The 72,089-nt window shown below is 43.3% G+C and overlaps 1 protein-coding gene across 1 annotated transcript; it reads right to left on the reverse strand.

Annotated features, from left to right (window-relative positions):
* Positions 1–1,069: 1,069 nt before the first annotated feature.
* On the reverse strand, positions 1,070–53,008 carry GPRIN1 (G protein regulated inducer of neurite outgrowth 1). Its single transcript, XM_063447281.1, has 2 exons — positions 52,947–53,008; positions 1,070–5,958 (listed from the first exon to the last, which is right to left on the reverse strand). Exon 2 carries the CDS (start codon positions 5,906–5,908, stop codon positions 3,026–3,028), a length of 2,883 nt encoding a protein of 960 aa, XP_063303351.1. The 5' UTR covers positions 5,909–5,958; positions 52,947–53,008; the 3' UTR covers positions 1,070–3,025.
* Positions 53,009–72,089: the final 19,081 nt, after the last annotated feature.

The following is a 72,089-nucleotide window of genomic DNA, read 5'->3' on the forward strand; positions in this document are numbered from 1 at the left end:
GACTACAACCCTCTGTTGCCTGTCACTCAGCCACTGCCTCACCCATTCAACAATATTGGAATCCAAACTTAAAGATTGCAGTTTATTGATAAGCCTTCTATGTGAAACAGTGTCAAAAGCCTTACTGAAATCTAGGTAAGCAATGTCTACTGCACCACCCTGATCTATCATTTTAGTTACCCAATCAAAAAAATCAATAAGATTAGTTTGGCATGATCTCCCTGAAGTAAACCCATGTTGTTTCTGATCTTGAAATCCATGTGTTTTTAGATGTTCAACAATCCTATCCTTTAACATTGTTTCCATCACTTTCCCCACTACTGAAGTAAGGCTTACTGGCCTATAGTTGCCCGACTCCTCCCTACTACCTTTCTTGTGAATGGGCACAACATTCGCCAACTTCCAATCTTCTGGGACTACTCCTGTTATCAATGATTTTTTAAATAAATCTGTTAATGGTTTTGCTAGTACACCACTAAGCTCTTTTAATAGCTTTGGGTGTATTCCATCAGGTCCCATTGACTTATTTGTCTTTACTTTTGACAGTTGAAATAGAACCTCTTCCTCTGTAAACTCACGTGTAATAAATAACTAATTTATATTTTTTCTTAACTGAGGTCCCTCTCCTTCATTTTCATCTGTACATATTGAACAAAAATATTCATTGAGGCAGTCAGCTAGACCTTTATCCTCTTCTACATACCTTCCTTAATTTGTTTTTAATCTAACTAATCCTTGGTTTACTTTTCTTTTCTCATTTATGTATCTAAAAAAGTTTTGTCCCCCTTTTTTACTGACTGTGCTATTTTCTCTTCTGTGTGTGATTTGGAAGCTCTTGTAACTTGCTTAGCCTATTTCTGCCTAATCTTATAGATCATTCTGTCTTCCTCAGAAGAGATAATTACTAATTAATTAATAATTACTGAATGCTAACTTTTAGTTTTTTACTATTTTGTAAATTAGAAGTTCGTGAAATGTGGGAGAACTGTTTTGGATTCTTTTTACTACATTTTTGTTTATATATTATAAATATTATATATACATTTATATAACACATTAAAATGATTGGGTTGACTTCATTCTAATTGTCCCTTGCAGACAGAGCCACTTTGGTTTATTTCACTTTCGCCAGTTCCAAAAATAAGATGTAGGATTTATTTACTTAACACTAACAAGGTTATTCACTAGCAAGGATTATCAGAAATTCAAAGTTAATTTCAAATTTAAAGGGATACTATAGGCAACAAAACAACTTATGTGTAATGAAGCAGTTTTAGTACATAGATCATGCCCCTGCACACTGATCATGCCCCTACAGTATAACTGCTCACTTCTCTGCCATTTAGGAGTTAAACCACATTGTTTATGAAGCCCTGTTCACACCAACCTGCATGTGACTTGCACAACCTTCCTAAACACTTCCTGTAAAGAGGAATCTAATGTTTGAACTTTCTTTTTAGCACAGTATGTTTAATTTTGAATTTCTTATTTACAGAGCAGAATAAACAATTTTAAAGTAAATGAATAGCTGATTCAAAATGAAACCATGTTATTCATGAAGGCTGTGTGCATCATAGCCAAGGGAGGTGTGCCTAGGGCTTTATAAACAGAAACAGAAACAAAAGTGACTTAACTCCTTAATGGCAGATAAATAAGCAGTGATACTGTAGGGGCATTGTCTATACACTAAAACTGCTTCATTAAGCTAAAGTAGTTTTGATGCCTATGGTGTCCCTTTAAGTCTAAAAGAGTCAAAATGGAAATATTCTCCAAGTCAGCTTTGCTTCCAGTTTGGCTACTTTGGCCTTAAGTTCTTGGAATTCGCAACAATACTCACTTCAGTAAATAACCCTGTAAATTAAACTGACTTGTGATAAATTAGAGAATGTTTCCAGCTCTGCCATTTTCTTTAATTTTTGGACAATTATTCGGCACGAACAGACATCACTTTTCAGGTTTCCAACTCACATTTATAGCCTTCCATAAGAGGGGCTCACTATTTTAATACATTCTATTCCAGTGCATGGGTAATGATCCAAACGGACCAATGAAAACCACTGGCTGCACAATGTCGTCATTTAGGAACTGCAGCTCTGTGCTGCTGTAGTGGAAAAAAATTCTGACATCCAATAGCTAAGCAATATTAATACAAGTTAAATTATCTGTGCGTACAATGTGTAGAGTAGGAAAAAAGTCACCTCTTGGATATGGCAATGGTCCAATAGGTTTCCCAACTAAAATACTGTTTTAAACTGTCACAGCGAAAATGAAGAGCGACATAGTATCTCAAACAATTATACAGAATATGCATCGATGTGTCTTCCCCATAACCAAGTATATAAATGGAGGATTATGGCATTTATCACTTGAACATATTGCAAATGTTTGAATCATATCAAAATCTCTGAACTTCTAACCTACCGATCAAACCAATAAGGTCTTAATCTGGCAAAATCCTAATACCCTAATCTTGTAAAAAATGGTATCAAATACATCAAACTGGAAAGACAACACAGGTACAACAAGAGAACTGTTACCACTTAATTAAGAACAATACTCGTGGGTCAGCTTAGCATACAGGTCCAATATACAATATTGTTTTGTCTGATAAACTGGTTGCTGTACAGATCTGTGCTTCGAAAACTTTAGATGACATATTTTAAATCTCACCAAGCAGCAAATTTTACATTCTTACTGTCTTATTCGCTTCCCCCAGTTTTAAATAAGACACTGTTAACTTCGTCTGCTTGTCTTGGTATAGCCTTTTTCACTGTTTTTACTTAAAGTGTTTGGCTCATTTGGCAGAATGTCACATCAGTCCTTAGAACGAGGTCCCTTCGCAGTTCCAGAATGGTCTTCCAAGTTGCATCTTTGATGTCCAATGTTTCTTCTTTCTCTTGTCAACTCAGTCAACTGAGATTTAACATAACAGCTGTGGGAGACACATTAAGACTTTCTGTTTTCTCAAAATATTTATATTTTTCCATTTTTTTTTTATTTTTTTGCTTTTGCGTCTTTTTTTTAGTTACTCCACTGCAGGGGCAGATCGTGAACAGCAGCGAGGCTTTCTGTGCGAAAAGCATGAGCGAAAAGCATTGGGTTGCCTTTTGGTCTCACTTTTTACTGTGGTTCCTCGAACTGAGCTCCCTCTTGTGTTTTGAGGGGTCATCACTTTCTGCCTGCCATGTTCTTCAATCTGCTTTTCCAGATGTTTCTGTATTGCCATCCCCAAAACTTCTACTTCCATGGATGCTCCATACACTTCCCAAGTCATCCCTTTCTCGTCCCAACTAACCTCTCGTACCGGTTCTGGGTGATCTCCTTTGGGATCTTTTACACGGACTTCAGGATAAGAAGTGTGGGGAGACTTGCCAGTGGGTGTCATTGGGTCAGTAGCGACAGATTTGGTTTCAACTCTAATAGATACTTGCATTTCTGCATCCTTTAAGCTAGGCTTTACATTGGAACATCCTAAACTTGAAGCACCTTGATTTATCGCCTCAGTTTGAAATATGAAAGAGCAAGACCCATCTAAGGGTACAAACGGACTAACAGCTACTGATGTGCACAGTACACTTATGTCAACCTGAACTCCAACATCCTGACTCTGAGGTTTAAGCTGAAGTGACTTAGCCTCTGGAAGTGCACTTGATTCTGGATCAGTCTGTTTTGTTTGGAATGTGAAAGTAGAGGACTCCTGTGGCAGAACAAATGGGCTTACAGCAACAGACACACATTCGACTTTGTTAGCTTGAGTGCCAATGTCCTGACTTGGTGGTGTTATCTCAACTGAGCATGTTTTGGGCAACATGTTTTGTTTTTCTGTTTGGAAAGTAAAAGAAGATTCACCAGGTGGAACAATAGGACTTACAGCCACAGATCGGTATTCCACCTTTTTACCTGTCCGAGCATCCTCATCAGGAGGTGTGAGCTCAAACGAGTAAGTCTTAGAAAGGTTATCTATGTCTTTAGTATCTTTTTCTGTGTGGAACGTAAAAGAAGAAGCTCCATCTGGAGGAACAATAGGACTGACTGCCACAGAGACACATTGGGCTCTGGTGCGAATGGTCTGGTTCTGCATTTCAGTGGTTCCTTTCTGATGCTGTAGATTTGTAGCTGAGGAAATAGACTCATTTTCTCCTGCTTTGCCTGCAATGTTCATGCCAATTTCCTGATGCTTTTGTTCTGATTGAAAAATAAAAGAAGGTGATCCATCTGGAGGAATAATTGGGCTAACTGCTACTGAAACACATTCTACTCTGTTGTCTGCCTGTGTCCCTACATCTTGATTAATTGGAGTCAACTCAGAAGAGTATGTTTTTGAGAGTACATTACTACTTTGTTTGTTCTGTGCACCTGGTGTAACATTAGAGGTGCTTTTTAATGTTTGGAATGTAAATGAAGTTCCATCTGGTGGGATAATGGGACTCACGGCTACAGATTTACACTCCACTCTGGTCTCAGTTCCAACATCTAAACTTGGAGGTGTTAGTTCAAATGAACATGTTTTTGGAAAACTATCAACACATGTTTTGTCTGTTCTCTGATCTGTGCCAAAACCATGTTGAGATATAGTGGATTGGGAGCTGGGTTCTGGTTGAAATGTAAATGATTCTGACCCATCTGGTGGAATAATGGGACTTACTGCTATAGACCTAAATTGCACTGTTGTATCTGCACTGACTTCCTGACTGGGAGGAGTGAGCTCAAACGAATATGTTTTAGGTAGCTGCTCCTTATGATTAGCTGTCCCGACATTATGAGAATTTGTATCAGATGAAGTCCCTATAGTTTCCACTCCAGAATGAAATGTAAAAGATGTTCCACTCCCTGGAGGAATAATGGGGCTTACAGCAATAGATCTGTACTCCACCTTGTTGGACTGTGCGCTAATGTTGTTCCTGGGAGTCACCTGCTCGCAATACTGTGTTTTTGTACTATTGTCCCAACCGGCAGTCTCCTTACAGCCTTTGTTTCCATCTGATGAGGTTTCGTGTTTTTTTTCATTGCTGATATTCTCTTTGTCTTGCTTTGGTGTGTCTGATAAGGTTCCATCTAAAGGATTTTGACCTTCTGATCCAGAGACTTTGCATGTATTCATAGTGGTACCTGCATTTGAATTTGCACAAGAATTGTTAGAATGTTCCTTTCTTTCACCAGAGTGTGGGGGTAACTGGGGAGTGGCTTTTGCGGGTTCCACTGAAGAAGAAACGTTTGAAGGTGAAATGCTGGTGTCCGGTGCAGAAGGCATGCAAGATTCATATCCAGTCTCATTTGTGTGAGATGTTTTGTTTTTTGATATCCTTGTTTCAGTACTAAGCTCTGTTTTCAATTCACTCGAAGGTTCAACCACAATATGTAAACGTTCTCCTTCTGGCACAGATTCACAGTGGGTTTTCTCACCGGTAACCTTGCTGCCATATATTATACTTTCACAGGAGATCCCTGCTGTTTTAATGCTGTCCTGTTTAATGTCTGTACATTCTAGGACATCTTTTGAGGTTTTAAAGTCTGTTTGTGCTATTTCTTTATCCCGGGAGGGAGTGAATGCGCACTCTGCCAAGGATCTCCCAGACCTGCTCAAATCCGTGCTACAATCATGTTGTTTTAATGACATTTGCTCTTCCTGAACTTCCAAAACTGTATCCACAGAATTGTCCCTTTGTGCTGCTAGAAAGCTCTCTCCTTCAGTATCAAAGCTAAAACTTCCTTCCATAAAATCATTATCACCGTGTACGCTGGCACAGAAATTTCTCATGCTTACATCCTCTCCAGTGAACCCTAAATGGCGTGTAGGATCTTCTGCCTGCCAGATCCTGGATGATATGGGTGATCGAAGGGAAATGCTTTCGCTGCCAACATCTGGTTTTGACAGCTGTAATCTCTGTAGTTCTTTAGGACTGCCCATCTCTGGACCAAGTTTCTTCCATAATATTCCAAGTCTTCCCTAGGAATGTTCTGAAACATGAGACAGAAAGACAAACAAAAATTAGGATCCAAGGAAAAAAAAGTCTACATATGAAATAAACATGTCATTATACCACTAACAGACATTATTGACCCTGGTTGTTGGTGGACTACAGCCCTCATTAGCCTCAGCCAACCAGATTACAGCAACATTCCATCAACAGCTGATTCAATTGTTTCTATCCCTTGTAGGTGTGTTTTAAATATCTAATTATTCTGCGATGCTATGTGAATGTTATCAGGTGTAATGTAAGGGTAAGGCATGCATTTATTGTTGATAACATCTGCTCTTTAAAGCAAGAGAATTCTCAGCGAAGACAAAGGAAATGACTGTACCACAAATGATTACGTTCACAGGCCCTTTACATTTGTTTGCAGAAACCTATTCATTTATCTGCTCTGTTTATCTATTTGTAATGCACTGCAAATATATGTAACCCGTGTCTCAAAGTCAACGGCATCTGTATCTCCATTATCCCTTATATTATATTATCCATTCCATATTCTTCAATAATTCTGATTAGATGGTTGCAATGCTCCCCGACCTCCACACCCTCCCGCACCCTGATGTCACCTTTATGGTAAAATTAAATTCTTTTGAGAGAGCCTTGTGTCAGTGTTTAACAGTCTCTGTCTGTCAAGCACTGCGGGGATAGGGTGAGTAAATTGGCAGTATGGGACAGCTTTAATTTTCAAGCACTGCAGGGGAAGAGAGAGCAAATTGTCAGTCTCTAACAGTTTTCATCCATCTTGTCAATATGGCATTGGGAATCATTTAAACTTCAGCCTGGATTTCCATATAATGAACTAACCTGCATTTTCTATAAAGTGCAAGAGTCTTAAAGAATTGCAGATAACTCAAGGGTCCAGCACACTTTCAGGGTATTTCACTGAAGTGAGAATTAAAAGTGAATTTCAAATTTAAGGCCAAAGTAGCCGAATTGGAAGCAAAGCTGACATAGAGAATGTTTCCAGCTTAGCAAATCACACCTCCATAGTGAAATTTACTTTGAATTCTCACTTTAGTGACTGACTAGCCCTGTTTAATTCCTGCCACACGGCACCCACCCATCCCTTGGCATACACATAGTTATAATTATTTTCATTGTTAACCCTTCATTCTCACTCAGCCGATTCTTATTTCACGTATCTTTTTCCTCATTACCTTTTCTCTGTGCAGAACTGCAATACGTCTCCATCTTCATTTAGAATGTTGTCCTTTTAACTCTCCTCTTGTCTCTTTTTGTGTAATATGCCCTGCTCACATGGTCTACATTGCTACCTCAGAATTTCCTTCCTCCCTTCTCTTAAAGCAGCTCTGTTACCACATATAAAATGTATCTTATCTGCTAGCTTCCTGTGTCTGTACCTCTTTTTATTGTTTTTTTTTTTTTTTAATTCTTTATTTTTCTTGTGCATAGTTTGACATCAAGCGTGCAGAGCCACGACACCATCTACAAGCATTTCCATGACATATCAAGGTGTGACAGTTTATACGGCACATTTTTATATTACATGAAGACATCAGACTATTAGACATCGTTTTTGTGGTATAACATGCATTGAACAAAACTAGTTGCGCTTAAGGTGATAGGTGTGTAGTTTGGGTGTATTGTGACATATAGGAACTAGATGTGAAGCTAGCAGAGGTAACAGCGTATTATGTGAAGCAGACTAGTTGTTTAAATGTATGCCTATATTACGCATTAAAAATAATAATAAAATAAAATTAAATGTTAAACGATATGCTTGACATCAGCATTTTGTAATACAACATGCTAGGCTATAAGGGCACAGAACAATGCTTTGTTGAGGAGGAGAGCGTGGGAATAGACCAACCGTGTTATTGCTGGTTGTATAACAAGCTTAATTTGCCACTTTAGATAGGACCAGCTAGTAAAATAATACGGTGCAGGTAAACGCATGTAGGCAACAACGCTAAAAACTCTGCAAGGGGTGAAATGGTGGCAGTTCAAAGATTAAGTAATATAATCAATTGCGGTCTAGCTCGTGGGTAATCTCATGGGCAGTCCGATTAGAGTTCCATGTGAGTGTTGAGGCTCACTACCGGAGGCGTCGGTGAGCTGGCCTTATTGTCTGGTGAGTCGGTGGTCAGCCGATGCCTATACTGGGCAGGGAGGTGCCTGGCGTCTGAAGTGTCTGTACGGCTTCTGCAGGCCCGGCTCCCCCAGCGGCTCTGTGTGGTGTGTCTGTTACCCTTGCCACAGCGCGCAGCTCGGTTTCAGCCCTGGGTCGCCGCGTGGGAGCTTGCTGGTCCGTGGTGTTGTGCTTTGGCATGTTGTTGGGGCCTTGGGGGTACCCGGCCCTCACCATACCCCGTTTGTGGAGGTGGGTGTGTATGCCCAGGTCTGCGAGGTTTGTTTCCCGCCCTGTCATGGGTCGACGCCTGCGTGGCCGGACTGCCTCCCCGAAGGTCCGCAGTGGGTCTCCATATCGGCGTCGGCGGATCTCCGGACGGATCCACGAGGCCACTGCCCGTGCCGCCTGAGGGTAGGGCACTCCCCTGTCACACAGTATCCCACAGAAGGCTGAGCAGAGTCGGTCTAGGGCCACCAGAGGGTGAGGGTGCTCCTGTTTTTTTTGTTTCCGTTATTTGTCGGTGGGCGGCCATCTTGGACACACTCTGGCTGACTCGTGCTTTTGCCGGTTGCCAAGCTTGTCTCTCTTGCTTTCGTCGTTAGCCTGTTTATCTTGTGGGGACCGGGATAACCCCCACCGGCCCAGAGGGGGGGGCGGTTAGGAGGTCAGTAGTGCTTTCTGGGGTGTCCGGTGTCGGAGAGAGCGGCCGCCTCTCCCCGGCTCCAACTCCTGCAGGCCTCAATTTGCGTTGCGTTCTATGTGCCCCTACAGGTTCCAAAAGGGTATCCCCCGATTCTTTGGAGCTCCCCCGACATGGGTAGAGCACTCTGGTAGGTCTTTGGGCTACACAACTGCTGATATCGCCTTATTTTGTGCTCGCCCGCTGGGAGCTCCTTCCCCACGCGTCTGTACAGCTTGGCGGTCAGACTCCGCCCCCTCTTTTTATTGTTTTTTACCCGAGCACTCTAGTTTTCATAAAATACATAAGGTTTTGACTACAGACAACTTTTCCTAATGTATAGCAGCCAGGTTGAAAAAAACTGGACAATGGGTGAAGCTTACACAGGACTCTGTCTCTGTTTTCCAATCAAATTTACCCACAATCCAGCAGTAAGAAGGGGGCAATCGACAGGACTTCACAAATAGTGTGTTGCCTAGGCAACCCTCCGCTTGGCCTGATGTGGATCTTGCCATCTAAGCCCGCCTCCATATGCTTATTGGTCCTATATTTAGTCTGTGACAGCTTGGTTTACATGCCACAGTCACGCTTTTAGAGAGGGGAACTTGAGTCTGATGCACTGTAGGGAGGATTAGAGGTATAAGAGGTGTTATACTACGACTTTGCCTTGTCTGGCGCATTCAGGGTTAATGAGCCCAGTGATAAACACACCCCTTCTTTATTTTATCCATTTCTCCACTCAGGGAGACTCGAAAGTTTGAGCCCGCCCTCTTTGAGTTGATTGACACATAGTCTTAATCAATCTGTCTCTTAACCGTCTGTCTATATGGAAGGCGTGGCTTATCTGTGGCCACATGTTTGATGTTTGGCCGGCACTGTTGGTAGCTCCCCCTGGATCATACCTTGTTGCACCAATTGGCTTCCTAATTAACGATGAACCCATTATTGGGTTAGACACACATGGCTAATTAGTGGTATTTAACTCACCTCATGGCTTTGCTTATTCTGCCCCTGACAACGGCGTATGTACATGCCGAAGCGTGCATCAGGCGTTTCTTTAATTTCACATTTTTGGTCTTTGGTTTAGGTAGGTACTAGTCTTGTGCGGTGCCGAGGTAATCAGGGACAGTATCTAGCTTATATACTTTATGCTTGTTTGCTGCTTTTATTTTATTTTTCTTCTGGACTCCAGTGGTTATGGTAGATAGACATTTAGTCCATGTGCCCCCCCTTTTCTTTCACTTTTTTCCGTACCTAGGCTTTGGTTCTAACTTATGCATATATGAGGGAAGCATGGACGTTTTGATTCCCATTCTCCTTACCTGTATTTAGGTTATTTCTATAGGGATTTACCCTCTCTCGATAATCCAGCTCTGTCCTGTACCTAATTGTTTGGTGGATACCATCTACCTCCCCATCTTTTCCTGTACCTTTACCTCTACTCTCACCTTTTTCGGCCAGACCCCGTGTGGTGGGTTTCTGGTTTTCTTTTTGGTCTCAGTAATTATGATCTAGTTATTAATAAAGGTTAATTTTTTTCTCTTTTAGATTGTATAGTCTGAGCTCACCATTCCACTACCTGCCCTCTGAGCTCAGCGGATGAGTAGTTGGGATTCTGTCGTTCTTTTGTACATAGAAGTGCAGCAGACAGACAGTGCGCCCAGATAATTAATATAAATAAAGAGATGGGGTTGTATAATCAATAAAATACAGGAAACATACGGTAAGGAAAAATAAAAAAAAAAAGAAACCATGACAGTGCCGGTTTGACCAAAGAGCTATTTTCATATCTCTGCACTGGTGCTCTCTGCCTCTTCCAAGCAACAGACATTACGTCACACATTATTGTTAATTCCATTCACACCCATTTTTGCTGCCCAGCTTTCTGCTTTTAGCTGGGGGAAATGTCTTCTCAAATCATATTCCTTCCCTTCTACATTTTTATCCGTATTTAAATGTTTAACCCCTTAAGGACACATGACATGTGTGACATGTCATGATTACCTTTTATTCCAGAAGTTTGGTCCTTAAGGGGCTAAGGGGTTAAATAGACACTATAGTCACCAGAACAACTACAGCCTATTGTATTTGTTCTGCTGAGTAGAATCATTCCATTCAGGCTTTTTGCAGTAAACACTGTCTTTTCAGAGAAAAGGCAGTGTTTTCATTACAGCCTAGTGATAACTCCACTGACCACTCATCAGATGGCTACTAGAGGTGCTTCATGGGGCAGTGCTGTTTGTGTTCCTGACCCTATAGTATTCTTTTATGTTTTCATCACATCATACATAGTGACATATTCGCAATTAAAAGAACACTTGCAACAGACAGGTGTAGATACTCATTCATCGTTAAATAGCAACAAACAAAATACCGTATGTACTATCATAGTTTTAGCTGGGCCCTGTATCATGTCTGGGAACATTTCAAGTAAATAAACTTCAGCAAGAAGTGGGAGTGTTTCGGATGCTTTGGTGTCTTTGTTGTAAGCGGGGGCAACTCCAAGAATATGGATTAGGGCGTCATCTTCCATCAGACATCGCCAGAAAGTTGGGAAAGAGTCTGGAAACAGGTAGGCAAGCTTCTGTTGTGTAAGGTCATTAAGAGATTTTCGGGGATTCCCAAAGATCTAAACATCTGATGGCTCGATGTATATGTGATATTGTATTTTTCCAGGCGTCTATGATGAAAGTCTTGTGTAGTTTTTTTTCTCCTAATTTATCATATATGGAAATTTGAGATGTTTCACTTGGTGAACGTCGCATGAGATACGCTAAGTTAGGTTTAGGTGCTCCGTGAATAGACAGAGTGCAGCAGCGGAGCACAGTGCAACAGCGATAGGTTACGGACTAAATAGGGTACTTTAGTTGACCAGATCTTCAGTGAGTGTGTTGTGGTGGTCAGGGCATGAGAAGGCATTTGGGTCGTTGCTCTCTGACGTGCTAAAGGTGCTGGAGGGAGAATGGTTCCTGACAGGAGTTTTCTAGATTGAGCAAAAGCCATATGAAGGCACTTGTGCTCAGCGAGAGAAGTTGAGCGAGTGTGTAGCATTGTAGTAGTTGTTTCTAATGTTGGGGATACCTAATTCTCCCGTTGCCTGCATGTTTTACTGTAGATTCAAGGGGGGGCATTTTTTCCATATGTATGAGGATAAGACAGTTTGAAAGTCCTTCAACACTTTATCATGAATTTGGATAGGCAACGTGCAGAAAAGGTATAGAATTGTAGGCAATATAGACATTTTTCATCCTGGTTTCCTGGCCATCCACTAAAGCTTGTTTTTGTCCCTTGCTTCAACTGTTGTCTTGGTCTTCTGCAATATAATTTGTTTTGATTTTGCAAATCTCACACATAGGTATGTTTTAAAGTCTATTCTCCAATCGAACTGGTAATTCTCTTTTAGTAGCTGTACTTGAGTGCTTCGAATTCCGATAGGGAAGGCTTGTGTTTTCTCCACATTTTAAAACTGCACTGTATCTTGTAAGTGTCTTGATAAGCAACGGCAGGGATATTAAAGGGTTAGTAAGGCAATGCAGGATGTCATTCTCAAACAAGGACATATTTTTTCACTAATAGGTTCTAGGTTTAATGGAGAAAGGGGGCATCCTTGGCGAGTTCCATTCAAAATGGAAAAGGTGTTAGATAGAAAACTTCAATTCATAATTCTTGCGGAGGAGGCTGTATAAAGGGCTAGTATTGCTTTAAAAAAATGCCAGAGACATTCCAATTTCTATAGGACAGCAGATTAAGGTGATCAAAAGCCATTTCTGCATCTAAACTAGGAGAAAGCAGGTTACACTTGAAATGGGCATGTTCTATCTTATTTAATATGGATCTGGTTTTGACTGTGGCATGTCTTGCAGGGACAAAGCTAGACTGATCCTTAGATACTAATTCCAGTAGGATTTTATTGAGTCTAGTGGCTATGACGTTCGCATACAGTTTTGGATCTCAGTTAAGTAAAGATAGAGGGCAAAAATTGGCGCACGTTTTGCCAGGTATATGTAGAATCACACTTGTTGTAGATAGCATCTCAGGGGGGATATTTCCAAAGGCCATAATTTAATGAAATAAGTCTATTAAATCGGGCCCTAGTAGGTCAAAGAACATACGGTAGTAACTGTTAGTAAGAGGGAGGGCTTTAATAGCCTTCGGTACTTTCTGCTTTGCAATAGGGGAAGCCAGGTCTCTGTTCTGTTAAGCTGAGACTTGAGACAGAGTGATTTCCTCCAAATATTCAAAGGTTTCTTGGGCTGATGGTTAAGGAGCATTAATGTCAGCGTGTAAGTTATTCAATGAGTGGTAGTAAGAGGCTAGTTCATTTACAATGTGAAGGATTTGTTAGTTTAACTCCATCATCAGTGCAGAAGAATGGGATTTTTGTTATTGAAATTTTTACGTTTCAGTTTATTGATGAGTAATGTACCTGCTTTGTTGCCCTGTGAGTAATATGGATGGGCCAGTCTGCGTAGATGATGCCCCATTGCTTATATCTTGTCTCTTTTAGCTTCTGTTTGGTTTGGCAGATGCGTTGTAGATGTTGAGCTGAGGGCTGGGCCGATAGTTGCTTATAATTCTTGGTGAGACCCTTTTCCTTCAGGCTCTTTGCTGGATAAAGATTCCACAGATGGTTGGTTTGTGTGCTAGTCATATTATTTCAGCAGTTGATTGAAGTTAGCTTGAAAAAAATCACTGTTCTTACTTTTTGAGTAATTTGAGGTTCTTCCATCAGGTCCTCATTGAGTCGCCACTTGCCAGGTCCCCTATTGGGGTGAAAAGTTGCTATAGAGATGGAGACCGGGCCATGACCTGACCAGTTATTGGTTTCTATTGTGGCTTTTGTAATCATTTGTAAGACCTTCCTGGTAAAATATTTTACAAGTAAAATAAATAAATTTAGCCATCTACACAGATCCTCGATTATTTTTGGAGCACAGCAGAATAGAATGTATAATCTTCCTTGAATGGGTTCAGCACCTTCCATGCATCATGGAGATTGTACTTCACACAGGACAAGTTTGTTGATCCGCATTCATGGTGAATCCCCAAAAATACATCAGGAAGAAATTATAGAAAAATGCACATTTATTGAAGTCAAAACAGAAGATACATATGGCAAGATACTAGAAAAACAGTCCTCATGTATGCTGTATTGGTCCAAGTGAAAAGCATGTGAAAAATGAAAAAAAAAGTTGTGAGTGAAGAAAGTATAAAAAGTCCAAAACTCTAGCATAGGAACAACCACAGCTGCTGTAGAGGGGGAAGACCACCAAAGAAGTCAACCCTAAAGAAAGATTAGAGAAGCCCTGGATGCATTTCGCACCACTCCAGGTGCTTTCTAAACATGAAGTACCATTTGATTACTGGGGATTCCAGCACCGAGAAGGTAACCCTGTTATTTCACCTACTGAACTATAAGTATGATGAAAACCAGTATATCCATGCTTATTTAATTTTGGAGTTGAGGCTGCATGTTTTTTGGGAGTGAGGGATTTTCTTCACTTACTTTTCTGCCTTTTTATCATGGAGATTGTGTTGTAGGACTGGGCGGTGTAAACCAGAGCTCAGTTTCTGTTGTATTAGGGAAGGCAGTTACAATCTCAGTTAAAATCTTTACATATTACAACTTTACCCTCTTTCAGGGACTCTATTTTATCAAAGAACTTCTCCAAGAAGCTAACTCTGCGTTTATATCAACAACAAACATGAATAATACATTCAATACATAAGTGACACTAGAATAGTGGGTTGAGAATTATCAGTACAGACTATCTGGCTCTAAGCCCTGAAGTGCGTGGGAGCTCATCCTACCATCAGGGGGCATGACTATATGTGGTAATAACATGAAGAATTGGAAGCCATGTGAAAGCGTGGGCGAAAACGTGACGCCACACGAACGTTCACGTCACTAGTGACGTCATTGTGGGTGGCGTTAATAATTAGCGCCGCCTTGCAGAAGCCGGCGTCCTTCCTAACACTGGACCCGGCCGCCAAATTACAAACTGTAAACTAGAGGGAGAGGCTCTGGAGGTAAGGGGAGTAATATCTCCGTCCTTTAGTGTGACCGCACCGATCAGATGCGGTCATCGTGGTGCCAATCGGGCAATGCGATAGTGTGACTGCACCGATCTGATGGTGCCGATGAGGCACCGTGACAGATGTAAAACATGGCCAACATAGTCAGGCTCTGCGACACTGGGGTATTCTCCACAATAGGTCAGAAATTAGCCTTGAAGTGAGAAGTCAGGTCCGAGATGGAACCTTTTTCCAGTCCACTGGAACTTTGCTTGATGCCAAAGACTTGCACTTTTCTGTGTTGGATCCATAGTCACTATTACATGTGTGTAGCACTTTCACGCCATCTTCTGGTGAGGTGATTACCCTGCTGCTCCATTTATCCACACCATGAGAGGGCGGGAAGACCCATCTCTAAGCTATATTATGAGACCGTAATAGACTGGTAACTTGCGAAAATTCCCTTGTTTTGACCATTGTGGCTGCTGAGAGGTCAGTAAAGAGTGATTGTCCAGCATAAGGTTCTGGAAAGGACTTGACAACAGACATCAGAGTGTTCTTAGTGTGAATAGTGTAGTCTTACAATGGTATCTCTGGGTGTGAAGGCTGGTAGCCTTTGGATTTAGGTAAACTGTGTGCCATATTTTTAGTTACAATCTTTATTTGTAAAGAATTTTGCAATTACAAATAGTAGGAAAAAGACTAATAACAAGTCCAGTTTACAGCCCGGAATCAGACTCATACTTACTTGTATAAAGATTTGTGGACATAAAACAACCAGAATGAACCTCCTGTGGGTCTTAAACATCTGCAACAAGAGCAATCGTATGTATCAGACGTTTATGACGGGACAGCAAAAGGGGCTTATGTCCCATATCAGATAAGAGGTGATAGAGAGGGTAGGACAAGATTGAGTAAGAATTAGTAAAAAAATAAAAAAAAAATAAGATATGGGGCAAAAAGGGGGTAGAGGGGGTGGTAATGAAAAGTATGTGTCAATGAAAAAGAATGGGCAGAGCAGCCAAGAGCAGAAAGGTCGCTCAATGCGCAAAACCTTGAATCCCCCCCCACTACAGGACCACCTACGAGTTGGAACATATGGAGAACTACCAGGTTCTCCACATCTCCTTGTATTGCCCAAGTTGGCTCTCCTCACAGCGGCGTACACTGGGGCCCCAGTGCAAAAACGGATCCGTACCTCCCCCCCCCCCGGCACTTACACTTCGCGGGCCAGGGCCGCAACACATGGCGCCGGGCACCTGGTTGCAGGGCTGCAACCCCTGCGACCACTGTATGTATGCCAGTATATGCAGATACACATACACTTAAAGGACCACTACAGGCACCCAGACCACTTCAGCTCAATGAAGTGGTCTGGGTGCCAGGTCCCTCTAGGTTTAACCCTGCAGCTGAAAACATAGCAGTTTCAGAGAAACTGCTATGTTTCACAGAGGGTTAATCCAGCCTCTAGTAGCTGTCTCACTGACAGCTGATAAAGGCGCTTCCGCAATTCTCACTGTGAAAATTACAGTGAGAAGACGCTGGCCGTTCATAGGAAAGCATTGAGTAATGCTTTCCTATGGTCGGTTTGAATGCGCGCGCAGCTCTTCGGAGCTGAGAGGCGTATCGGGGTGGAGAGATCCTCAGCGCCAAGGGAGTCCGGCGCTGGAGAAAGGTAAGTGCTGAAGGAGTTTTAATTCCTTCAGCCCAGTGGGAGGGGGGCCACAAGGGTGGGAAGGACGAGTTTGTTTTCCTGGCACTTTAGTGGTCCTTTTATGACAAACATTCAGATACACATACAGACAAACAGATACCCATGCAGACCAAGAGATACACATACAGACCCACACACACACATGCAGACACACACATACACATACAGACACACACTAATAGTGACAGACCCACATACACACTCACTGACAAACACATATACACTCTCACTAACAAACACACGCTCACAAACAGACAAGCATACACACACACACTCACTAACAGACATACACTCTCACGAACAGACGCATACACACTAACAGACACACAAATTTACTGACAGACACACCACACTCAGTGAAAGACATACATACACACTCACTGACAGACACACACATACACACTCACTTACAAAACATACACTCTCACTGACAAACACACACTCACTAACAGACAGCAAACAGACTCACTAACAGACACACACTCAATAACAGACACACACAAACACAACTAACACACTCAGTAACACACACACACACACACACAGTAACACACTCACTGACTCACACACACACGCTCACATTTTTTTTTTTTTTAATCCCCCAGCCTCCCTACTTTTGGGAGTGCTGAGGGGATTCCAGCTTTCCTTGGGGTCCAGTGGGGCTGCTGGGTGGCCGGTCACTGCAGGCGGCTGTTCAGCTCCCTTGCGCGCCGCTTACTGATGCCGGAGCCGGAGTGACGTCATATTCCGGCTCCGGTATCACTGCGGTGCGTGCGAGGGAGTTGGGCAGAGAGAGCTCAGGGAAGAATGCTCCCTCGCGCGCCTGCAAAGTGATGCCACTGCCAGCCTCGGGGGGGCCTGAGGTGGCCAGCTCCTGGGCCCCCCCAGGAGAAGAGGCTGGCAAAATGCGGCCGTGGCGTGGAGGGCCGGGTCCGGTAGCAGCTGCGACCGCGGTATGTACGCCAGTGCTTCCACTCTTTCCATATAGGCATTAAAGGATGGGGGGGGGGGCGGGATCTGGTCGTATCTAGTGTGCTGGGATTAAGGAACAGGCTACTGTTAATAGATGTTTAGACAGTGTTTTTTAAAAAAATTTGGACACCAAGAGTTTTAGTGGTTTTAAAGCATGTCTGCTGGGTTAAGACGTAACCCTTCATCCGCCACTGTCGTTACGGAAAAGATTGCTAATTATTCATTCAAAACGCTGTAAAAAAGAGTTTTTTAAAAGGCACACATTTTTAACCATCTTTTATTTCCTATAGAGTCTTGTTTAGTAGAGAGCTTCCCTAAATTTGGAGCCCTTACATGTAATAGTCTATTTAAAGGTTACTAAATTAGGGCACTGTTTAGTATATACTCTTATCTGTGATTGCCCTATTTAGAATATCATATTAGAGTAGTGCTTAGTATATAGCTACCCTAAGTTGGTACCCTTATGTGGGGTTGGCCTACTTAGGATACCAAATCGGGCATTGTTTAGCATATAGCTTCCCAAATTTAGTACCTTTATGTGGGATTGTCCTATTTAGGATACTAAATTAGTGAGCAACACTACACACATAGGTACACTGCTCAGCAACATTAAAACCACTAGGGATGAAAAATATTCGGTTCGGCATTCCGAAATTCAACACTTCGGGACTTCAGCACTTCGGAGACTTCGGGACTTGGGGTAAGTGTAGGGATAAGTTAGGGGTAGGGTTATGGTAGAGTTAAGGGTAGGGGTAGGGTTAGGGTAGGGCTAGTGGTAGGATTAGGGGTAGGGTTATGGTTGGGTTAGGGGTAGGGTTGCGTTAGGAGCAGGGTTAGGGTTAGGAGTAGGGTTATGGTAGGGTTAGGGGTAAGGTTAGGGTTAGCATAGGGTGAGGGGTAGGGTTAGGAATAGGGTTACCCTACCCTAACCCTACCCCTACTCCAACCACTAACCCTACCCCTAACCCTACTCCAACTACTAATCCTAAGGCTTGTGTTTCAGTTTTTTCACATTGAAATTGGTTACATTGCTTTTGAGACCGTGTGGTAGCCCAGGAATGAGAATTACCCCCATAATGGCATACCATTTGCAAAAGTAGACAACCTAAGGTATTGCAAATGGGGTATGTCCAGTCTTTTTTAGTAGCCACTTAGTCACAAACACTGGCCAAAATTGGTGTTCAAATTTGTTTTATGCATTTTTTACACACAAACAAATATTAACGCTAACTTTGGCCAATGTTTGTGAGTGGCTACTAAAAAAGACTGGACATACCCCATTTGCAATACCTTGGGTTGTCTACTATTGGAAATGGTATACCATCATGAGGGGAAATTCTCATTCCTGGGCAACCATACGGTCTCAAAGTCAACGTAACCAATCTGGCGAATTTCAATGTGAAAAAAATGAAAAAAGTATACTTGACCCTGTAACTTCCCAAAACACCATAAAATCTGTACATAGTGGCGTACTGTTTTACACGTAAGACATCGCTAAATACAAATATGTGTATTTTATTGCAGTAAAAGGAAACAGTATTATGACATTCCCAATTAAAATGTCATGCAGAATAAAAAAAAACATTTCTTCATTTATCACATTTATTTACATTTTATTCACATTAAATTATGTTTCATAGCTAAATATTTGATGTTAAATGAAAGCCCTGTTTCCCCTAAATAAAAGGATATTTAACACGTTTTGGTGCACTTAATATGAAAGAGGTGAATTACGATTGAACAGACATATAGTCAAATTCCAAGTTTTGCTTACGTTTTATTTTTATCAAAACGTGTACATTTGGCTCAGTCCTTAAGGGGTTAAAAAATGCCCGGGCCGAATTTTCTTCACACTCCAGCCCTGTGTGCATGTATGGGTAAATGATAGAGAGCATAACTGTGCGCGTGTAGATAAATAAATGTGCACACATGGATAAATTAATGTGTATATGACAGTGTAGTTGTATGGGGAAATGACAGTGTATGTGACAGTGTGCCCTACTAAACAGCACCCTAATTTGGTATTCTAAATAAGGCAATCCCACGTAAGGGTACAAAATTAGGGAGCCAACTACTAAACAGTGTCCTAATTTGGCATCCTTAAATAGGGCAATTCCACATAAGGGTTCAAAATCTGGGAGCCGTCTACTAAATAGCTGAAATAGCAAAAATAAAAGAAACCCTTTTCCTTAAATTAGCTTTTTTAGTTGATTAGTAGATAAGTCCCTACTTTGGTACCCTTAATCATGGCAATCCCTCGTAGGGATAGGATACCAAATTAGAGAGCTATATACTAAATAGCTGAATTTAAAAAAAAAAAAAAAGTTATTTTTCTTTAAATTTGCTGTTTCAATTGCTTAGTAGATAAGTCCCTAACTTGGCATCCTTAATTATGGCAATCCCATGTAAAAATACCAAATTAGGGCATCTACTAAACAGCTGAAAGAGGAAAATTAAAGGGATCCTATAGTGCCAGGAAAACAAAGCCGCTTTCCTGGCATTATAGGGTTTATATGTTCCCTCCGTCGCACCCCCCTTCCCGCGGGGCTAAAGGGGTTAAAACCCCTTCAGCCACTTACCTGAATCCAGCGCCAATGTCCCTCGGTATTGGGTAAGGCTCCGCCCACTCTCCTACCCCGCCAACATCAGCCGGCGGGGGACCTAATGCGCATGTGCGGCAATGGCCGCGCGTGCATTAGACCTCCCCATAGGAAAGCATTATTCAATGCTATCATATGGGGAAAATCTGACGCTGGAGTCCCATGAGCTGATATACAGCCCCTGTGGGCAGACTTAGAGCTGCAATGTAAACATTGCAGTTCTCTGGAACTGCACTGTTTGACATTGTAGCACTAAGTGCAAAAGGGTCACAGCACCAAGACTACCTCAATTAGCTGAAGTGGTCTGGGTGCCTACAGTTTCCCTTTAAGAATAAAAAAAGAAAAGGCTGTTTTCTTAATTTTGCTGTTTAAATTGCTTTTAAAAGGACCACTATAGTGTCAGAAAAACAAACTTGTTTTCCTGGCACTATATAATCCTCAGGGACCCCCTCCCACTTGGCTGAAGGGGTTAAAATCCCTTTAGCCACTTACCTTTATCCAGCGCCGGGCTCCCTTGGCGCTGGTGAACTCTCCTTCCCTTCCGAAGTCAGCTCCCGAATGGAGCCGAATGCGCATGCAGGGCCAGAGCCGCGCGTTCTGCATCGGGGAGCGTTGGGGAAGCGCCTCTAGCGGCTGTCAGGAAGACAGCCACTAGAGGCTGGATTAACCCTGCAATGTAAACATAGCAGTTTCTATGAAACTGCTATGTTTACATCTAAAGGGTTAAACCCTGGGGGAACTGGCACCCAGACCACTTCATTAAGCTGTAGTGGTCTGGGCGACTATAGTGGTCCTTTAATATTAGTCCCTAATTTGCTATCCTTTATGAAAGTGAACAGAATCAAAACACTTTGAATCCATTTGTTACGAAAATTTGCAAATTGTTGCATTTCCAATTCTGCAAAATGTTGGCAAAATTCGTACAAAATAGGATTCATAATGAAATGAAACAAATGCACACAAATGAAACATCCACTGGCAATTTTTTCAACTGTGCCAATATGGCACATGCAGACTAGATGAATATTTTTGCAAAATGCATTTTTTTTTTTAAATACTCTTCAATTCCAGCCTAAACTAATTTTTGTGTTTAAATGTTTACATAAAGTATCACATGGAACACAAGTTCAATATAAATATAACCTGCTTTTCTGTAAAATCTGAGAAAGTGGTCAAGGGACTGAATATTTTTGCAAGACATACATTTGCTGGTGTTACATGCTAATAATCATCATCATAATTATACTAAATCTGTCCAAATTTATTTTTTCTCGATCATTTTCTCTTGTGGACAGCAATTTGTGTGTAATTCCCCTTCCTCCGCTCATTGAGAGCAATACAATGAAATAATGGCGTAATCCTATTTATTCTTTACTGCCGTGGCGATCTACACATTCTTTCAGGGTTTGGTTTGATGATTATACGCGCCACACACACATAGTAATGAAAGTAATGGAACACAGTTATGTACAGACTGCAGAGAGCAACATTACAATGTTTAATTCTAAATAAACTGCATTTACTATGTTGCACTGGGGCCAAGAGGAAATAAAGCAGAAAGCAAATTAGCGAGAGGTAGATTTAAAAAAAAGTACTCCCACACAAAAGTAATCTCAGTTTCAAGGCTGTTTCTATAGGAACCGTTTCACAGACAGGAGCAGAGCTGTGATTTTCAGAGCTAAGACCTGTGATGCGATCATACAATTCAGGCCGAAGCACTCTTCACTATGCCAGCCTCTTTCCGCCTCTCAACTTTGTGCCCTGAATTAGCCCTATAACTGGCTGTTTTGTTGAATGATCTCTCGTTAAAACGCAGTTACAAAGTTCCATGCTGTCAGGCCTATCTTATCATCACAAGTACGCCCTAGGCAGCATTTGGCAAGTAACTACCTGTGTATAGAGTGCTGTGTTTCCTGAAGAAAGAAAATTACTTATAAGAGCCATTACGTGACGAAGGTGCTGTAAGCATTCTTCACTGTAGCTTGTTCAGAGAGGTCGAGATGCCATTGATGCCACGGCTTCTCACAGGTCATTTGTCCAGTATTGAAAATAAAAGCAGAGATTGATAACTGTTCAAAATGAAGCATTTCAACACTGAAAAGTATATTATTATTTTTTTTCTAAAGAGGCGGCAACCGCTGAAGATTAAAAATTATACACCCTACAACAGGCTATCAACCTTTCATGATTTTATTTGGGACCGTGGACCCCAGTCTGAAAAGAACCAGATTTACTCTTTCTGCTGCCCCAAGGCCAGTTACCTCAACTTGCCCAACCTCAGCTGTCTATGTGCCCTCCTATTAGCAACCGAAATAGACTGGAGCACAGGCCTGTGTTACTCTACACTCTGAATTCATACCACACCAGGCAACATTCAGTTTGCTTGTGTATCTAATATCTCCATTTAATTTTTTTTTCTTAATTTAGCTCCTATCACTGTGAGTTTCCCTCTTTTTCCCAGTCTCTGTTTGTCAGTGTTCTCTAGTCCTTTTTACGCAGTACTTGCCTCCGTTCCCCATTCACCACCATCTTTGTTAACTTTTGTTGCTAATCCATCTCTATTCACTCTATTATCTGTCTCCCAGATTATTTCCCATTATCTGTGTGCCATTTGCACTTTCCCCTCTCCAACAGTAATTTTCCTCCTAACAATACCAGATTCACTTTCACTTCAGCTCCGCTACAATTTTCCACTTTATTACCACCGGCCTGTGTGTGTTTGGGTGGAATGTGTGTGCTATGATTGTTTGAAGTGAGGAGGGGGAATGGGTCAATGCTGCTAGTGGAGTGTGTGGTGGCGGTTATGAAGCCATTTGTGCTGAGTGTAGAAAATTGGGGACACTGCTAGTGTGTTGTATGTGGGGAGGATGCATGCTTTCCTTATTTACATACAATGTAAATTAGTAAGTGTACAGCCTGTATAACAGTCTAAATTTGCTGTCCCCTCAAAATAACAACACACAGCCATTAATGTCTAAACCATTGGCAACAAAAGTTAGTACACCCCTAAGTGGAAATGTCTAAATAGAGCCCAAAGTGTCAATATTTTGTGTGGCCACCATTATTTTCCAGCACTGCCTTAACCCCCATGGGCATGGGGTTCACCAGAGCTTCACAGGTTGCCACTGGAGTCCTCTTCCACTCCTTCATGACGACATCATGGAACTGGTGGATGTTAGAGACCTTGCGCTCCCCCTCCTTCTGTTTGAGGATGCCCCACAGATGCTAAATAGGGTTTAGGTCTGGAGACATGCTTGGCCAGTCCATCACCTTTACTTTCAGCTTCTTTAGCAAGGTAGTGGTTATCTTGGAGGTGTGTTTGGGGTCGTTATCATGTTGGAATACTGCCCTGCGACCCAGTCTCCGAAGGGAGGGGATCATGCTCTGCTTACGTATGTCACAGCACATGTTGGAATTCATGATTCCCTCAATAAACTAGCTCCCCAGTGCCGGCAAACTGTTTGCGGGCTTCCCTGCGACCCAGTCTCCGAAGGGAGGGGATCATGCTCTGCTTACGTATGTCACAGCACATGTTGGCATTCATGATTCCCTCAATAAACTAGCTCCCCAGTGCCGGCAAACTGTTTGCGGGCTTTCTTGTGCATCATCTTTAGAAGAGGCTTCCTTCTGGGACGACAGCCATGCAGACCAATTTGATGTAGTGTGCGGCGTATGGTCTGAGCACTGACAGGCTGACCCCTCACCCCTTCAACCTCTGCAGCAATGCTGGCAGCACTCATATGCCTTTTACCCAAAGACAACCTCTGGATATGATGCTGAACACATGCACTCAACTTCTTTGGTCGACCATGGTGAGGCCTGTTCTGAGTGGAACCTGTCCTGTGAAACCGCTGAAGGAAACTATCTTTAAAATTCCATAAAGAAATGCTCTCTCACATTCCCCTTGCATATACTTAAACAATCAATGTAGTCTTCCCTATTATCCTGATTTTAGGGTTCTGTCCTGCCATACCGGATCTGTTCTCTGGTGTCCCGTTTTTGAGCATGCGCTTGTTCTATGCTAAGGGTATTAGGAGCATGCAGAGAGCACTGAAACACAGCTCCTGCCATGGTCTGCCCTCAGTGGGCTTGTGTGATTTGAAGGCAGACTGGCTTGCATTAATGCCATGCTTACCTGCCAGTAATTCTACCCCTATTCCAAGCAGGTCTGCACCCTTTAGCAGTGCCAGTGACGGATTTGCATCACTGGTCCGCTCCCTTTTACCCTGCCCATCAGCATCCCAATTCACAGGATGCCAATGTTGGGGGCTATAATCAATGCTTTAAAAAATAAATATATATATATATATATATATATATATGTATTAAGGCCTTTTGGCCTGTAATTGTGGGAGGGGCGTATGACACACCTCTTCCCTACTTAAGGGACACCCCTTACCTGGCTCCATATCGTTCGAGGTCAGCGCTGCATCATTTCCACTTCCGGGTCATCCAGACGCCATTTTACCTGATTACTCCATGAGGTTTTTTAAGCAGAGCTGTGTCAGGAATCCAGCCACAGGCTTTTCCGGCCTACCACCTTCTTTCTTCAATCCATCGCCGTGGATGGTGTCCAAGTGACTCACAAACTGTAAGTCAACCTACCCGTTATGCCAGGCATCAGTCCCACGGCACCATGCACGGGTCAGGTCCTCACTTTACGGCTGCATTTTGTCTAAGTCTGTTCTAAAACCATTGCATGTTCATGCATATCATTCGTTTAAACCCCCGACCGGTCTTTGGGTGTACTACAGGCTTCTTAGACATTATTGCATTTCATGTACAAACCAACGAACCACTGCATTTTCGCCTACACACTGACCCCTACCGGTCATTCGGTGTACTACAGGCTTCTCAGACATTATTGCATTTCATGTACAAACCAACGAACCACTGCATTTTCGCCTACACACTGACCCCTACCGGTCATTCGGTGTACTACAGGCTTCTCAGACATTATTGCATTTCATGTACAAACCATCGAACCACTGCATTTTCGCCTACACACTGACCCCTACCGGTCATTCAGTGTACTACAGGCTTCTCAGACATTATTGCATTTCATGTAAAAACCAACCTTGCTTCATTTAAACGATTGTCATTTCGGTTTGTGTTTTCTGGTCGGCACTTATTCATAGTATATTCTATGCACGATTGCTGTTCGCATTAAAATGCATACGGTTAAGCTATTCATGCTAACTTCTGTTTCCCTTCATACTAAGATTCGGTTATTCTGCTATGTATTCACATAGATCTTTTTCGTGAGTTACATTTCATCATTTCATGTATTTACATTTGGTTAAAAAGTTGATTGGTTAAATAGACAGACCATTTTCATGCTATTTTTAAGGTATCACTTATTACATCAAGGGTATGAAACCAGCTAACATTTCTGTATAGACATTGGACTCCCACGCTTACTGGAGTTTTTTTTTATATATATAATTATCCATTTCATTACAATTAAATCAGCCTACGTTACAGGCCTCATTTCTTTGTTGTTAACCATGACACAAGGATTTAATTCCTTTTCATGCATACTCGGGTTGAATCACACGTACTGATCCAACCAATCATACGTTTCCTGCACAGTTATCGGTTAAACTTTCAAATACTTATTTTACACGATCTTAGGTTGTCTATTTTGTTTCAGTTTGCTTATTATATATATATATATATATGGTTTTAATAATAATAGTTATTTTATTTTACAATGCAGATATTACATGTATATTACTGTTATGGTTAGCCTACATTACGGCTCCTTTTTCTGTCATGCTCGTACGACATACCACGAGTTCAAGGACACGGTCCTATTTTCAAAGAGTATAATGGAGATATGATGTTATTACAACCATGTACATTACGATTACATGGCACTAACTATTCAGGCCATTTCTTATCATACTCATACGATATACCACGAGTATATAAGAACACGGTCCTACCTTCCACAGAGGGTTTCGGGTTGAATCACACGCATTGGTTCAACCACTCATACGTCACGTTACAACATTTTCTGCATAGATTGTCATTTCACATGGCATTTACAAACTCAGGCCTTTTCTTGACACACTCAGGCGACGTAACACGAGTATTCAAGAACACGGCATATACGTCTCACAAGACTTTCGGTTTTTGAATCACACGTTCTGGTTCATACATTCATACATCACTTTACAGCAACATTTATGATTCTGCATATTGTCACTTCACATTAAAAAGTCCCTTGCATTCCCAGATCAGTTTAGTGACATGCATATCATCTGATCACCTTCCATATATACACATTACACGGCCAATCCCCTGCTGCCAGGTATCGGACTCAGCGTAACGCTTGTCACCAAGCATGGGCAGTCATGTCACTATCATACTCATAGATTTTACACCTCCCACACATACTGCTAGAAGCCTATACAGATTACACAGGTCTCACAGGATACATTCTCACTCGATCCCTTTTTAGGTTTATCCAGGTTTTCATACCTGTCGAATCTCAAAACTTCATACATACTACCAGGTACGTAAGCCTGCTCACGTTGTAGTTCACATACGTTTCATTCTTCTAGGCCATAGAGTACTGGCAAGTTAGGGGTATAGGCCCAAATAGGTACCTCCCTTCTTGGCATTTCTGCCTATCGTTTAGTGGTCCGCGAGGCCAACACCCCGCCTCAACGTTTCGGAGGCAAACGCCATCGGGCCACACGTGAGTTAGCCGCCTCGCAATATTATAGAGAGGGCCTCACCTGTCACTCCCTCCCCCTGTTTTCTTTTACTATCACCGAGAGGCCTACGATTACTGCCACTACGACGGGTGGCCTCAATAACCCCTCGCGCCAACTCATAGACAGAGCCTCTCATAGCCACTTGGCAACTAGCAGGGCCTCACCTGTCACAAACAAGATTAATTTTTCGCCTTTCAGGCCTAGTTAGCCTGCCAGTATCACCCCTGGGGAATCGGTCACTACACCCCTTACCATGGCTGGGTCGGCCGCTGCGACCCCTCCAGCACTGGTTGAGTTGCAATCACTTTCTCCAGCCATCTGTTTCAGGGCACATGCTAAATCTGTGTCCAAATAAAATGTATCCCAAAACTATACTTAACATCAATAAACATTTCTGTACTTACGACATTACTGCCACATCATCCATCTAGACATTTGGTGGAATTCATTATCTCGGGTCTATCAGAAGGATTCACACAGGCCTCATACACATGCCTTCCGGAATCCTGGAATGTCCTAATTTACAATCCGCACAACAAACCCTACAGCGGTGGAGACACTCATAGCCAGGAAGTGGCAGAGGACTTCCTATGGGGGCCCTTCCAGTCCCCTCCGTTCACCACATGGCGGACAAACCCCATCGGTATTGTCACGGGGAAATCTTCTCACAAACAGAGACTTATCATTGATCTATCAACACCTCACACCTCTGCCACTCCTAGTCTGAACTCCCTCATACCCTCTGAGGAATTTTCACTGCAATATTCCACCATAGATCACGCCATTACGGCTATCATGCAGGCAGGGGCCGGAGCATGGCTCAGTAAGACTGATATCACAATGCTTTCAAGTTACTGCCTATCCACCCTACACTGTGTCACCTGCATGGTATCAAGTGGGCAGGGAACTACTATTTTGCTCACGTTTAACATTTAGGTTCCAAAGTAGTCCGGCCATTTTCGACGTATTCGCCGAAACCCTATGCTGGTTTTATTAAATATAGCCAGATGCCCTACAGTTATACATTATCTGGATGATTTCTTACTGGTCGAGGAGAATATTTCCCCTCCCAGTAGCCTAAAAGAAACCATCAGTCTATTCGAACAGGTGGGTGTCCCAGTCTCCTCCACCAAGACTGAAGGACCAGATACCTTCATCACATTCCTGGGTATCATACTAGACTCAGCCACCATGCAAGCTAGCCTGCCACGCCCAAGGTAGAAAACATTCTGATCAACATAATCTCTACATACAACTCGGTACTTGCAACCGCAAGAATTACAGTCTCTGCTTGGGTCACTGAATTTTGCCATTCGCATCATACCTCAAGGCCGGGCTTTCATCTCACAACTCCTTTACATGTTTCCCACTTTTAGACATGATGGACACAGGTCACCCCTGGATACCCAAGCCACGGCAGGCGTAATTATGTGGAGAAAATTTTTAACCACCTTGAATGGTAAAAGCATGTTCCTTCCAAAATTGTCTGACTCCTCACCTACCATTTGGTCAGACGCGGCGTCTACCACAGGTTTTACAGCAATTTTTCAGGAACGAATGGCTTTAGGGCAGCTGGCCTTCAGAAGTTCAGGACCTGGAGGGTTTTTCCACTACCTCAGCTCTGTTTGAGATATATCCCATCATGACGGTTGCCGTGGCATGGGTGCATTTATGGGCAGGTTCGTCTGTACGTTGCTACTCAGACAACCAAGTAACTTGTCACATTATAAACAAGGCCGATCCAAATCACTGACTATTATGAGATTCTTGAGGAAACTCACTTGGCTGGCTGCATGTCATAATTTTCTCTTGTTTTGTATTCATGTTCCAGGTGTATGTAACACTGCTGCTGACAATTTGTCTCGCTTTAATTTCCAGGCTTTTCGTCAAATACTCCCGTCAGCCGCACTCACAGCCATGAACACCCCACTATTCCACCATCTAGTAATGGACTAGATGCTATTATGCAACATAGCAGAACATTGTCCCAATTAGCACTGTCTACTAATACCCGGGAAACTTACGATAGAGCTTTCATTTGATTTAAAGATTCCTTTCTGAACACAACATCTTACAACCTTTCATCGTGACATCCTGGTTGGGCTTTGCTTCTTTTTGCCACCTCAAACTATCAAACAACACAATCAAACCATATCTGACAGGCATCCAACATCACATGCTAACTTTACAACCAGACAAATCAAGTGTCCTCCTACCATTTAAGAACATGCTTAGGGGTATTCAGAGATCCGAACCCCCACGTACGGCCCAGAGGCTACCCATAGATTTCCATATTTTTAAAGACTTATACAATTCACTAGATTTAAACCCTTTGCCAACAACACAAACCTCATTGTTAAAACCGCCATATACGTAGCCTTGTTTATGGTTTCTTGAGACCAAGAGAATTTACCGCCATCAGCACAACACAGTCCACTCACATCCTACTTCATTCACACTTAACAAAACACATGGACTATTATATCTTGACTCTGCCTCACTCCAAAACCAGTCAACATGCACTTTCAGTAGAGGTTAAGTACTATCCTACTCACAACAGGTGGAGCCCCGTCAAACTACTGGACTCATATACCCAGCATAACAACGAACCACTTTCAGTCTACAAGGTTCGGTACTCACTACCACCACCTTTATGACACACGTCAGGTCTTTACTTGCACAGCTGGGCCTCAAATCAGCTAACTATTCGGGCCACTCCTTCCGCATAGGAGCGGCATCCACAGCATCCAGTGCAAACATTCCAGTTCATGTTATCAAGTCACTAGGGCGCTGGAAATCATCGGCTTACTCTAGATACATACCTAACCCGGTACAAGAAGTAAGAAATGCCTTTCAATACATGTCTGGTTAAAGTATGTATATTGCTGGTATGTAATAAATTTGATTTTCTACTTTTGCCCTCTTTATTTACAGGCCTACCTCATCGTCGGTTCCGGCACACCACAACCGACTTCTTGCTCTTTTAATACCATCGTACACTTATCAGTGTTTGTATCTTCTGTACTATCATGAGCCCTTAACACAAGTATTAAGGCCTTTTGGCCTGTAATTGTGGGAGGGGCGTATGACACACCTCTTCCCTACTTAAGGGACACCCCTTACCTGGCTCCATATCGTTCGAGGTCAGCGCTGCATCACCCTCCCACCCACTCCTCATTATTAACTCCTTTTCTCTTTACATTTCTTCTTGGTGGGCCCTCTTTATTTACAGGCCTACCTCATCGTCGGTTCCGGCACACCACAACCGACTTCTTGCTCTTTTAATACCATCGTACACTTATCAGTGTTTGTATCTTCTGTACTATCATGAGCCCTTAAAACAAATATATATATATATATATATTTCATTTTTTGTTTTTTTTTATTCAGCAGTGTTTTGCAGCCATTGCTACCACCAATAAGTAGTGGGAGTCTTAACACAGCATATCTGTATGGTTTTATTTCATATGTGTCCTATTAAAGTGGCACTTTAATACCATTTGGGGTTACAGCTCCTTCTCGGCGTTGACGTTACTGCTGTAATCCCGTACATAAGCGAGAGTACAGCATTGAGGTCTATGGGGGACCCCGTGAAACTGCAGGATCCTCCAGAGACACAGCCAATTCCCCACAGCTGTATTAGGTTCTGTCTTGTGTCAAGGAAAGTGAGGTGATAGAGAAATACAGAGACTAAATAGTCCCTACCTTGTCTTTGCATATCTCTTGACTGGCTTGGAATTTCAGTAAAATTCCAACACAGTCATAATGAGTATTTCATTAAGATTCTATATTTATGAAATACTTGTTTTTTTTCAGTTGGAAGAGTTTGGCAGTGCTGCTTTAACTCCTTAAGGACACATGACATGTGTGACATGTCCTGATTCCCTTTTATTCCAGAAGTTTGGTCCTTAAGGGGTTAAGGGTTATTTATTTTGTAGGAGTTCATAAAAATACCCCTTTCTGTCTAACCAGAGATTTTGACAGAAGCAGGGTGAGTTGTTAGTTTAAGACTTACAGAAGAGGTTTGCCTTGAGGTTGCCAGCTGTGCTTACACTTTAATGAGCCCTTAAGGTACCCCTTGAGGTACCAAAACAACTTTAGGAAGTGCAGAGTTCCACTTGGCAGGGGCATTGCTGTTTGGTTGAGAGCAGTCAGATGACGCTCTCAATCACTGACTCTCCATTCGCAAAACTGGCTTGCAAAGAAACGTACCTATTGCAAGCCAGTTTTGTGAATGAGGAATCAGGTGACCGCTCTCAACCAATCAGCAGCCCCCCAAGCCTCCCGAATCTGACATTACAGAAGCTGGAAGCCGTGGTGAGGGGAGCGGTGATCTCCTCTGGAGGCAACTTGATGTTAAACCGTTGGAAAATGGTTTAATCCCTGAAAGTAAGAGTGCCTCCAGGGGACTCCTGACACCATAACCACTTCATTTAGATAAGTTGTTTTGTTGCCTGGAGTGTTCCTTTAAGCACAGTTTTATTTTATACTTTGGGTCCATCTAGCACTGCTCCCAGCCTCCTGTATTTCAAACAGGTCACTGCAATGCAAGGCTAGCTCACTGGCTGAGAGCTTCAGCGGATTATTCCCAACCAATGAGCTAAGCCTTACACAGCTGGATTTAGCTCAGATTGAGGAAGTGGTTTGACTCATTACAAAATAGGGATACTTCTGGCACCTTAAGCAAAAGGTACTATATAGGGTTGTAGTGGTTATGGGGCTTGGAGTGTTACTTTAATTGAACTGTGTGGATGCTGTCAAATAAAGTTGTTTAAAGTTACCTGCACTAAAATATCCCTGGAGTCAGCTATGGCATAGTTTTTAAGCACTTGAGCTCCTATCAGGTAGACTAATTTTTTTGTGTGCAATGTTCATGGCTCCCTATAATAGTTCTGCTCCATGTAGGGTTACGAGTTCTTATCCTGCGTCAACCTATGATGCAGTGCATCACTTAGCTTCATCCTATAGCATACAGTCTCCTGTAGTTTCAGACTGTGATACATTGCATCCTATATATACACGCCTGCACCATCATGAGCAGCAAACACCTTACATTGAGCACCTGGCCTACATAGGTCTGCGGTTTTCTATCCTATTTGCACATGTCTATATGTGAAGTGATCAGCACCATGCTGCCTGCCCTCACCTGCATTCTGACTATTCTATGCTATCTGACCTTGGTTCATTCTCAACTAAAGGGATACTTTAAGTATCATAACCACTAGAGCACACTGCAATGGTATTGTGCCAGGAGTTCACTGATGCCGTCCTGGAGTATGCTTTAATACTGTTCTCAAATGGTTTAACACTTACCTGGTTCTATTGTAGCCCATGGATCAGCGCAGCTAAGAGGAATAGGCCTTGACAAAGCCAGGAGGTAGGCATAGCAACCACAGGAAGTTAGTGACAGCTAGCATGCTGGGTAGGGTGGAGCCATAAGGGGAATATTTACACCAGCCATTATATGAAGTGGCCATTTTTTTTTTTTTTTTTAATTCTTTAATTTTTTGTGCATAGATTGACAATATACGTGTAGCGCCACGACAGCATCCACATGCGTTTCCTTAACATTTCACATCATGACAGTTTAGACAGCACATTTTTTATAATAATTGAGAGAATCAAACTATTAAACATCGTTTACATGTTTTAACAGGCTAAGCTAGACATGCATGGAACAATGCTGATTGCGCTTAAGATATGGAGCAGGCAGGTCGTTTAAATGTATGTCTTCGGAAGTGGCCATTTTAACTGAACCTAAGCTTACCTGTCAGTTGTCCCTCCCACCCTCCCTGTATTTGGTTAGGTTAGTTGATTTCCCGTTTTTTCACAGCGTTGGGGAATGGCCTGGTTAAATCGGAGGGTAGATGGAGGAGAAAGTGGGCATCCTGAGGTTTAGTGTGGATTGGGCAGTGTTGCACGTGGTTGGTAGGTTCGAGCCCGTCGGTGGCTCCGAACCTGGGGGTGTGGTGGTGACTTGGTACACCCTACACTGGAACTGGTGGTTAGCGGTGTCTTGGTACACCCCTACAATGGATATGGTGGGTAGCGGTGTCTTGGTACACCCCTACAATCGATATGGTGGGTAGCTGTGTCTCGGTACACCCCTACAATTTAACCTGGTGGAAATGTGGTCATATTGGGCGGCCAGTTTCTGTATTAACATGTTTTTTTAGATTGCTATCTATTGTTATTATTGTGGGGTCATTGCTAGGGGTATGTTATGTATATGGGGGGATGTTAACTTTAATAAGATTTGTTGGCAATGATGTAGAATTATTAAAAAGTCTTTATTGTACTTGTATTGAATTATTGCACTAACTCCATTTTAACCTGATGCTGTGACAAATCCTCCATTTTGTCCTCATAACCTGACTTCTCCATATGAAAACTACATTACATGACAGAATTGCTCAGCACATCTAACACAATAGACAAAGACTGTATTTTTCCATAAAGATATGACTAACCCAGGAACTGCTGAATTTCCCCTAACTCGCAACATAGTATAAATTGAAGGCCATGAGAACACTGTAGTAATGAAATGTTCTATTCATAAGAGACCTTGCACCTGACCACGAGATCTGACATCACCGACCGTGTAAAATGACGCTCAAGACCCCCTTGTCCCCACCCGTGTCCAAAATAATACCACCTCTTGGTGGGTGGACACGAAGCTAACCACTTAGTTTTTGATCCAATTAATAATATTGATGGGTGGACACTGATATAGTCACATAACATTTAATCCAATTAATGATGTTTATTTGTTATTATCTGATATTCAATGATGATGTCATTTTGCCTTTAAAAAGATCTGCATAACTGTTTTCCACCCAGATTGCATTAAATTTTCTGAAGTGCTTTTAACCTGAACTCCATGTGTCAGTGTGAGCTTACTTCTGCGTATACGCAATTTAATCATCTCAGATTTGGACAGGAACAGATAGACATTTAAACATATTTGTTTATTTCTAAATTAATCTACATCAATTTGGCGCTTTCCAACGTGGGGCATCGGGCTATGGCCTCTGGCCGGTGAGCCGTCCTAAGGAAGACGCTGTTGGACGGGGGAATCCTGGGGGTAGGAAAGGAGACTGATCACCTCCAGGTACACGGTAGAGACTTCTGCAGAGCCACCGGTATGTTCCGGCCCCTTTGATTGACCCGTCCACGTGTCTGTGACTGCTTCCCGGGAGGACATCAAAGACAGGTAATATCTTGCCCGGTGTCTCGTTACTCACTTGTTTACCTGCATTTTAGTCTATCTGTTGCCTGGGTGTGTTTGAATTGTTTGCCTGTTTCCCCATTTTGAGATAAAGGGGGGTGGACCTGCAGGGGATTTGCCTGGGGTTCTCTGTCTTGCTTGTTTTCCCCTTTTTGGGATAAAGGGGGGTGGACCTGAGGGGACTTGCCTGGGTCTTCAGTTTGTCAGTCTATCTGTTTGTATTTTACCCCTTTTGGGATAAGGGGGGGTGGACCTGAGGGGATTTGCCTGGGTCTTCTGTTGCCTGTTTTACAGCCTAGCTAGCTTCTTGGTAACCCACAGCTTCGGCTGGGGGGAGTCCGGTTTTGGTAACCCACAGCTTCGGCTGGGGGGAGTCCGGTTTTGGTAACCCACAGCTTCGGCTGGGGGGAGTCCGGTTTTGGTAACCCACAGCTTCGGCTGGGGGGAGTCCGGTTTTGGTAACCCACAGCTTCGGCTGGGGGGATTCCGGTTTTGGTAACCCACAGCTTCGGCTGGGGGGATTCCGGTTTTGGTAACCCGCAGCTCCGGCTGGGGGGATTCCGGTTTTCTTTGGTAACCACAACCCTGAGCGCTGGGGCTGGTGGAATTCCAGTTTTCTGTTTATTTGTGAGGGGGGCTTAGTCTTGTGGCAGGGGACTCTGTTTCCTGGGGGAATTCAAGTAGGCATTGCTTGTTTTTCGCATCACGTGGTAGTGAGACTTATAAGTGGGTTTTATAGGGGCACTACGGGAGTGAGGATAGAGGTGGCCACATTCTTGTGAGCTACTGTGCAGAGGGAGGCTGACGGAACTCGGACCGGTGTCAGTTGTTTTCCGTGGCCGCTGGTAGTGAGACTTACGAAAGTCGTTCTCCGAGCGGGGACACTACGAGGTTGAGGGAGGTGACTTTGGAGTAAGCACACGAGTAAAGGAAAGGAATTACTGTTGATTTCATTTGAACTGTGATGCATGCACTGTATTTCAATTGTATTGTTGTCTTGTTTGTTTAATTAGGAGTCTCATGAACTCCTGTGTCTGTCTCTAAGGATTTTCCTTACCTTTTTATCTTTTCAACACTTCCTATACTATTACACTATCCTCTACTATTTCTCTTGTGAGAGAAGTGATTGGTCACACACTTCTCACCCCACTCCAATCCGTGGCTACCACCTCGGGTACACGGAATTAGTGACTAGTCTGCGTTTTGGGAAGATGCACTTGGAGGGACCCACCCTTTCTGAGTGGCAGCTGACCATTGTAGATAATCTGTTTAATCTTCTTTCCCCTATATCTGGGATGCCTGTATAGGAGGGGAATGGAATGGGGTTAAGAAAGCCCAATAAGGGCTGGCTAGCGCGTGTGATCTAGTTGAAAAGATTGCTAAAGTGTGTAAAATTGCTGTGCCTTCATGTGGTAGATTGCAGCTAGAATTCAGCAGGAAGGTTGGGCTGAGGAAGAACTAGATCACAAAGGGTTAAGAATATATGTATATTATGATCATTGTTTTTGTATTTTGTGTTAGCCGTTACCCTGGTAGAGGGTGGGGGTTTTGTATTGAGTTCCACTGAGAGTATTACTATATTGTGATTGACCTGACTGGATCAGGGATTATTTCAATTATTGCTATAAGTATGGGTACCCTAGGTGTATTGTCTAAATGTTGTGTTTTTGTTTCTCTTTGCTTTTGCAATAATTGTAACGTAACTGTCTTTCCAGCACTGACATGGTTAAAATGTCATGCTTGCAGTCCCCCTCCCTTTTTGCCTTCTGTGAGACAGGGGAGGGAGGAGGAGGGGGGGCGTGTTTGGGACTCAGTGCGATTCAGATTTGCGTTCCGTAGGGTTATCCAGAACTTAGCAATGGAATTTTTTGCTAGAAAATATTCTAATTGTGTATTTTGTTATTTCAATTGAAGTTGATAGGATCGTGTGGGGGATGTAGCTCAGTGTTTATTACGAAGGTTAGGAAAGTGAATCTGATGCAGGAATAGAGAATTATTTGGACGAGTTAAAAATGTAAAGGCAAGTGTGATTTGTTGCAATACTATGCAATGTGGATAGAGGGAATATGCAAAGTTGTTACGTTAGATTGTGAAGAGGAAAAGTGAATTGGTAATTGTTTGAATCCCGTGAGTTTATTTTTTGCACCATGTTATTTCAAAGCTTCACGGGCTGTTAAATGTATAATGCTTTCATTCGTCAGCTGAAATGCCCTAAAAGAAAATGGCCCCTAGAACAAAAGAAGGTTGTCCTTAAAGAGACACGTCAGTCCTGGCTCCTGCCCTCACTCTGCCCTTAGTGAGGTCATATCCGCCCATATATATATCGTGAATCCTACTATTAATTTCCCTATATCAGGAAAGTGTCTGTGAACAAGTGTGTTTTAACTTTGTATAAAAAAATAAATAAAAATTGATAACATGATGGAAGAGGGGTTATCTTAAAGAACATTTACTAAAAGAAAGTTCTAATAAACAAAGATTTCTTGAACAAATGGTAATACAATTAGGGATTGGTTTCAAAATGTTTTGATTTAATTGAAAATGAACCAGTTAACATTCTAAGCATAACTATTAACAAATGAATAAGGTGGGAGTGTGTTCCAATCTGTTTTTTGTTTTTTTTTACTGGATAATGTTTGCCTCCAGATTAAAAGACTGACTAACATAATTTTTGTTGTAAGCCCAGATATTTTATTATTGCATATGCATAGGAATTGAGACTTTGGGCATTATAGTATATTAATTCTAGATCTGTTACTAGCAGCAAGTGCTTAGCCTTATGCCTATCCCACGCATGCTTAAACACTTCTACTGAGTTAACCTCTACCACTACAGTTGGAAGACTATTCCATGCATCCACTACCCTCTCAGTAATGTAATGCTTCCTGATATTATTTTTAAACCTTGGTCCCTCTATTTTTGAGACTATGTCCTCTTGTTATGGTAGTTTTTCCTTCTTTTAAATATAGTCTCCACTTTTACTGTGTTGTTTCCCTTTATGTATTTAAAATGCTTTTATCATATTTCCCCTGTCTCGTCTTTTCACCAAGCTATACCTGTCAAGATCCTTTCACCTTTCCTGGTGAATTTTACCCTGCAATCCATGAACCAGTTTAATAGCCCTTCTTTGAACTCTCTCTAAGGTATCCATATCCTTCTGAAGATATGGTCTCCAGTACTGTATCCAGTACTCTGCACTTCCCTCTTCCTACTGCTAATACCTCTCCCTATGCAACCAAGCATTCTGCTAGCATTCCCTGCTGCTCTATTACATTGTACATTGTCATTAACAGCCAGAAACTGGAGAACAAGAAATGTGAATTAATGTATAGCCATTTATAAGCTTAACAAAATCTCCATTATCTTTTCCATTTATTTTCCAGAAGACAATGTTATTTGTCTATTTCGTATGTTTTAAAGATACATTATCAGTGAAGAGTAGAATAAATTTTATCCCATTTGCGAGACATAAAAATTGTGATAATGTATATTTGTGATATAAGTAGGAATTACATTTTGAGATGTTAGATATAAATTATTAAATTAAGAACGAGAGTCAGGGATAGCGTTTGTCTCCGCGGGCACAAGACCCCGTGTGGAGAAGTGGTGGGCAAGCCATCATGGGCCACCCATGGGAGTGAAACGTTCGAGGCTTGTGGAGACAAGATGAGCATGTTAGCCTTTTATTATTTTTCTCTAGGGAAAGCTTAGGGCCAGTTAATAGTTGTTGTACATGGGCTATTTGCAGCCTCCATTGCATTTCTACCTAGTCTTGATTTCTGATGTATCCTCCATTGCTACATCACCTGTCTGCTCCCTTACCTGCCCACCCCCGCTTATTCCTCCCACCGATCCCTCCCCTTCATCTGCAGTCCCCCACTTTCCCCTACTGCCCCTCCCTCTACTCCTCCTTCTCCTCCTCCTACTCCTTCTTCCTGCTCTTACTCCTCCCTCCTCTTCCTACTCCTCCCTCTACTCCACTTTCTCCTCCTACTCCTTCCTCTACTCCACCTTCTCCTACTCCTTCTTCCTGCTCTTACTCCTCCCTCCTCTTCCTACTCCTCCCTCTACTCCACTTTCTCCTCCTACTCCTTCCTCTACTCCACCTTCTCCTCCTCCTACTCCTTCTTCCTGCTCTTACTCCTCCCTCCTCTTCCTACTCCTCCCTCTACTCCACTTTCTCCTCCTACTCCTCCCTCTACTCCACTTTCTCCTCCTACTCCACCTTCTCCTCCTCCTACTCCTTCTTCCTGCTCTTACTCCTCCCTCCTCTTCCTACTCCTCCCTCTACTCCACTTTCTCCTCCTACTCCTTCCTCTACTCCACCTTCTCCTCTTTCCTCCTCCTTCTCCTCTACCCCCCCTACCCCTTCCTCCTGCTCTTACTCCTCCCTCCTCTTCCTACTCCTCCCTCTATTCCTCCTTCTCCTCCTCCTACTCCTCCCTCTACTCCTCCTTCTCCTCCTCCTACTCCTCCCTCTACTCCTCCTTCTCCTCTTCCTACTCCTCCCTCTACTCCACTTTCTCCTTCTACTCCACCTTCTCCTCTCTCCTCCTACTTCTCCTCTATTCCTCCTTCTCCTCCTCCTACTCCTCCCTCTACTCCGCCTTCTCCTCCTCCTACTCCACCTTCTTCCCTCTCACTCTATCCACTACTCATTCTTCCATCTCCCCACCACCATATCTATATCCTTTATATGCTTCCTCCCTTCTTATTCCTTACCAATTTCCTCCGCTCATAGACAACTCTGCCTCTACCTGACAACATTATATTTTGAAGAAAGGTTGCTCTGGCCACTCTTCCGCCACTTCCCAGGGGGGAATACCACACTAACGAAAAATTAAAATTATTCAGACATGAAAGAACTGTTTTGGGTACTCTCAAGGAAATAGTGCGGTCCTGACCCAGATTCCCATGGAAGTAAGACACCTATAAGGGAGGTGGCTGTCCCTCATGTTTTTTCTTCACTAAGCCCCCAGAAATCTCATGAAAGGAACACATGAAACACTAACAATCAATTTGCAACTCTCTACAGATGGGGGTCAGCAAGAGAACTGTAAATAGAAAGACAAATACCCCCAATCTCACACAGAAATAGGTGAGGAAACCTCTCCTACTGCTCCTCATGGTTGCTTTGAACAGATGAAAGAAGAAACAAGACACCTTTCAACAGAGCATGCAGTAGCTTTACCAGATCCTGACTCCACTCTGTTTGCGGATAATGAGGAAAGGTACCATACTGGATTTGCTGTTGCTACAGAAGATCAGGTACGTCAAGCATCTTCACTTTCCTCACTCACATTTGCTCAAGACGCTGAACTGACAGCCTTCTCAGTGGCATACAAAATGCCTAAAGGAAGACATGCCAATACCTACACTGACTCAAGATATGCCCTGGGTGCAGCACATTATTTTGGATCAATCTGGAAGATAAGAAGCACCACTCAGCTGACTAAAAGCTGCCAACCAAGCCACAAGTGCACCAAGGGAAGTGGACAGAATGGTGTCCGCTAAAGAAACTTCTATACTCACCATGTAAATCCTACCTACAGATCTCAAGCTTCTGAAAGAATGACAAGCAGCTACTGACCCTGAAGAAATACAAAGCTGGAAAAACAGAAAGGGGCAACCCTTGAAGACGGGCTGTACTCCAACGCTCTCAAGCTCTGTTTACCCAAAAACATGTACTGGGCAGTGATCCCATGGAACTTTATACCTATCCAAGACCCTCATGAACTCTTTGATCTCTAAATACTCCTAAGCACCTAGCTAACTCTCAATATCCCTTTCAAGAATCCAGGTGACAAAGAGCTACTGGGTCAAATATGCACTAGTTATAATAGACATTTTGTCAGGATGGCCAGAAGCCTAGCCGGTCATCAATGTGACAACCAAGACCATATACCCAATAGTGCATTGTGAAAGTTGCAGAGATCACTCAGTGGATTCATTGTTCCAGATTCAAGACTCTCTCTCCCTCTCTGCAACATGAGAAGTAACATTTGTTGATTTTGACACACTTTTGACTCTAAAGAAAAAAAGATACCAACAAGTAGGTGTTTGATGGCCATAATAATGCCTGACCACCTGCCATCGATGGAAAGCCGAGGACCCCAAAAGGAGACCTCGTGAAGCTAAAGAGATCCAAACGCCAAGCTCCCTCAGGATTATTTGCCCATCCTGAGTTTGTGGTGATATTAATATTGACTAAATGATCCGAGTCCACCTACGCTGATGTAGCGTGGGACAGGTTTAATACTACACCCTAGCCAAGGTTATTATGTCAATACACATAATACATGACAAAGTACTCTTGACACACCACATTCATGCTTCAGAACATAAAAAGGAGCACCCCTCTAAAGGGAAAGTTTGATATATATATATATATATCTCATTCCAGGATCCTATTTAGCCTTGACTTGCAGAGAGTCCCAGTAAGGAAGCATTTCCCAAGTAAGTGGATTAATCTCATAAGAGCAAGCATTAGGCTGCTAGAGTAGGACCTGCCAAGAATGGGGTACTTTGATGCAGTTGGCAGGCTTATGCAATGTATGATCATATAATGTAACCAAACCCCCATTATTTGTTACCTAGGTGAGGTGTTTTTAAATAGTACTATGTAGGATTTGAAATCACTGTTTAGTTAATAAGCGAGTGCACTGGTTTGTGTATTTTGTATTTTGGTCCCAGTAGCACCCTGTAATAAATCCGTGAATAAATGCATGTTTAGGTGAGTGCAGCCCTCCTGACCTTGTTTATAATTATAGGGGTCTAGGCCAACCCCTGGGTTTTGCACCCCTCCCTGCCACAGGTGTCTCATTCCAGGATCCTATTTAGCCTTGACTTGCAGAGAGTCCCAGTAAGGAAGCATTTCCCAAGTAAGTGGATTAATCTCATAAGAGCAAGCATTAGGCTGCTAGAGTAGGACCTGCCAAGAATGGGGTACTTTGATGCAGTTGGCAGGCTTATGCAATGTATGATCATATAATGTAACCAAACCCCCATTATTTGTTACCTAGGTGAGGTGTTTTTAAATAGTACTATGTAGGATTTGAAATCACTGTTTAGTTAATAAGCGAGTGCACTGGTTTGTGTATTTTATATATATATATATATATATATATATATATATATATATATTGATGCCATAGGTGAGCCAAGGGTGGTACCAGATTTTGCAGTAAAGGGAAAGTTTGAGTCCATTTTCCCAACCGTCACTGCTAATAATAATAATATTTTGATTTGCATTTATTATATCTATTGCAACCAACAACGTTTACCTGTCACCATGACTTGTTCTGCCTATATTCCAGATAACACAGGTCCATATGGTAATGTAAGCTTGTCTATTTATGATGTCCCTCCGAAGAACTAAGAAGACTTTAAGAACCGTTACTTCATAGGGTTTTGTGCCTTTGGGCTAACCTGTCCTCTGAAACTAACCAATAAAGTTTTTATCTCTTAGAATTTAACATTTCATAGGGGGGACTGATGTAGAATTATTAAAAAGTCTTTATTGTACTTGTATTGAATTATTGCACTAACTCCATTTTAACCTGATGCTGTGACAAATCCTCCATTTTGTCCTCATAACCTGACTTCTCCATATGAAAACTACATTACAGGACAGAATTGCTCAGCACATCTAACACAATAGACAAAGACTGTATTTTTCCATAAAGATATGACTAACCCAGGAACTGCTGAATTTCCCCTAACTCGCAACATAGTATAAATTGAAGGCCATGAGAACACTGTAGTAATGAAATGTTCTATTCATAAGAGACCTTGCACCTGACCACGAGATCTGACATCACCGACCGTGTAAAATGACGCTCAAGACCCCCTTGTCCCCACCCGTGTCCAAAATAATACCACCTCTTGGTGGGTGGACACGAAGCTAACCACTTAGTTTTTGATCCAATTAATAATATTGATGGGTGGACACTGATATAGTCACATAACATTTAATCCAATTAATGATGTTTATTTGTTATTATCTGATATTCAATGATGATGTCATTTTGCCTTTAAAAAGATCTGCATAACTGTTTTCCACCCAGATTGCATTAAATTTTCTGAAGTGCTTTTAACCTGAACTCCATTTGTCAGTGTTAGCTTACTTCTGCGTATACGCAATTTAATCATCTCAGATTTGGACAGGAACAGATAGACATTTAAACATATTTGTTTATTTCTAAATTAATCTACATCAGCAATGACCCCATTTGTTATTCCTTAATTATTTTATTAATAATTTAATAAAGCTGTGGACTAATTATTTCCAACAGTATAACCTGTGTCCGTGTTTTAATGGGGGTTTGGGTAAGGTTAGCGCATATGCCGGCAAATCCGACTGTGCGCCTGTCATGCTCCTTCTGCTCTGCACAGCTATGCGAAAACAGAAGTTCACTTTAACATACCAACTTTGGACATTATTCAGTGGCATGGCCGACTGTAGTAATTATGGTCCCTTTTAAATTCTGTTTTATGTGAACATTCTAATGGTAAAATATAACTTTACCTATTTCTTCGTTAATGGGACCCAACTTTTTGAAAAAGTATACAGTTTGAATTTGCTAATGATTCAAAATCTTAAATTTTCTGTAATAATCTTTGCTATTGATATTTTGTACGACAGGACACGATGTTAAGAAAATCCCCAGAGGCCGTCTTCAGGTTAAGATCAAAACGGACTACTCAGTAAGATCCCAGTGTGGATCATTCTCTGGCTAACTGATCTTACACAACATTCTGCTCTTTCTCGATTTTACAAATTGTGTGAAAGGTTGGATCTGAACTGACATTGTTGGTGATAGACTTCTGTAAACAATTTAACATACAAACTATACTCACTTACATAACATAAACTGTCACAATAGATCATTAAAACAAAACTAGAAATAAAGAAAATTGAATCTTGCAAACAGTATGCACTTAGACCTCAATGTTTCCTATAGGGATTTCACTAATGCTGGATGTCCTCATGCAGAGTGTGAGGATGTCCAGCGTCATTTAGGGGACCTAGAGTATATTCGCATCCAGGAAGTGCCTCTAGAGGCAGTCTGATTGACTTCCACTAGATGCAGTCTTAGTCCTGGTAAGGTAATTAATGCAGATTCTCTAAAAAAAGCAATGTGGGGGCGGGGGGGGGAGTGGCCTGGCACCGCATGGAAGCAGCAGCTTAATCAGTGATCTCCGCCGACCTGTGGAGTTTACAGCATGTCACATTCTGCACACTACGATATACTTAACCAGCCACCGTGTGCACCGGGCACACAATGACAACAAAATCCGGTAAAAATTGTAAACAAAAAACGCTCTACTCTCACCTAAATAAACCTCACACAATGCACATGAGCGACCAATATGGCGCTGACGACCCAAGCTCCCCAGCATCTGAGCCTGAAGCCAGAGACAACCAAGGCAGCTCATCAAACAAAAGCACACTGCCTGCCACGGATACATCAGTGAGTACCATGCTGCAAAATTTACAGACAGCCCTACGCTCTGACTTCTTAAAAATAGCGTTGGACATTAGGGCGCACATACAGGCCTTAGGCGACAGGACGGCGAATCTTGAGGGAAAAAACAGAGGGGATGATAGACGCTCATAATGAGCTAGCAGACGCACATGCGGCATTACAAAGCAAAGTAAATTTTCTGGAGGGGACAATTGCTGACAAGGAAGATCGTGACAGGTGAAACAACATCAGGCTACGTGGAACACCTAAAACTGTAGGGCTGCAGGACCTGACGAAATTCGTCCAACACTTGTTTAAAACCCTTATTCCAACGCTAGAAGTCACAGACCTCCGCCCAACTTCTACACCCAGAGACTTCATTGCTAGAGTACATTACTTCACAGTAAAAGACTAACTAATGCAAACGTCTAGATCTACTACCACATTACCAGGCAAATTTGAAGACATAAAAATGTTCATAGATCTCTCAGCAACCGCTATGTATAAAAGAAGGACATTTGCACCATAACAACTGCCCTACACAACGCCAATATAACGTACAAGTGGGGATTTCCTGCCAAACTGCTACTCAAAAGAAATGGCGTCGACAGAGCAATTCTTACACCTTAAGAAGGCTTGAAATTACTCAAGGACTCCAAAATATCTACCTTTTAACCGACAACACAATATCGCCAAGTTCTTCGCCACCTAGAAAAATAACTTAAGAATGGCAACAAGTCCCATATAGCAGGCATATAGCAGACCCGCTGAATCATAGGACCTCAAGCTCCTGACCACCATGTCCTGATTCCACTGGACGCTGCTCAATAACCACCAGATATGTATAGACTATTGTTGTACAAAAGTTGCCTGATTGCACCCGTGGCTGACTTCACCACCAATGTGATCCACAGCCATGAGTCCACAGACGGAAACCTATTATTAAAATTGTTCTGATACCTGCTATTAACTGATTACTGAATGCTAACTTACTAACAAAATAACCACGAATACCACAAGTGGCTTACATAACAAGCCACTGTTTACCACAGTCTGTAGGAAACTACTGTGATAACCATATAGCCACTGCTACCGACTGGTTACCAAATATTTGACTGCCGAAAGAAAACCCACCACCTCACACGTACATAATAAGCCATTTTATACCCGTTCGCAGAATACTGCACCGAGTAGACGTGTGCAATTCGTTTCGGTCCTAATGTGAATTCGGATGAAGTTTGGGCAATTCGGACATTCGTGTACTTCCGAATGTCCGAATAGATGAATTGTCGAAGTCACGAAGTTCCGAAATTACTGAATTTACGAAGTACTGAAGTTGCCGAAGTTCCGAAGCACAGTATTGCCTAAGAACTAATATACTTACCCAGTGGAAGAATAATTAATGTTACACTGTATACAATTTTAAATAAAAAGTATACAAACATAGCCAGGATTCAGCTGTAAGCATTTGCAACACTTAAAACAATCAAGTAGCACACATTCATATCAAATGTAAGTTACTTAGCCAGTCAATGGAATAACAGGAATGAATAAGTAGATAACTCCCTAATTCCCACGGTATTAGGGAGCTATCTACTAAAAGACTGAAAGACCTAAATTGGTCTTTCAGACAAATTTACTTATACTAAGTAAAGATTACGTAGTATTAGTAAATTATGCCCCTACTCGCTATACCGAGAGTAGGGTCATGTCTATTAAACAGTGAGCAGCTCACTGCGTGGGAAAGTTCTTTGGAAATTTCCCACGCTGTGTAAAATGACACAGAGCACTCTGATTGGTGGATTTCAAGACAACCAATCAGAGTGCTGTGACAGGTAAATGTAGAGACTTACCTGTCAGTCTCTTCATTTACCTGTCAGAGCACTCAGATTGGATGGCTTAAACCCACCAATCAGAGTGCTCTGAGCCTAATTGCAGGGAGGGGCAAGGCTTTATAAGCCTTCCCCCGACCTGCAGAGCTCAGTCTGCGCGGAGCCCTCCATGGGTGAAGATGGATTATTTTTGATGATTTGCGCTCGTTTTTTTTTTTTAAGTGCGTCGGTTATTATGGATTTTTATTTGGCCTTTTTGTGGCTGTAAAAAGAAGATTTTAGAAGAAAGAAAACATCAAATGGTAATTTTTTTTTTTTTTTTTTTTACAGGTACTTAGTTAATGGTCCCCCCCTCATTATTTTTAGGGTGAGGGGGGTAGGTAGCGGTTAGTTTTTTTTTTTTTTGGAGGGGTGTGACTAGGGGTTTGGGGACCCCTAATCACCTGGGGGGGTAAATTGTTATTTAGGGCCCCCACCCGCCGCTCAGGGGTGGGGGCCAGGGGGAGGACAATAGGTCCCCCCTATTGGTATTTAGGGCCCCCACCCACCGCTCAGGGGTGGGGTCCAGGGGGGAGGACATTAGGTCCCCCTTATTGGTATTTAGGGCCCCCACCCACCGCTCAGAGGTTGAGGCCGGTGGGGGGACATTAGGTTCCCCCCCTTATTAGTATTTAGGGCCCCCACCCACCACCCAGGTAGGCTTAGTAGGCCTTCCTAATATTAGCCTATACTATAAAGCCTCCGCATTAGCAGCGGGCATACTACTACATTCCCCGCCGGGGAAAATTCAATGGGTGGACATGGAAAATGCAAAAATTCAGGGACGCGGTATTGTTGACTACCTATGGACATCCAGGTGCTTTAGAACACTTAGACTGATCTACTCCCAACCACATTAATTACCTTCAAATTCTGGGATGCATTCCTAGATGCAAATTCTGGGATGCATTAGGATGTAAGGGTACCTTCCACAATAGAGCACCCTTGACTGCTCTGGAGGCGGCGACGCCAGATATCCCCTTGCAATGCTGGTTGAAAGCGGGAATAATCCACATCCACCACTTATTAGACACACAGGGATAATACCATTCCCAGAACTCCAAACGAAGTGGAAACTACCATCTAACACTTTTTACTTACCTGAGACTCAAGGGGATTGTAGCCACACAAGTACAACTCCAACAAACTATCCCTAATACCAAAAGCCATATCCATTTGCTACAAAGCACGGTAACACACTTTGCCTCCACAACTACCACATTGCAAATTGAAATGGGAAACAGACTGCTCCCTCCAGCTCTCCAATGAGGACTGGATACGAGCCCTTAACGACCGGTCCAGACACACGAGATGCTACACGCATATAGAGGCCCACAGAAAACTGCTATATAGGTGGTACATGACTCCACACAAACTTCATAAAATATATCCAACGGTGTCACCACTCTTTTGGAGGTGTTCAACAGAAGAAGGCACATTCCACCATATGTGGTGGACATGCCCGAACATTCATAGCCTCTGGATAGAGGTACAAAAGACCCTGGTTGCACTCCAAGTCCCTAACCTGCCGAAAAATCCCCAGACATATCTGCTACTGATATTTCCGCCCGAACTAGACAGGGCACACAGACAGCTGAGCTCCATTACGCTTCTAGCAGCCCGAAACCTACTGGCCCTCCACTGGAAATCCACAATATGCCCAACTAAAGACCAGCTCTTGGACAAAATACAACAATACCATATCTTTGAGCACATGGCTCTGGTCAATAGCATAGAAACATGGATGTTCCAGACCACCTGGAAAACATGGGTGGAGTTCCATGGCAAACACTAAAACCAACCTTGCTATAGACCGTAAGTTATAACGGACAAAACCGCTGAGCACTAGGCTCTCTTGACCCGATCCTAGGTCCTCTGTTTAAATCTTGTATTTTAAATGTTGTTGTTGAATACATGCTGTTAAAAGGACAATGTCCTCACAGAACAATTGATGTTTGGCTATAGTGGTATGTCCCAATGTCCTAACTATAACCACACATACGCAGATGAAAGCACTGAAAACGACACACGGCCACCAATCTCACAGAAGAGGTTTCTCATAAGAGACATAGATGAAGGCACAGCGCTGCCAAACAGTTATCTTTGACCTTATTGTACGAATATTGATGTTTTAACTCACCTTTCTTCTTTATGTCCCCAGGTGCTTTTCCTATGTACAAAATCCGAACAGAGAAAATTAGAAATTAGTAACTTTTTCCTCTCCATCCTCTTTTCTGTACCCCATTTATCTGAAAACCAATAAATAAATCGATTGGGAAAAAAACAATGTAGGACTAAGTGGGACAGGGACACTACATCCAGACAACGTCAATGACAGAAAGAGAAATGAGAAAAAAAAATGTATTGGGGTATGAGCCAGTGCCCGTAAACCCCTCAGGTCTGATTAGTCACATATTCTCTCCACAGTTCCCAAACCTTGGAAAAGGTGGACACTATGTGTCTCACTATTAGCTCATCCATTATGCAATGTCCTCTATTTTAGCTAAGACCTCTCTTAGGGACGGTACCTCCATCTTTAGCCAACCTGCCACCAAAACCCTTTTGGCTGCCAAGGAAATTAAGTTTAGTAGTTTTTTGAGAATGTTTTGGCATTTCCTTAATTGGGCATGAAAGCAAAAACACCAATGGAGATAGTTCCATGGGTCTCTGTAAGACTTTTCCCTTAATCTCTTTCCAATACTCATGTAGTTTGGGACAGTCTCCCGACATGTTAGTTTTTTTAGGAAATAGACTGCTCCATAATTTGGAAATACAAACTCAATCTAAAGATATACATGGAATAATTATTTTAAAAAAAGGCGGATATATCTTCCCATCTGCCATCACTTGCAATGTTTGATGGTCATCTCATTGCACTCGAGTAAGATGATCTATATGCAGGCATAGGCCACCGTTCGTACTCCAGATCTTGTGGACTACATCGTCCATAATTTTCTTACAGCCATAATGCTAGCAAAGCACTAGTAAAGATGTAGTCCACAACATCTGGAGTGACAAAGCTTGCCTATACCTGCTCTATAGGATCTCTAGATATAACAGGCCAGGCGTCTCTTCTGCCATGACCTGGAGGCCAAAAGATGAAAGCACAAGGAAAGAGAGCTATAGATACATATATCGCCTAACTAAATTTAGAGGAACTTGTGCATTTTGCTCAGTATTACAGTTAGTGGCTAGTTATGAATTCAGGCAACCACAGTGTAGTGTAGGGCTAGCTGGAAAATGCATATAAATGTTACTTTCAGTTAGGCCTTATATGTCAGTCGTTCAGACAGTTGAACTATTTTGTTTAGCAGACTGCCTGCTGTGTTTCCCCATTTCATGTGTGAGTTTATACCTGCTTTTCCTAGCACAATGGATTAAACATACTTGGATTCTGTTAGCCTCAATGTTGAAGACAGCAGGTGAGAAGGGGTATTGAATAACACTGTACCTTAAACCATGAAATCTCAGTTGGAGTTGCTATTTTGCTGGAACCTATATTGTTAGTGAATCAACCTGATGTACATCTTTAATGCAATTACTTTGTTGCAGCTTTTCATGTTTGCTATAACTACTTGCTTAATCCAAGAGACACTAAAAATAGATCTTACGAGGTTGTATAATTTAATTTAAATAGGCTACCAGCTAAATAATTATTGAATTAAAAGAAATAATGATATATTTAACAATATTCCACTATTTTTAAAGAAACCCCCTTTTTCTCTTTGTTATATATTGTGTGATCTTCCACATAGTGTTCTCATCATAGGCGTGCGCACGGGGTGTGCCGGGTCTGCCTTGGCACACCCTAATCCCCGTGGCCCGCGCTATGTGCCTCCATGGGCCAGTGAGGGAGATCAAAGATACCACCCATAGGCAGCGAGGGAGGCAGGAGAGGACCTTCCTCAGGATAATTATGCTATTTGATCCTGAGGAAGGTCCCTGTGCGGACCGAAAAGTTGATCTACTTTTAACTTGATGGAATAAAGAATTTATACTCGGAAAGACTGTGAGTGCAGCCCATTTTCCTATTTTTGTATATTCAAACCCCAGGACTGGCACCCGGCACTTTAACCCCTTAAGGACACATGACATGTGTGACATGTCATGATTCCCTTTTATTCCAAAAGTTTGGTCCCTAAGGGGTTAAAGATTTTTAAATCTATATTTAAGCTTGAGTGCAAGGATTACCCACATTTTATATATATATATATATATATATATATATACATATATACACGCAGCGTGTGTGTTTGTGCTTTAGGGTGCACACCCTTATGCAATAGGCTGCGCACGCCTATGGTTCTCATAGCCATAAGGCATTACATACACAGACCCCATGTGAGTTTATATCCGACAACAAAGCTCAGAGATTCTCTCATCCATATTACGACTATTTATTGCAATGAGAAGAAGAGGTTTTGCACATTTTGAGAGGGTAGCCATTCCACTTAGGTCTGCATGTTATTCACTAGAATCAGAATTGTCAACAAAATTGATCAGCCGAACAATTCAGCTATTTAATAAATGCAGATTGGGTGACTATTCAATTATGGTACTAAAATTTGCAAATTCCGTTGACTGATGTTTGGGAAACTAAGTTAGAATGCTAGGAGAAATGCAGTAATTCAGCTATTTAACAATATCTGGATTATAGACGTAAATGTTGCCCAGAATCATTTAAGATAAATTGAGATTAAGTCAGAGGCAGATTATCGAACCCCTTGGGCTGTTAAAATTAAATCCCAACCATGAAATTCATGACGGGTGGATAAACCGTGTTAAGTAAATATGATAAACCAGAGTTGGCGTACACCTCTTCAAGCCATATGCAGGGTAAATGATCTTATTGGTAGTCTATGAGATCCTCCGTGAAATCAAAAGAGACATTTTTCTTCCCTCTTCCTCAAACCAGTGAGCGGAAGGTGAGCAGGGGTTCCCCAAATATCCAGTTATCCAGGGATGGATCTACAGTACAAAAGTACCCACTATTCCCTTACCCCTTATATTGGTGTTCATATATGGAAATTGAGGGGGGTCTTTTTGGTAAATGTGAGGTCCTGCACCCTTACCACACAGGGGACTCTGTCCTACACCTTGCCCCAATTATCTTGCCCTGTTTCTCAGCTGTGAGATCATTGTTCTTCATCCATTCCTTGGGTGACTTAAGTGCGATAGGATCTTACACTTATAGGATTATTCGCTAAAGTGAGAATTCAAACTGAATTTAAAGTGAATTTCAAATTTAAGAAAAAAAAAATAGCTAAACTGGAAAAATTCTCTAAACCAACTATGTTTCTGGTTTTGCTACTTTTGCCTAAAATTTAAAATTTACTTTGAACTCACTTTGAATAATTACCCTAGTGAATAACCCAGTTAAAAGGATACTATAAGTGCCAGGAATACAAAGTAAGTTGTATTCCTGGCATAATAGCTCCCTCTGCCTCCCCCCTCTCTCACGTCCACCCCCCTCCTCCACCCAATGTAAATAAAGGGTTATAAACCCTTTATTTACTTACCTTATCCCATTGCTGATGTCTTTCGGCGCTGGGTCGCGGCTCCGCTTCCTCTGACATCTCGCAACTAAGCGGCACTAATGCACATGTGCGCCAAATGCCGTGCACACATTAGGCATCCCCATAGAAAAGCATTGGGTCAACCCCAATTAATGCTCCCAGATTGCAAGAGAGGAAAGAATCTACTTTTTAGAACTCCTGTTTATTTAATTAACTTTCAACATTCCCTTATATGAGTGAGGGAGAAAGAAGACATAGATCTTAGCTGCTGGTAGGGGGTCATGAAGAATGTATCTGGGAGATCAGTTTAGGAATACCTGTAGCTTGTGAATTAATTCCATACAAAATGCTTGTGTTATATGCTCCCAGTTACTTGAAAATCACAAAATTCTGATTATTTTTTATAGTCTGCGTAATTCGCTTTTTCTCTTTGGCTGTTCATGAATACAGCGAATATCAGCTATATTATAAAAGAGGATTTTCTTACTGTACTGACTCAATATTTAGCGAATATACCCCAAACAGGATATCACAGAAAAACAACTAATGGACATCTTTACAGAGAGTAACAAGCTGTGTACAGAAGAACTGGCAAACAAAATCATGTAGAAAAATATAACAAAAGCCAAAAAAGGAGAGTGGGAGTGGGATGTGAGACTGGCCGTTTCCTTGGAAACACACATCTAGCTGCATATGGTACTAAAGAAATGGAATCCCCTCTGTTATAATGTTAGAGGAGAGTGCTGACTGCACTGACAGCTGAACTGCTACTAGTCTTTCGCTACATGAACTTGATCCTTTTCCAACGTTCCTACTAATTACTGTACCTACTCTCCCAGAAGGGTGCATGTTGGATTATAATGGTCCCTTAGATGGCACCTAGAATATTTACATTCCCAGGTGGGCTTTACTCATGTCACCTGCACCTGGCTTATAACCCCTTTTGTTTCAGCCCTGATCAGTTTTAAGATTTAACAATTTCTTTCCTGATCTAAAAGTAAAAATAAAATAAAAACAAGCAAACGTATAGGCAGGAAAAGGCAAAATTTAGAAATACTGAAATAATAATTAAGGAAAGCGCATATTGAAACATTAGAGGGTCCTGATCAATCCTTCAACCAAAAACAAATAAACAAACAACCGTGCGTATTCCCTGTCTCATAATAAAACAATCCATTCACCTAATCAGTAGACTTTTTAATCGCAAGGCATTCTCCGTATCGTGTAACGTGAGTGCGCCTAATTATCAGCTTGATCCGTTTAAAACACAATGTAATTATTAAATGTTCATCATCTACCCATCTTCATGCCCTGTTTCGTATTAACGAAACCAGTTTCCCTAACATTGCCTATTAGGACCTAATCGTCTTCATTATTGCAGGCGCATAATTACATCTGTTGCCCCTAATGCCCTTGGGATGCCAAAGTGGATGACCAGCGTGTTCGTTTACAAAGTCTCGCCAGCTCTTTGACACCGTAACGGTTAATTAAAAAGGGGATTAGCTCCGATGCCATTTCTCTTGCTTTGTTACAAACCGTTTCGCAGAATGTGTCAAGATTCTACAACTGTTAATCGTCTCCTGTTGAAAATTACAGAGCCTCGAATAAGAGATTTACATAAGAACTCAAGTGTGTGGGGAGGGGGGGGGGGGTGTGGAGGGTTAAAATAAAAACAATTTCAGGTTATTTATTAGGGTTTTAGCATAGCAAATGTATTTGTAGTTATAGTCAGATCATGACAGCCTGCCTACAGATGCATTTAGAGAAGTAAACCGCCATATAACAACCCATGCCTTTACAATTTCAACACGTGCTGCCCCCTCACAGATGGCAGAGCTAACCCTGCCACTACCAACGAAAGCCATAATTCAGCCAACAAGACCCTTTTAAAGACAAACATAGGTACCAGTGACGGGAAGAGACCATGTAAAGAATAAAGCAATAATGAATATATACATTACTTATAATATACGTTTCCAAGCATACTGTCAGAGTGTATCAAAAGGTAAGAATAAAGGGACAAGAGATAGAGGGAGGGACAGGAAGGGATACTACACCAAACTAAGGTGTGATATAGGACCAATGTAATTACCTGGATGAGTCACACAACTGAACCTCTTCTGTCTGAGGAACACTTTGCTTGCTTGCCCTTCTCCTTTCCTAGTGATACTGGAAGCTGCGTGTTGCAGTCATGCCTGCCTGTGGGAGCATGCGTGTGGGAGGAGAGAGAGAGAGAGAAACATAAGTGAATGTTTTTCTCCCATCAAATTACCCCGCGTCATACTAAGAATCAGCAAGAGAAAGAACAAATACAGGAATATTACACAACAAGGAGGGAGCAGGGAATGGAGAGAACAGGGTAGTATGTGTTCTTTTTCTGATGTTGAGAACAAAAGCAGCAAGAAGGGACGGAAATAATCAAATGATTTGTGCATGCAAAATAAAAACAAAATCACACAAAAGAGAGAGAGGAACAATTCAAAACTACATAGGCCATTAGAAATAAACAATGTTAAACAGCGTGCAGATAAATGCCTCAGAGAGAACAATAAAACGTAATCATTTGCTCCTAATACATTTGCTCCTTATATAAGTTTAACATCCACAACCTAACGGACGTCATTCAAAAGAGAAATAGTCCAAAAAAACAGAATTCCAACAAAGCATTAGCAAGAGCCAAACATTCTCAATCTACAACATCCACGTGCCATTCCACAACAACTACAACCCAACATACCCCTACATTTCACTGTGATCAAATAACTACACATATAATTGTAGATTATACTAGCTTTAGTGTAACTATAATCTTAATTTTATTAATGACAGGAGGCGAATATTTGCTTAAGTCTCTCTTTACTTGAACTCCACAGCAGCACATTAACATACAGAGATAAACACCAAAGACAAAAACATAAGGTATCTATATAAGGCTCCTCCCAAGCCACCATTTCCTCTTTCATGCTGCGACAATGCAACGTACACAACAATGGCAATAACCATAAAAAGAACAATATAACGTAACAATGAATGCCATCTGGAAATACTTCTGATAACGGCTGATCTTGATCTTCATCCTGCCAAACGGTTGATGAAACGAACTGAAGTCGAACCATTAAACTGAAACGAAATAAACAGAGTCGAAAACACTGATTAGTGAACGAAATGTACTGAGAAAACATAAATCCCACGATCCAGTACTGATAGGATAAAAACATGAGATCCATCACCAACTACCATCAATACAATCTAACGGATACTTCCCCACTACCCTCAAACATCACCCAGACTACCAGACCTAGCCCAGGAACCAAACAATTCAACAGAAATACAATAAATGCAATCCATCCATATAAGGGGGGGAGACACCAAACTGGGTGGGAAATATTCGCCTCCTGTCATTAATACAATTAAGATTATAGTTACACTAAAGCTAGTATAATCTACAATTTTATAGCATGACAGGAGGCTTCATATTTGCTGTTTTAACGCTCCGACAGCAAAGCAAAAGAAGCATGGTCCGACGGTCTAAAGTAAAATTGGCGAAAAGTCTCTTCACGGGACCAGTCCGCCGAACGCAAAATGTCCTGAAGGGCAGCACCCGCCTGTGGCGAAACCAACTTCGCCACTGTGAACTGGAGAAGCCTGGTTGCTAGCCTCCTGCCCTGCGACTATGGCCCCTGGACACATTTGGGGCATATTGTATTTTATCGTGCGACTGCTGGCCCTTTAAGTACAGTGAATGGTATTTTATTGTACTGCTGCTGGCCCTTTAAGAACTGTCTGGGGACCTATTGAGACTTTGGGTAACAATACCCTTTTAGACTATGGCCCCTGAAAACGTATGGACTTTTATTGGTGTGTATGGCCCTTTAAGAACCGTCTGGGGACATATTGTGACTTTGCTGAACAATGCCCCTTTAAGACTATGTCCCCAGACCTGTAAAATAACTTGTTCCTGGCTTTCCCACACTTGGTTCAGTAAATAGGGCTTACTGAACCAAGTACCACACAGGCGGACCACCCAGAAGTTAAAGGGTGCAGGCAATTTACCTCCCAGGCTGTGAGGTTACTGCCGGTCAATTGCACGTGGCGGCGGCCATCTTGGTTTCCTCGAATGCGGTCAGCGGTGTATGCTAAAGATTCTGTGGAACTAAAATCGGCTACACATTCTGCCGAACACCGCTGACCCTTACCTTCTCCCATACGGAACTTGCAGCTCCAGAGACTAAGTCCCGTTCGAAATGGGACTTAGTCGTTTTTTCGGCATGAAATTGACCGACCGCACAGCCCAAATCTATGGAACTGTTTTGGGCAGGAAATTGTGCTTGCGGTCGGTCATAAAGGACTTCCAGCTAACTTTTGATCCACTGGAGGGATTTGGCTGATATTTGGAAGTGTTTATGTTTGATGTATGCTGAGTCTGAATATGCAACTTTTATTGAAATTGAATGTATGGTTTTAAAGTTACAGTGTGTGTGTAAAAACTGTATTTTTATTGTATGTAATAATTGGTTTAACTGTTAATCTAAGGGGAGGAAATGTGTGGGAGGTACATCCCTGTGATTGGTTAATTTCATCCTCCCCCTGGGAGTGTCCTGTATGTACTTGTTTGTAATAAAAGCCAGACTGGGTGTCCCAGTCCTCAGTTCCTGTTTTACCCTCAACTTGAGTCCTGTGTCTTATTGGGGGAATCTGCTACAAGGGATTGCTATGCTAGGCATATTCCCTTGCTATAATCACTGAGCTCTTGTAAGAGCTTGTTCCTGCTTCGTTCTGAAGGGAGATAGCTGCAGCCTGCGGTGCTTATGGTGTCTGGTGGAGTGCTTGGAGTCCTCTGGAAGCGCTAGGAGCATCTTTCAACGGAGGTACCCAGTCGGGGTGCCAGTGGATCCGTTACACCGCCAAAAAAGCTCCGGAAGCTGCAGCGCCCCTAACCGAATGCGCTCCGAAAGTCGCATTCACGCCCGCCAGAGTCAAAAGCCATCTTATCCATCGAGCTAGTGTAGGGGACGAGACCGGTTTATGGGGCCTGACATACGAAATCAACAACTGCCCAGAATGAGAAGAGCGCAAAGGAGCGGTAACCGCAACATAACGAGCCAGTGCCCTCGCTACACAAAGCTTAGGCGAGTCCTTGAAGTAAGGGTATGATACAACCGTCGAATCCGACTTGGTACGTCTAACCACCTTGAAGGAGACCCCCTCCGGAGAAAGCGAGAAAGCGTTGACATCGAAGGCCCTGACATCCGAAACACGTCTGAACGAAACCAGACACAACAAAAGGGCAAATTTTGCCGAAAGTTGGCGAAAAGAGAGGTCCTGGTTATCAGGCCAATCTTGAAGGAACGTCAAAACCGAACGTACGTCCCAGAGGGAAGAATACTTGGGCGCCGGAGGGCGCGCCAGTCTCATTCCACGCAGGAGTCTGCAGACTAATGATCCTGGCCGATGGGAAAACCTCGAAGCGGAACATGCGCCGCCGAGATAGCCGACCTAGCCACGTTAACCGAGCGGTATGACCGACCAAGGTCAAAGAGATGAGACAAAAAATTCAATACACTAGAGACAGGACCCGTAAAGGGATCGGTATCCCGTTCCAAACACCAGCGACACCAGGAACCCCATGCTGAAAGATAACACCTCCTCGTCCCAGGAGCCCAGGAATCCCAGAGGAGGTCTCTAGCCGATTGCGATAACTCCTCGACATTCCAGGCACCCCTGAAAGAGTCCAAGCCACCAAGAGTAGGTGGCCGTCTCCCACCAGCGGGTGAGGTTTGCCCCGGGGGTCCGAGAGGAGCAGTCGAGATGACAGTAACAGGAGAGGGTCCTGACAGGAGAGATCCAGGAGCTCCGGAAACCAGTTTTTAAACAAGTATTGGTATATCTTGCAGAGAGACAGTGTACTTAAGGAGATCATTCCAAATAGACCCAAGATTATCTACAAACGAGCATCTAATCTTAAAAATAAACTGGCCCCCAGCCTTCTTCCTATACAGTCTGTACCTACCCCTAGTAGCTCTTTTCTCCAACCTCTAAAGGGCTTCTACTGTTGTGGCCACTGTTCCACATGTAAATATCAAAAAAGGAAAATAACCAGCTTTATGAGTACTCAAACTAAGAAAACTTATGTAATTAAGAAACATATTCAATGTTCCACCACTTTTGTCATTTATTTACTTCAATGTGGGTGTGGAGCCCAATATGTAGGCCGCACCACTAGAAAACTCCATATTAGACTTTTGGAGCACTTTAATAATATCAAAAAAAGTAAATTGGACCATAGCGTGTCAAAACATTGCAGTACCTGTCCCCTTTTTCAGTGGGAACAACTACAAGTGTTTGGTATAGAACACATTACATTAGGATGTAGAGGAGGAGACAAACTCCAAGAATTAATACGCCAGGAAGCGTTTTGGATTTACACCCTTAAAACACTACATTATGGTCTCAACGCTGAAATAGACTTGTCAGGTTTAATTTAATCTGATATAGTTATTATTGATGTAGTATTCTAGGTATTCCTCTTTTTTCTCTCATCTTATGTTTTTCATTTTTTATGTATTTTTTTTTAGTATTATTATTTATTTTTAATTTGTATTCATGGCCTTTTTAGGTCATCATTAATGTACCCTGGGATTGTGGTTATTGTTAATACTGGCTGGTCAACCCTGTTTTATACTTAATATATCCATATAATTATTTCAAGAATATTGTCATTTGTATGGTAATTTATCTTGACTGGGTTATTCTATGTTTTGTACTATGTTATTTTAGGAGTATTTCATCTGATATATACACCAATGTGGTGATTGGCATTGTGACATTCATTTTGGATATTGGGATTTCTATACCCCATATGTTTGTCCATTTGCTTATCCATATTCATGTATACCATTATTATATATTTTTATTTTTTATCAATTGTATTTCGCGGCGATTATTTGCCGTTTTCCGTTTGTTTTTATTCTTCATTAATCTCTTTGGCGACATTTCGCCTGTTGTATATGCATTTTTCTCTACCATTTAGATTTCCACGCATGCGCATTTAGGTGCCGGTTCTTTAAACACGTTTAGAACTCTTTCCTCGATCACGCATGCGCAATTCAGACGGATGGACGTTATAGGAAGTACAATTCTGCGTTCCAGTGTGGAACACACACTGCCGGTGAACGGCATTAAGGAAGATGGAATTGGATATAAAAGTTCCCACACATTCGAATCTACTCATATCCCTGAAGAAGTCCTCCATTTACCACGGACGAAACGCGTTGGATATTGAACTTTTTTGGACTGTTTCTTGATTTTATTTGTTTTATAGTCCTTTTATTGTTCCTGTACTCTGCCACTCCGACTGGATCTGTGTCTGGTATTTTCTACTCTGCCTTCCAGTTCCACTGAGAGTGGAGACATGCTTACTACCACTTTATGTCTGTAAGTGTAACCAATAAATTCTCTTTTGATATTTTTATACATACTTACTATGCATGGTCCTTTTTTTCCCATTTCTCTGAAGACATTCTGATATCTGGATCTACTATCAAGTCCCATACTACATATACCCTAGGGGGGTGAGAGGCCTGATTTACACTTTTGTTTGTGAGTGCATTACTTACTCCACAATTTATTATTATCATCTTACTGTGTTACGCTATGATATACACTTTTTATCATTCCAGATTTTATTACATGCTTATATAGAATATTCCAATTTTGGATATATTCCTCAGGTTGTATCTTATTATTTTTTGTGAAGGTGGTTTCCACTTTATTGCTTTCTGTTTTCTACTTTTGGTGTTAGTGAGGTTCACCTGGAACCACTTTCAATTTAGCAGTTCTATTGCTTATGGTTAGTGGGTATACTACTGTCTTGTCGCTCCGGAAACCAGGCCTGACTCTGCCACAGCGGGGTCAGCAACACCAAGGACACACGTTGACGTCGAACTTGCAGTAACACCCTGGGAATCATAGCGAACGGAGGAAACGCATACGCTCCCTGCGAAGGCCATTCCTGGAGAAAAGCGTCCACCGCTGTGCACGCCGGATCCGGGAGCCAACTGAAGTACCTCTGGGTCTGGTGATTCGTCCTGGAGGCGAATAGATCCAAAATGAACGGGCCCCTCTGGGTCTTGAGTTCGAGGAAGACTGATCGTAGGAGTTTCCAGTCGCTGGCATCCCACCAATGTCTGGAGAACCAGTCCGCCGTCAGGTTCGACTCCCCCGGGAGATACTCCGCCTGTAGGGTGATATTGCGCTGGAAACAGAAGCTGTAAATTTCCTTAGTCACCTCCGACAATGCTCGAGATCGAGCGCCCCCCAAGCGGTTGATGTATTGCACCGCCGAGATATTGTCCATCCGAAGGAGGACGCAGCAATCCGACAGGTGGTTTGCCAGGCTCCGAATCGCAAACGACCCCGCAATCAATTCCAAGCAATTGATGTGGAAGTCCGACTCCTTGTCCGACCACGGCCCTCCCGTGGACCCAGTCGCGCATGTGGCACCCCAGCCCCACAGACTCGCATCTGACTCCAGCACAAAGTCCGGGGTTGGTCCGAATATCGCCTTGCCGTTCCAGGCGGACATATGCAGGAGCCACCAGCGCAGTTCGGTCCTGACATCCGGAGACAGGGATATCATCTGGTCGTAAGAGGGTCTCCTGCGCAGAAAATGAGCCTTCAGCCGTTGCATGGCCCTGTAAGGGAGCGGACCCGGGTAAATCGCCTGTATCGAGGCCGAGAGGAGAACCACCACGCGTGACAAAGTCCGTAGGGGAATCTGGTCTTGACGTAAGATCCACCGTATCTCCTTTCGAATGGTCGCTAACTTCGCCAAGGGCAGTCGAAGAATGCACTCCTTCGCATCGACTTTGAAACCCAAGAATTCCACCGTCTGGGAAGGTTCCAATGCCGATTTCTTCAGATTGACCACAAATCCCAGATGTTCCAACAAGGAGATCGGAGAGTGAGTCTGATATCTGAGCCTGGAGGGGTCCTCGCAAAAGATCAGCAAGTCGTCCAGGTATATTATGCATCGGACACCTTCCGATCTGAATCGGGCGACCACCGGTTTTAGGAGTTTGGTGAAACACCAAGGGGCCGAGCTGAGGCCGAAGGGGAGGCATGTAAATTGGCACGGAACGCCCTTCCATCGGAAGCGAAGAAACCTGCGACAGTCCTCGTCCACCGGGACGGAGAGGTAGGCGTCCTTTAGATCCAGCCTCGTGAACCAGTCTCCCGGTCTGAGGAGGTCCCGCAGAAGATGAATTCCCTCCATTTTGAAGTGGTTGTAGACCACGAAGGCGTTCAATTCCCGTAGGTTGATCACCGGGCGGAACTCCCCGGACTTTTTTCTCACGAGGAAGATTGAGCTGAAGAAGCCCCCCGAATCCGGGGCTCGTTGGACCGCGCCTTTGGCGAACAGCGCCCGAACCTCTGTATCTATCAGGGACTGTTGTTCTCTGGCGATGACGAGGACCCTCGGGGGTCCAACCTGTGTTGAAGGGGAGTGGAAATCTATGACATATCCCCGCACAGTCTGAAGAACCCAAGCGTCTGAGGATACCTCCCGCCACCTGTCCCTGCAGTGAAACAGTCTGCATGCATGCAAAGAATGGTGAACGAAAGTGGAAGGAGGTGTACTCACCAGCAGGAAATCTCGCCCGTCCTATGGCGTGGTATCCACGACCTCTATCCGACCTCTGAGCGAAGGGGGTTCTGGGTTGGTAGGATGGGAAGGAGGACGGACCACGGGATCTGTGGCGGCCCGAGGACCAACCGCGGCTGGAGACACAACCCCACTGTCGTCCAGCCCGCCCAAAAACCCGGGAGGTCTGCGGCCGAAAAACCTTCTTTATGGAAGACGGGGCCTTGTCCAGGGAGGTAAACAGGTTGACGTGCTTCTGCAGTTCCTTAATGAACGGCTCCCCGAACAGCAGACCTTTAGCCATGGGGCCCAATTCTTTGGAGCCCAGTTCCGACAGTTTGTTGTCCATACGGAACAGAGCAGTCTTCCTGCGTTCAGTGCAGAGGGCCACGTTGGCATTGCCCAACAGGCAAATGGAGCGCAACGCCCAGTCTCGCATGGTGGCCGGATCCAGGGTCGTACCCTCCGTATAGTCTTCGTCCGCTAAGGCCAACATCCTGCATAGAGGTCCCAGCACGTCCAGCTGCTTATCCTGCGCGGACCGGAGGTTCCGCTCCACCCCTTTCTTGGGGTCTCGACCCGTCCGGGTCAAATACGTGGCCACCAAGGGGTCAAATTCCGGGGTCGTAGCCACCTTGTCTGGCAGGACGGGTCTTGGGCATTCCGCCCTCAATTTCTTGCGGGCGTCCCCGTTGAGGGGTCTGCGGACCCAGTAGTGCACAAACTGTGCCAAGTGGTCGGGCAGCAACCATTCTGAGGACCTGGGATGTCGGATGGACCGAGGATCAAACAGGGGTTCCCCCGTAGCATCCAGAAAGGAGTCGCCTTCCGGGGCCGCTGAGGGGGTCTCAGTCCTTGGCGCATCTTCGTCCTCCCAGCGCCAACTGTGGTCCTCCTCACGGTCCTCGTCCCAATCTCCATCTTCCTCCGAAGGGGACTGGTCTGCCCGCCACAACATGCCTCATCCAACACGGCCATATTAGGGGGGGGTAAGGAGGCCTCCTCCCCTGCGCCCGACCTACGACGGCGCCTGGCCGGCGAGGTTGATAACCTCGAACCCTGTCGCTTCGCCGGAGCCTTGCCCTTCCGGGAGCGTGGTTAAGGGCCTTCACCCTTCCAATAGCGCATTTGCGCACTTGCCTGCTCTCTATCCTGAAAGTCTGACTCAGCTGAGTCGTCTGCCACAAGGGGGGATCCTCTCGCGCCCCTGTCAGTATGCGGTTGAGGTAGAGCCCTCGCCAGGGCCTTCTCCACCGAGGCGGCCACCGCCGCATTAATCAGTGCCTGTAAGTTTTGCTCCTGTGTAGTAGCCTCCATGATGTTTGAGGCACGGTACGTGATACCTAAGGAGATAGAGAACAGGTATCAGTAACAGGCAGTAGGGGCAGCACCCCTAGTATGGCAGAGGCAAGCAATAACGCATGCAGGCTCAACAAACCTTGTTCCCGGGGAGGAGCCGCCAGGTCAATAGCATGCGTTATATGGCACAGACAAAGCAGGCCAATCACGGGGCACTGACAAAAGCAGGCCAATCAAGGGGCACAGACAAAGCAGGCCAATCAAGGGGTGCAGACAAAGCAGGCCAATCATAAGGGCACAGACAAAGCAGGCCAATACATGGGCACGGGCAGCACCGGCCCAGTGGTATGCAAAGCAGGAGTGTAGGTCTCTGTGGCAGGCGTGCGGGCGTATCTTGACATGCAGTGTATGTAGGGCAGAGGTGCAACTTGGCGTAATGACAGCACAGTGATGTGAAGCGGGTCCCATGCAGGAAGCTTTGTGGTGGAGCGACTATAGCCACTTATATCCCAGGGGACATGCAGTAAGGGTGACCCCAGCAAATACATGCAAATTTATAATATGCACATGCAAGGGAACAAAATTGCAGGTAGGGGCAGAGGACCCCACATAAGCAAGAGGACACCAGAAGTACCCAGTAGAACACCCAACAGATAAGAAAAATAATAAAACTGTGATATACAATAATGTAGATGCAGTAACATCAACTAAATACAATAAAAAAGATAAGGAAAATTGCATGAAGAGAAATGCCGAAAAAAATGGCACTGCGCCCTTAAGAGGCAAACGGCTTGAGCGGCAGAGGCTGAGCCGCGAGCCGCGCACCCCTGCGGTCGACCACGCGGTCACGGGGGTGAAGGGCGCCCAGCAGAGGAGGCGCCCGCGGTGAAGCAAGTTTGACACCCTGCTCTGTCCCCACGCCGCTCGGGGAGTGGAAACCAGCGAGCGGGGATGCGGGCAGGGCAGGGAGGCAAGGATAGGATTCCCGCTCGGCGGACGAAGCCGGCGGGCGGGAATCAATACGAGACACACGTGGGACCGTCGGAGTCTTACTCCGCGGTCCCGACGGCAGCACAAGAAGCGGTCGGAAAAAAAACGCTTCTCGGCGACCGCAGAGGGAGACAACAAACAAACCCTGAACAAAGGGAAAACGAACCCACAGAAAAAAGGGGGGGAAGGCAAAGGAAAAAGGGGGGGCAAACAGACAAAGAAGGGCAAGAATCAACAATAAGAGCAAAGACAGCCCCAACACCAGAACAATTGAGATCCAATGCCAAAGCCCCACTACATAAGAGAAACACAAAATACGAATAATAATAATAATAATAATGATAAACACACAGTCACCCTGAAAACAGGAGGCAGTGGTACTCTGACCTGTACTGTTCTGCGGAGCAGCAAAGAAAGAGGAACTGGTGGCTTGGGAGGAGCCTTATATAGATACCTTATGTTTTTGTCTTTGGTGTTTATCTCTCTATGTTAATGTGCTACTGTGGAGTTCAAGTAAAGAGAGACTTAAGCAAATATGAAGCCTCCTGTCATGCTATAAAATTACAGTGTACCCACAAATAAACATGATCCGTCTACAACTACCATAACACAGCACAATATTCTGTAACATATACCTCCCAACATACTTCACTTCACTATATCCGTAGTCAGCCATAAAACACCAAACTCCAATACTACTACAGACCACCATATTTCGTCTACAATATTTCCAACCCATTACATGTCATAGCACAACATCACATTGTATCCAAAATGGAATATGATCCCCCTATCTTACCCAAAACACACTATTCCACAAAATCCAGGGCCCAATACACATTTCTACAAAGTCCAAAACCCAACAAACATTATGCCCAGTGGTGTATTCTGGATTTGTGCTGCCCTAGGCATGACTAAATTTGCCCCACCAATTCGTGTAAAGGCCTTTTTTTTTACTGACAGACACACACACACACTCACTGACAGACACACACTGACAGTCCCAAACATACTCACACACAGATATTTTCTCATACACTCACCAATTATCTTTAAGAATTATCTAAAAGGACATATCTCCCTCATCGCCCAGCTAGAATATTAGTACTTTTTAACACCTAGGGGGGGCCCTAAGGTGGCAGCCAGCTATTGTACTCCCCAGGACACAAGGCAAACAAGACATTTGCCTGGGCACTTTGGGCAGTGTTTTTTGCCACCCCCTGAAAGTGCCGCCCTAGGCAAATACCTTGTTTGCCTTGTGGTAAATACAGCCCTGATTATGCCACAAAATCCCAAGACAAACTCTCATTTGTCCAATACAGCAACCAACCAGCATACTCCATCTACAACCCACCACACAGCACTTCACAAGTCTACAGCACAGCACACATTGTTCTCCACGGCCTAACATGCTCCATCTATAACATCCACATCAAAATATTAGGTACTGGTAATGGGCATTCTAAACTAAGCATTAGCTTTGCTAATCATTAGAAAATGTAAATCATTTTTTTTTTACTTCAAGCGGCTGCTTTGAGAATTAGCTGCTGTTACAATATTTGCCGCTTGCGGCACTATGACATCACAGAAGTGATGTCTCTTCCGCATCCCAGGTTATCCATGTTTTCTTGCCCTGTTGTGATTTCTGTATACTCAAGAGTCAATTATTGTCTACTGATCTGCTGTTTATCGACCTTGGCTTGTCTGACTATACTTGCTCTGCGTAATCAAAACCTTGATTTGTTACTCGCTTCTGTGTACCTCTGATACCTTCCAACTTGGCCGGTTTCTCGTGCACACTTTGTTTGCAGACATTCCGTCTATTCTAGGTACTAGCCAGGTCATGCTAAGGAACTGCTACTATGAACTGCTACTTAGAAGTGTCCTTTTAGAATTCCTGCAAGGTGCTTCAATTGATGGACACTTAAGCGGCACTGTCATGGCCGAATCCCGTTTTTTTTAACCCCCCTCCTGCCTCCACTACATCCAATTGACCCCCTAGTCACCCCCAAATGCCCCTAAGCCCCCAATATATTACATATTTTTAATCTTTATTTTCTGCCCTGATCTACGGTATATTCAGGGCGCCGCCATCTTTGTGTGGGTAGGTGAAGTCCCTGTGGGAGACGTCATCTGCCCACACTAGACAGACTGTGAGATTCCCGCACATGCCCAGTGAAACACCTGGACATGCAAACGGGAATTCCATCTATTCATTCATTCATCAGACAGACGAATGAATGAATAGAAAAATCAGACGAACAAACAAACACTGAATATCAGTGTTCGTTTGTTCGTTCAGTTTATTACAAGGAGGGAGCTACCAGCGCGCAGCTCCCTCCTTGTAATATGTACAGATAGAAGTGGCAGGGAGCAGTGCTCCCCACCACTTCCTAAACCCCCCATGTCCTCCCCCATCACTCTATGAGGGTCAATATGACCCCCATAAAAGCATAAGGGAGATTAGAATCTCCCCAATGCCCCTACTCACTATACCGCGAGGAGGGGCGTGTCCACTAAATAGTGAGCAGCCTGTGGCTACTATCCGGCCCTCACCCCTGCGCGGCGGGTCTGGGCCATAAAGATAATGAGGGGGGAGGACCTACTGTCCTCCCCCCAGCCCCCACCCCTGCGCGGTGGGTGGGGTCCATAAATCACAATGGGGGAACCTACTGTCCTCCCCCCCGCCCCCACCCGTGAACGTTGGGTGGGGGCCATAAAAAAAGGAGGGGGGGGGCCTACTGTCCTCCACCCCCAGCCCCCACCCCTGTGCGGTGGGTGGGGGCCATAAATCACAATGGGGTGACCTACTGTCTTTCCCCCCGCCCCCACCTGTGAGCGTTGTGTGGGGGCCATAAAAATAATGAGGGGGGGGACCTACTGTCCTCCTCCCCCGGCCCCCACCCCTGCGCAGTGCGTGGGGGCCATAAATCACAATGAGGGGGACCTACTGTCCTCCCCCCGCCCCCACCCATGAGCGTTGGGTGGGGGCCATAAAAATAATGAAGGGGGGGACCTACTGTCCTCCCCCCCAGCCCCCACCCCTGCGCGGTGGGTGGGGGCCATAAATCACAATGGGGGCGGACCTACTGTCCTCCCCCCGCCCCCGCCCGTGAGCGTTGGATGGAGGCCTGTTCTCCCCCCCCAGCCCCCACCCCTGGGCGGCGGGTGGGGGCCCTAAAACAAACCGCCCCCCCCCCCACAATCAAAGGTGACTAGGGGTCCCCAAGCCCCTAGTCACCCACCCCCCACCCCAAAAAAGTTACCCCCTACCTACCCCCCTCACCCTAAAAAATAGTGAGGGGGGAATAAAATAACTAACCTGTAATGAAAAATTCAACTTACCATTTGACGTCTTTTTTCTAAAATCTTCCATTTTCAGCCCCCAAAAAGGCCAAATAAAAATCCATTATACCTGTCGAACTTAAAATAAAATAAAAAACCCGAACACAAAAAAATCCAGACGAAAAATAAAAAACCCAACACTAAAAAAATTAATCCATCTTCACCCATGGAGGGCTCCGCGCAGACTGAGCTCTGCAGGGCGGGGCAAGGCTTATAAAGCCTTGCCCCGCCCTGCAATTAGGCTAAGAACACTCTAATTGGCTGGTTTAAGCCAATCAGAGTGCTCTTTGTCATTTTACACAGCGTGGGAAAATTCCAAAGAACTTTCCCACGCTGTGTAAAATTACACAGAGCATTGTGATTGGGTGGCTTGAAATCCATCCAAGAGCACTCTGATTGGTGGGCTTGGAATCTAACCAATCACAGTGCTCTGTGTCATTTTACACAGCGTGGGAAAGTTATTTGGAATTTTCCCACGCTGTGTAAAATTACACAGAGCACTGTGATTGGATGGATTTCAAGCCACCCAATCAGAGTGCTCTGTGTCATTTGACACAGCGTGGGAAAGTTCTTTGGAATTTTGGTCGGGTTTTTTCTTTTTCGTCTGGATTTTTTTTGCGCTCAGGTTTTTATTTTATTTTAAATTCGACTGGTATGATGGCTTTTTATTTGGCCTTTGTTGGGGCTGAAAAATGAAGATTTTAGAAAAAAGACGTCAAATGGTAAGTTGAATTTTTACAGGTTAGTTATTTTATTCCCCCCCTCACTATTTTTAGGGTGAGGGGGCTAGGTAGGGGATAGTTTTATTTGGATGGGGGGGTGACTAGGGGCTTGGGACCCCTAGTCACCTTGATTGGGGGGGGGGGATTTTTTTTGTTTAGGGCCCCCACCCACCGCTCAGGGGTGGGGGCCGGGGGGGAGGACAGTAGGTCCCCCCCCCCTTATTGTTTTTTAGGGCCCCCACGCACCGCTCAGGGGTGGGGGCCAGAGGGGGAGGACAGTAGGTCCCCCCCCTTATTTTTTTTTAGGGCCCCCACCCTCCGCTCAGGGGTGGGGGCCAGGGGGGAGGACAGTAGGTCCCCCCCTGCCATTCTTATATAGGGCCCCCACCCACCGCTCAGGGGTGGGGCCGGGGGGGAGGACAGTAGGTCCCCCCCCCTTATTGGTTTTTAGGGCCCCGACCCACCGCTCAGGGGTGGGGGCCGGGGGGAGGACAGTAGGTCCCCCCCCTTATCCTTATTTAGGGCCCCCACCTGCCACGCAGGGGTGGGGGCAGGGGGTGGACAATAGGTCCCCCCCATTGTGATTTATATCCCCACCGCGCAGGGGTGGGGGCAGGACAGTAGGTCCCCACGATTGTAATTTATGGCCCCCACCCGTCGCACAGGGGTGGGGCCAATAGGTTTTGTTTTTGTGTGTGTGTGTGTGTGTGTGTGTTTTTTTACAGTGAGCAGCCACAGGCTGCTCACTGCTTACTAGACATGCCCCTACTCTCGGTATAGCGAGTAGGGGCATATTATTTACTAATACTAAGTAATCTTCTGTCTAAGTGACAGGAAGCATTGTGGGAACAGGGAGGAAAGCTAAGGATCATGGGAAAATTGCTATGACCACCGGAAACGAAGCACACTTTGCTCCTCCGCTGGTCACCGCTGGTCACTGCGTAGGAAACCTCCAGAAGAGAAATAGTCCCTACTTTTTCTTATGTTTTAAAGAAAACTATAGCAGATAGGAAGAAAAGAAGAACAGATCCTGAGAGAGGGAGAGAAGATGAATCGATTGGGGAAAGGTAAGTTCGGCATGACAGTGCCGCTTTATTACAGTCAATAATTTGTGCAACATCACACAGATTTTCTGACATCAAATCTCTGACTTAATCCAACCAGAGACCAGTCAGCACTACTGTAAAAGATTGTTTATAGAGGCAGGTGGAGCAGCACCGACCATCCCAGTTTCAAATCTTTTGGCATGGCAAGACTAATAATAAGAGTGTATTATAAAAAAAAACATTATCTTGAAACAGAGTCCTTTTGGATTAAATGCTGAGTTCAACTTTAATAACGTTTTAAAATATTTTTTTATGTATTTTTCTCACCGTATAGTTTATTATTACTATGTTTTTTACCTGGTCCACCTCAGCTTTTGTGTGTTCTTTGTGGATACATTCTATTCTTTCTTTCATTGTTCCATTTTATCTTTAATATATTTATATGACAAGTCCCTGGCTTTATATTAATTCTTGTCTAATAACATATTTGCCCATCTGTCCCTATATATATATATATATATATATATATAGCCAAAGAAAATCAGCACTCCCAGGATTTGTATCAAAAAATAAAAATAAATCTTTATTCCAACGGTCAACGTTTCAGTTCCGCTAGGGAACTTTCATCAGGACAGAATACACACATTTAAAAAATGGACATTGTTTAAATAAGGAAGGTAATCAGTGAAACTCACAGTTCAGGTGTGCAGGGGGCTAATCATCCTTCCAAACGAGCGTCTGGGCGAGTGCAGGAGGCAAATGTCTCTCTATACGCGCGCTCAGGTTACTTCCTGGTTGCTCGCGTCCTCCATCACCATGGAGACGTCGGGCACATGCGCAATAGGTATATCTGCTCTCTCTGCAGTCACCCCTCGATCGGAAGTTAGGATTTATACATTGTAACAACTGAATTTGTGCATTGTATCATTGAAACTCACAGTTCTGATGTGCAGGGGGCTAATCATCCTTCCAAACGAGCGTCAGGGCGAGTGTAGGAGGCAAATATCTCTCAGATCATGCACTCAGGTTACTTCCTGGTTGCTCGCGTCCTCCATCACCATGGAGACGTCGGGCACATGCGCAATAGGTATATCTGCTCTCGCTGCAGTCCCCCCTCGCTCGGAAGTTAGGATTTGTGCATTATATCAACTGAAACATTGTTTCAAAACCCTCAAACTGCCGGACAAGGTTATATACTCATTTAGTTAATCGCATACAAAGAAACACCACTATTACATATAGATAAATGTGCTTACAGAAATTTTTTTTTAAAACGTGCTAATGTATATGGATGCCATGTTCCATGGCCCATTATTCAATATATCCAGTATATATATATAAATGAAGAATTATAATTGCGTGAACCAGTCTAGGTGTAACTAAATGTATATTAGTTTTAAATGTTTAGTCATTATTATTATGTAAAAAAGGAGTTAACTATCAAACAAACTAGTACGGTGCAAATGGAAAAAAAATGTTAGTGCCTAACAAGTGCTATTATTACAAAGATACTCCAAAGATTCCCTGATACATAAATATCAGGGTGTTTAAGAAAAAAAATTTTTAAGAAAAAATTAATAAAAATTTAATAAAAATTTTGAATAATGTGACATAATCTGTGCCGAATCTGTGCATAAGTTCCTGTTCTGTTCCTGTTCCTGTTCTTGTTAGGCACTAACATTTTGTCTCTATACTATAGAATAGGATACAACCTTAAGTTGTTCTGTTCAAAGTGTACAACCCAGATAGCTCACTTTGGAATGGGCTCACTAGCTACTACAGTATGGTCCCCGATGTGACACACACGGGAAATAGTTAAATTTAAGCCTAGAAGCATTCTCTAATATACAGTAAGTAAAATTGAGATAAAAATAGGTCCAGATCCATAAAGCATTAAGGTTAACATTTATGTGGGAGACAATTGTACATTGTCTTATGAACACAATAGATTTAGCCATAATATTATGTTATGCCTCTAGCTTAAGGCCCACTACATGCTATAAGAATAATCATTAGTCTTATTGATTAGACGTTGGTATACACAACACAACGCAATTTTATAGTTTACTAAATACTTTGTATTTTAGCCCGATCCCCATATGTACAGATAGTCTATGTATATTGCTTATACACTGTAAGTTTTCACTCCGATGTTTTTTTCCACACAATTTTTCACTTCACGTTCTCTATACACGGACATAGATGTACTTGTGCAGATTCTGGGGAGATGGGCTCAGCTCTTGCTGTATATACATGTCTGTGGACTGATATAGCCTTTGTTTCCTCCGGTTCTCCCTTTACCGGGTGTATGTTTGTATTTTCTGAACGTAGTTCCCTAGCAACTACGCTACCTGTTTGATACGTAACACGTAACACGTCACACGCACGACGACACGTGGTGGTTCTCACTTCCGGGTTTTCAGTCTATCGGCTGTCCGATCATCTTACTGGTAAGCTCATTACACGATTATGTATAAATTGTTAGTAACTTTCATTTGTCACTGTGATCTTGATAAAGACCCAGCAGGGTCGAAACGTTGATTGTTTTGTATAACACAGAGATGTATTCCTTGGAATGCAGTAAATAACTTTGCACTACTACGAAGACCTAGTGTGCTCCCTTCATTTCTTTTTTCTCTATATATAACGCGGGATTGCACCTAGGCCCATATATACAATTGAAAGTTTTTTGTAAAGGAGGAGTGCCTGGCTCTTGGATTTTTTCTATATATATATATATATATAAATCGAGATATGCCCATAATCAAGATGGCACCAGTTTGTATCTATGAACTAACAATACGTTACTTCCAGGTGACATCTATACCACCTTTGAACGGATTAACGATGCATCACTTTCAGGTGACGCAGATGCAGTAAGAGGATTCCGAGACATCATCAGTGAGAGCCTCAAGACCCGCCAGATACCGGAACACCTGCTCATAATCAGAAATAAGAATTGGGCAATTTAAACAGACCCTGTAGAAGATAAGAGCATGTATTGAAAAAGTTCCATAGCAAAATGTGTTAGTCAAAGAATGGTATTTTCCACACTGTTCCAGTTTCTGTGTCCTGGAGTGTCCATAGTGGGACCATACCACCCAAGCCTACTATTCCTGAGCAAGCTGGTGCTCTCTAATACATATATAATTGTAATATATTGAAGCCTAATATATGACCAAATATTCCAGCTATAGTAGCATTGTTTTTTTTTATATTTCTGCTTTTTTTTTTGCTCACTTGTGCCTTTACAGAGAGAACATATACCATTTACATATCAGGCTGATCCCATTCATAAGGGCAGTCTAGATCCATAATGCCAGTAGGTTCCCTCTGCATGAGAGATACAGCAACCCTAGACAATAGTTTTAGCTTTTTTTTGGCCTCGTCAGCATGGTGAAACTGATACCCCAGTGTCAGGATTCCTACATGTAATTCCGTTATGCCGCCATATTGTTTTCACTCTCATCGGCATAACCCGTCTGACTTCTGGGTTTAGCCGATCCATTCATGCCCATGTGTCTGACATCACTGATCTCCCTTTAAAAAGGAACCCGCAACTACAGCTGATGGCTCAATCAATGTGTGTGGGTTTGAGTCTCAATCTGTTGTTTGCTTGGAGCCGCTCACAACTCTGAAACTCTGTTTCAACTTGACTCACGGAGCTGCGATACTGTATTCCTCTGTACCGAACCTCTGGCTTTGATCCGGACAACTCTCTTCTCTTCACTCCCTGTAAAGAACAGACTTCACCTTGGATCCCTGCACTCTCCTCATACTTCAAGGAACCAAAATCCACATTATCCAGGAAGGACTCTCAAGCTCATTCTCCAGCAACATAAATTCTCCTGTACTGGGATTTGTAATCAGTTCATTATCTTTAGTTAATTGGAAGTAAGGGGTGCTAAAGTCTGCCTCTGGGATTTCATTTTCATTTTATTAAGAACTTTCATTTATTTTTTTCTCATACAAGTTATTTCTTATATTGGAGTCTAAGTGATTATATCCTTTCCTATCGTCAAGATCAACTTATACCTTCATTTACTGCTGTAAGGATTGTGTTCCTTGCTATAACAGATTTCACCTGTTCCATATTCTCCTATTGAAAAGTATTGCGGACTGTGTTGCTAATTACGCTGGACTTATTAATTTTCCTTTTAACGTTACAATCTTGTGAAGCACTACTGTCA

This window comes from Pelobates fuscus, chromosome 3 (genome assembly GCF_036172605.1).
Source record: "Pelobates fuscus isolate aPelFus1 chromosome 3, aPelFus1.pri, whole genome shotgun sequence".
Classification (NCBI taxonomy): domain Eukaryota; kingdom Metazoa; phylum Chordata; class Amphibia; order Anura; family Pelobatidae; genus Pelobates; species Pelobates fuscus.

What these genes read in the sequence shown, in the direction of transcription:
- GPRIN1 (XM_063447281.1), bottom strand. Translation starts at nt 5,908, where the DNA reads ATGGGCAGTCCTAAAGAACTACAGAGATTACAGCTGTCAAAACCAGAT.